The sequence below is a fragment of the Lactuca sativa genome, chromosome 2 (assembly GCF_002870075.4).
Source record: "Lactuca sativa cultivar Salinas chromosome 2, Lsat_Salinas_v11, whole genome shotgun sequence".
Lineage (NCBI taxonomy): Eukaryota > Viridiplantae > Streptophyta > Magnoliopsida > Asterales > Asteraceae > Lactuca > Lactuca sativa.
The window spans coordinates 144,606,554-144,678,642 of NC_056624.2; the positions used below are offsets into that span (position 1 = coordinate 144,606,554).

At 37.2% G+C, this 72,089-nt stretch overlaps 2 protein-coding genes across 3 annotated transcripts; both read left to right on the forward strand.

Annotated features, from left to right (window-relative positions):
• The first annotated feature begins 23,146 nt into the window (after window positions 1–23,146).
• LOC111916439 (wall-associated receptor kinase-like 5) lies at window positions 23,147–37,275 on the forward strand. The gene is made up of 2 exons (XM_042899199.2): window positions 23,147–24,515; window positions 35,927–37,275. Exons 1-2 carry the CDS (start codon window positions 23,210–23,212, stop codon window positions 37,189–37,191), a joined length of 2,571 nt encoding a protein of 856 aa, XP_042755133.2. The 5' UTR covers window positions 23,147–23,209; the 3' UTR covers window positions 37,192–37,275.
• Window positions 37,276–57,987: 20,712 nt separating this feature from the next.
• LOC111916521 (wall-associated receptor kinase-like 9) lies at window positions 57,988–60,592 on the forward strand. 2 transcript variants are annotated; one of them, XM_042899201.2, is made up of 3 exons: window positions 57,988–58,353; window positions 58,734–59,678; window positions 59,776–60,592. In XM_042899201.2, the coding sequence occupies exons 1-2, from the start codon at window positions 58,299–58,301 to the stop codon at window positions 59,648–59,650; spliced, it is 972 nt and encodes a 323-aa protein (XP_042755135.1). In that variant the 5' UTR covers window positions 57,988–58,298; the 3' UTR covers window positions 59,651–59,678; window positions 59,776–60,592. The 2 variants fall into 2 exon arrangements, with proteins under 2 accessions (XP_042755135.1, XP_042755134.1); XM_042899200.2 differs by having other exon boundaries at window positions 58,734–60,592.
• The last annotated feature ends 11,497 nt before the right edge of the window (window positions 60,593–72,089 follow it).

Sequence of the window (72,089 nt, forward strand, 5' to 3'; positions counted from 1 at the left end):
ATATAGTTCATCCATTCCACCAACATCTCAAATAAACAACAATATATAAACACGTAGCACGTATTTCATAGCAAATACTTCATACTTATGTGTTAGAAGAAAGTAACTATACACTCACACAAAACATATACTTATTGAATTCAAACAATACATGTATTAAAATCGTGTTATGAAAGGGACTATACACTCACTAGATCAGAAGATGATCGGACATCACTACGACTTGTAGAAGTAGTATTCTTCGGTACATCTGGAAGATCTTCACAAAAACTGGGCTCCTCGCGGGCAGAGCTTCGGCTCGGAAATTTTACTTCTCAGGATCTTCAGGGCTTTGGGACTTGCTTCAGGGCTCGGGATTAATACCGGGGCTTCTGGATATTTCTTGCACGAAAAACGAGGTAAAACGGGAGAGAGGAGAGGGATTGAGCAAGGAACTTGGCTGCCCTCGCACCCTTTATATAGGGGCTGATTCTTCGAATTACACTGGACATAAATCCAGGTACGTTGGGCATAACCCAGATAAGCTCGGTGACTCCCCCCCCCCCTTTGGATAATATCCGAATTTATATTTAAATTAAATACTTTAATTATTTAATAGATTTCAAAATTTCATATCTCTCTCATACGAGCTCCGTTTTTGACGTTCTTTATATCCCCACGTAGGTGAGACTACGATCTACAACTTTCGTTTAGACTCCGTCGGCTAATTTTGAATTTATCTTTATTATATTATTTTAGTAGGCCGGGACAGGAAAACTCCATTATAAATTCATAACTTCTTCATCCGACGTCCGTTTTCGTCTGTCTTTAAACCATTGCACTACTATCAACAAGATCTTCGATTCTCGTTTAGAATGTTTTGGCTAAAAACCATTTGATCTCAAATCGAGTATTCGGGTTGCATACCGCTATGTCGAAACTTAGAAAAATCATAACTTCCTCATACGAAGTCATATTCGGAGGTTCTTTTTATGCACGCTAATGGTTTAACGAACTATACGACTTTCGTTTAGATCGCTAAGGCTAAATATCACTCTAGCGTAAATTCATTTTTTATGTCATTCAGTGTCGTGTCCATTTTGTCCCGGAAACCCTCCAGGGTCTTACTCCAGGTGCCCTGAAAACCCTCCAGTGTCTTTGCCCACTGCCATGGGAACCCCCACATGGTCTTCATTATCTACCAATCAAACCATACATACAAACATGTGAGCTAAACATGCAAACATATAAGCATGCCCTTGAAATCATCCAGGGTCTTACATCGGGTTCCATGGGAACCCCCACATGGTCTTAGCCCAATGCCATGGGAACCCCCACATGGTCTTAACTAAGGATTCCATGTAAACCCTCCAAGGTCTTAAACCCTAGCGCCTCGAGAACCCCATGAGGTCTTTACCTAGGATGTCATGGAAGCCCTCCAAGGTCCTATACCTAAGTGCCTCGGGAACCCCCCGAGGTCTTCAATGCAAGTATCACAAAGACAACTAGCATATCACATACCACATAATCAACTGGCATACCACATAGCACAAAATTAACTAGCATATCACATAATACATAACGGTTCGGCCTTCGTGCCTTAGACCCATTGGTATAGTGAGTAGACTCACCTTACACTGTTGAAGTCCCACGGATAAAGCTCCCATTGCTGGTTAACAGATTTCCAACCTGTCAACATCAAAATGACACCCAATTAATAATTTGGTTCCAATGCATAACGACAACTACATACTTGGGGTAAGGAGACTATTTTACCCCTAACCTAGTTTGGTCCAAAACCCAGGCCCAAACTCAAACTCTAAAGGCCCAAAAGCTAATGATCAACAAGGCCCATCATATGGCCCAATTTGGACCTCTACTTGGGCTTATCTTAAGGCCTAACCATTTATTCTAGTCCAGACACTTGGCATTCTGATGGCCCAATATCTCATAATCATCAAGGCCCAATTATGGCCTGATTTTTCAAATTGGGCTGAATCCTTTCCAATGGGCCTTATCCTAAGGCCCAAGGCAAGTCAGTTCAAGAAGTGGCCCAATAAGAACCCAAACCTAATTAGGGTTTTTCACATAAACTGACGATTATGGTTAAGTGTTCCTACTTAACCCATTAAGGAGCTAATCCATTAAGTCTAATATTGCCTTAAGTTAATTGCAAAGAATCATTAATTAATATTTTAAGTCTAGTAAATAAATCTAGTGCGGGTCCTAATCAATTCGAAATCTTATATTTCCAAAATTAGGGTTTTTCAAACCCTAATTGGGGTTTCCAACCCAATAGCATTCCAATTAGTCCATTTGTGAAGTTTTGGGTCAAATTAGGGTTTCACTAGGTCAATTAAGGTTAGCTAGGTCGGGTACCACCCACTACCACCTCGGGTAGCGGTGGTTAACGACGGCTCATGGTGGTGGTTATGATTTTGGCTAATAAATGTCCAAGCATCCCAAAAGCAATCCAATCAAACACATATGCACCCTGCCACCCAACACGGCAGCTTGTAGCGGCAGCTCATGGTGATGGCGATTTCTTGATTATTTCAGCTAAAATCTCATTATACAACATAACATCACACACACACACACACACACACAGACATAATATACACACGTACACACATGCAACAAATCATGTGCACATCCATCCAACTTGACGGTTGGTGGTGACAGAAGGCGTAGAGATGGCGACAACCACCATGGTTGGCTGCCATGGTGATTGTTCTTGGTTTTCCGGCCACCGAGCACCACCCCCCTCAACGTGCATCAACACCAAAAATACCCACACATACTTGCAACCCAAGTCAACATGTGCGCAACAGCTTTCCTCAAAGTGATTGTTCACTAGAGCAGCGGAGAAGAACCGTGTGGGCGGCAGCAGACGTGGATCTGGTGCAACACCGACGATCCGAGAAGAAGTGCCACCGTGAAATACCAAAACAACAACATAAAAAGATGAATACGGCAGTCCTTGCGGTTCATAGCAGCAGCGGCGACACAAGACCACGACAATAGTGGCGCTAACGGCTCCGAAAGCGACAGCGGCGGCTCAGAGTAAAGAGTGAAGGAAGGAAGTTGGCGGCTAGAGAAGCTTATTAGGTTTAGGGTTTGCTCAATGAAACATTTTCCACTGGGAATGGAAGGCACGATATTATGTCCCGTGAATCCATTCAAACTATTAACGAATTTGACAACTCTGGTCCCTCCCCTTCAAAATCTTCTCAATTCAAATCCAAAATTTACCATTTACCCCGTGCCTTCTGAAATCCCTTTCAAGTCAAGTCCAATACTTACCAAACAGCCCCTGTCTTCTAAAAATCTTTACAAAATAAATCTCGAATTTATACTTTAACCCCCGAATAATGCAAATTATAACATATGGCTCTCGAAAACCAACATCCTGCTCAATATTATGGATTTTAGGGCCATTTTAAAATAATATAAAAATATAAATTTACACCTTAGGGCTCCAGGTTTATTATTTAATCACTCTATTTCAAACGGGATGTTACAAATTAACCAAACAAAGTTAAAATATAATTAAATAATGCATAAATATTTGTAAAAATATAGCACTATCACCTTCCATGTAATTGAAGAGAAGGCGTAGAATAAAGAGCTATATGGGATTACATACACTACTACAAAATTACCCTTTAACGACATGCAACGCATGTTGTAAAACGCTCAGACGACTCGTAAATGTGTGTCAAGAAAGGCTCTATCATAACGAAAGGCGGCACACTTTTGGGCATCGTAAAATTACTACGCGCATTTACGACATGCATTTCTGACGTTCCTTTATGACACAAATTGTGTGTCAAGGAAGACGACACGCCCTTGCATGTCGTTACCTTACGACGTGTGTTTAAGACTCGCAATGTGTATTATTAAATACACTGTCATAAATGAAGATGACACTCATTTGTGCGTCATAAACATCAGCAATGAACATAATAGAAACAAATAGTTTAATAAAGCAATTCTTCTTCATCTTGTTTACACACCTTTTTTCAAATATAGAAAAGCATTCACATCTTTTATCCTACACAATTCAATAGAAACAAATAATTTAATAAAGCAATTATTCTTCCTCTTGTTTCAAAGTTTTGCTTTTATCGGCAGTCTTGATGTGATGTCCGCTAAAAATCGTAAGTTTTTAACTAGTATTCATGGAATAAAAAATTATTGCAGTTTTAAGAAAAAGGGAAAAATTTGGAGTCCATTAGAAGGAGCCAAGCTGGTTATATGAGCCAAGAGAGCACTGGCTCGTAATCCTTCCATTGTTCGTAGAGAGAAGTATGTACGGGTTTATGAAGCCAGCCTAACACACTGCCCTCTGCTGTTACTTGGTTCTCTGGTCAATCAGGGAAGTTGACTTTGCCTGAATCGTTTCAACAGGAACACCAAGCTCAGCAAGTGACTTTTCCAATACCTTAATCGAACCTATGGAATGTAAATTCGAGCAGTCTCCACCGATGTTAGGGGAGCCTATGGTCGTCGACGTAGAGAAGTCAGTCGGAGGAGAAGTAACCTAACGTCGTCGGAGGAGAGGTTGTCGGCAAGGTGAGATGAGGTTAAGCGAGGTCGTACATCCTATCTCTTGTAAAGAGTGTACTGACTAAGTGAGTGATTTTAGTTTTGTTCAAAAAAGCCCTAGAATATTAGTAGTGCCTGCGATTTCTTTAACAAGAGACGCATGTTTCATTAAAATTATAAAGCGACAGTTTTAGAGGACGCACGTTTAATTTTTTTCTCGAGACACTAATTTAAGGGCACGCAATAGTGCTTGACCTAAATCCTTGAAATATTTGGAGTGATAAGACTATTTTAAGGTCACTCGCTTTTGGGTAACATAAATCAGTGCGTGTCGTGGTTTGCGTGTCATTAAAGGCATATATTCTAGTAGTGTTAGTTCTATAATGGATGGTAGCATATTTGTTTATTAGTCTCCAAGTGTGAAATCGTTAAGTTATGGAGACCAATTCAACCTTCGACCATAAAAATCTCTCTCTCTCTCTCCCACGGACCTACCCGATCACTCTAATTGTGTGAACAACATAAATATTGTGTTCTTATATTTTTCTACCATTATTACTTTATGAGCAAAAGATTGTTGAATCGTTTGTTGAAGTGATTAATCCCTAACCGTTGTATATTCTAATGTGGGTCTAAAAGTAACAAATTCTTATGATCAAGATAAAAGAATTTTGAGTATAAGTCGCTTACGGTCACACATTTATATTCTAATGTATGTTTAAAAGTAATGAACTTTCATAATAATGATAAAAACATGTGCCCCTCAATGAAATTTCAGTACTCTAATTTTTTAGAAAAATTTCTTTTTATGTACTGTATATTTACATAATATTAAAATGTTTTGCGAGATAATAACACAATATGTAGTTAATTTAGATGGTTAAGGCGTTAGGGGTGTTTTTAGATCTTGCAAGTTCAAATCTTCTTTCAAACATTTATTTTCACAGATCATTTTATATAGCTTTATACTAATTATAAATATTATATTATGATGTGAAATTAAGCACAAGTACTAATTTGTCTAAGTGTTAAAGAGCTGAACTTTTAACTTTACGGTCCCTATTTTGAATATTGGCCCTTATACGGTTATACTGTAACGCCCGTAGATCCGGGGCTAGTCAATTTAGAGACAATAAACGTCAAAAATGATTTTTTGATAGAATAGTGTTTAGAATGAATAATCATAACCAAGTTGTATTATGTGTCACAAGGTTTCCGTGCATATAAAGAACGCCGAAATCCAAGTTATAACGAAGAAGTTATGACTTGTCGAACTTTCGCGACAGAACCGACACGACACAGCGCGACGTAAATAGTGAATTTATGTTAGAGCGATATTTAGCCTTATCGAACTAAATGAAAGTTGAAGAATACGTTAAACTGAGAGTGTGCATGAAAAGAACGCCCAAATCTGACTTCGTATGAGGAAGATATGATTTTTCGAAGTTTCGGCTTAGCAGTGTACAACCCGAAGTTCGAATTTGAGATCGAGCGATATTTAGCTGAAATATTCTAAATGAGAATTGAAGATATCATTGATAGTAGCCCAACGGTGAAAAGACAGACGAAACGGAGTTCAGATGAAGGAGTTACGAATTTTGAATGAAGTTTTCCTGTCCCGGCCTACTAAAAATAATATATTAAAAATAAATTCAATATTTGTCCACGAAGTCTAAATGAAAGTTGTATATATTGTTTTTACCTACGCGTCGATATAAAGAACGTAAAAACGGAGCTCGTTTGTAAAAGTTATGAATTTCTAAAGTTCGAGGCGTGAACCCCAAGGTTGTGTCAGAGCTCACGAGGTGAGCATTAGTGGCTCACGAGGTGAACAGATGATGGACGTCTTCCATGGCAAGTGGCCATGATGAACGCAATGATATATCGAGCTTACGAGGTGAGCATATGTATCTCATGAGGTGAGCCTAGCTCACGAGGTGAACATATGCGGCTCACGAGGTGAACCCAGAAAATTCACCCTATAAATAGAATTCAAGGGGCAGCCGAGTTTGGTTGCTCATCTCTTACTCTCCCATTATCGATACTCTCTCTAAGCCCTATTTTAACCCCCCGAAGCTCCGGTATCATCTCGAGACCCAAAGCGAGTCCCGAAGCCCGAAGATCCCGAGAAGTGAAATTCCCAAGCCAAAGTTCTGCCTGCGAGAAGCCAGTTTTTGTGAAGATCTTCCAGATCTACCGAAGAATACTACTTTTACAAGCCGTAGTGCTATCCGAGAATCGTCTAATCAAGTGAGTTTATAGTCCCTTTCATAAACACGATTTTAATACAAGTATTGTTTGAACGTATTGAGTATATGTTTTGGGTAAGTGTGTAGTCACTTTCTTCTAACACATAAATATGAGGTATTTGCTATGAAACACGTACTATGTGTTAATAAATTGTTTTTTTATCTTAGATGAGTGTTGAATACAAAGTATTAGCTATAAAATATGTGGTATGTGTTAATAGGTTGTTTGTTTATTTGAGATGGGTGTTGAATGCAATGTTTGGTACAAGTTTTAAATAAGCTAAACTTTATATGTATTTTATATCTACGAATATGTTGGGAAAAACATTGGTAGATAAATGATGAGGTACGAAAGATGATTAAGAATAATATTGGCAAATGCACCACATAGAGAATGTCAAAATACTAGCTGATGCGCTTAAGAATAATATCGGCAGATGCGCCTAATAGTGTATGTCGCAATCCAGGCAGTGGCGTCTGATAAAGTATGTCGTAATCTAGGCAGTGGCACCTAATACTGTATGTAGTAATTCAGGCTATGACGCCTAATAGTGAATGTCGTAATCCTGGCAGAGGCGCTTAAAGGATAATGTTGGCGGATGCGCCTTATGTAGCGATGGATTTTGTGCCAATTCCTTAGGTCAATCCTTAGGAATGAATGAAAGAATGATAGTTGATTCTTATGGTAAACCTTAAGAAATAAAGAAGATAATGGGGATGGGTAATTGGGTTGATTGTTTGATGATTTAATATAATAAATATATTATTGTGGCTTGAAAACCCTATATGCTCACCAGGCTCCCAAGCCTGACCCACTCACTTTTCTTTGCATTACAGGTAATGATACAAGAGTATAAGTTGTTGGACTTGACGAGAGATTTTGGATTATAGATCAGTAGTTATAAATAACTGTTGTAAGGTCTATTTTATACAGTTTATGTTTTTGCTCTGTATCGGAACATGACATCTCGAGATTTTGTTATTTAATGAAAATACATTTCTTTAAAGAAATGCTTTGATAAATTCTTATCATATTTTGTTTTGGGAAAAATTTCGCAACTGTTTTCTTTAAAAGATTACTCTGATTTTAAAACAAAGCATAAACCAATCGATCTTTTTTGGTCATGAAATTTGGGATGTCACAGTTGGTATCAAAGCATTAGTTTAAGCGAACTAGGAATTTGTAGGATTTCTAGATTTAAACTTAGAATGCTAAGTAAAGATTGTGAGGAGTGTGTCTAGAATATGTTAGGTAATACAACTAAACTGACACAAGCACTAGTTTATTTTAGGAATGATGCCTAAAATGTTGTTATGTGCTAAATGTTTTGTGTGATAGCTATATCGATGCTATTATTTGTTCGGATCCATGGTCTGTTGCGGACCAGATCTGGAAACCTTATGTGTTTAGGATTCTAAGCGTACGACTACGGTGTTGGAACTAGCATGTAAATGTTTTGAAGTGATAAAGATGATTTAATTATCTATCATGATTGAGGATTTGAATTTACCATATTCGGTGTGTAGATCAAAAATGGTAAGAACCAGAGGTGGAGATGGAAATGTGAACGAAGACAGGAATCAACCACTTGTGATTGAGCGAGTACCTGATGTAGCGGCAGCACCTGAGCCAATAACAATGGCTGGTGTACAATTAATGATTTAGACGATGTTGGATCGTCAAATGGATGAAACTAGACGTCTGCTTCGACAGAATTGTGGGGAACTTTCAATGCCGATTGAACAAACCGAGTTGAATGAAGGGCATTTGGAAGGAGGTAACTTCAGTGGGATTGTTGGTCAAGACAAGCCACCGTTGGTCAGACAAAACAAACAAGAGGGAGGAATTGATGGACCTTGATCTTAGAAATGGAGCTAGCCTTCATGATGTGTGGTTGTAGAGGCAAGTTGCAGACCACGTTCATAGTATGTCAGTTCAGAGGTGGCACTGTTCGTTGGTGCAACACTCTGGGGAAGACCCTAAGCCGTAATGAGCCACTGCAACTGACTTGGGCAAAGGTTTTGGTGCAATTTAAGTACTACTCGGCCCAAAATCTGCTTGAGCTAGAGAACCAATTTTTGACATTGAAGAAGGGAAGTGTTTCCATCGATGAATACACCAATAACTTCACAGATAAAATGGAGTTTGATTTGCATATTGTCCCAGATGAGCTGACGAAAATCGACAAGTATGCAAAGGGACTTCCATGGGTGTATGCGGTGCCAATGCGTCAGACACTTACTCTGGAGGCAGCTATCTGAGCTGCCAAGTCTGTTGAAGATATGATTAAGGGAAGAGCCGCCTGCAAGGTTGAAGTTGGCGAGAAGAGGAAGTTGGAAGGAACTTCAGGATCCAATGAGAAAAGAAAATTCTCGAATTCCAGAGGAGGAGGAAGAGATGAAGCAAGATGGTGCGATAAGTGCAAGAAGAAGCACTAGGGAAAATGTGGCGCGGAGGTGACATGTTTCAACTGTGGAAAGCATGGGCACTACACCGATGAATGTATATTTAACAAAAAGGTATGTTACAAATGTAACGAAGAAGGGCACTTCAAGCAAGACTGCCCAAAGAAAAATCAAGCAGCAAGGCTAGAGGCACCGCCAAAGCCAAAGGCATGCCACATGATCCTCGATGAAGAAGAAAACAACGCGAGGAATAAAGGATGAAGACTTCGTATAAATATATAAAGTCTGTATTAGGAAGTGTAGCCTGTTAGAGGCATAGTATAGGGTGAACTTGAACTTTTGTGTAATCGTTTCGAGAATTAATATAAACCCTAGTTTTGTTATCTGATGTGTTGAATGATTTTATGATTGTTGTATGGTGACTTGGTCGACTGCAGGACAATACTTGGGATGAGTATGAGTAGGTGTGAAAAGTAGTAGATGCATATACTACCGGAAACACAGGACTCGTACTTTGATCATGGAAAGTCACAAGGTTGCCAAGAAACTAGTAATTGATTCTGTTTATTCAAGTATGTCATTACCATTGTTTCGGTAATGACTAGTAAGATGGTTTTTCTTTTGAACCTGGTGGTCATATTAAATTTGAGTCCGATTGCGGTGAGTATGTTACGTGGTTCAGAGAACCAAGTTCGATGTAACGTCGGACGTAAGTCTGAAGGTTGAAATTAATGTGACCAATTGTATCGCGCTAGAAGTTCTACATGCTAAAAATGTGATTTTATCGCATTAGAATATGCAGGAAGTTATATTCCATTTTGGAGTTAAAATCTAAGAGACCTAAGTCTAAGCGTTGCATCATTCGATGAGAGGTCGTTAGAGCACGACCCATCGGTCTGTTACAATAGATAAAGGAAAGTATTTATCCTAATAAGAAGAAGGAGTCCACAATAAGGACTTGTTTTGTAACTCAAAGGTTATGATTGAAAGTACAACATAGTACGAAAAGCGGATGCGAGATTGGGCATCGTCTAGAGTCAATGAAACCCTAGAGTTAGATACTCTTTTGTGGAAACATAGGAGCTACGATTATTACCTAGGATGAAAAAATAATGTATGGAATCATTATACAAGCCTTATTTCGTTGATGATTCCGGGACGTAATCATCCTAAGGGGGAGATAATTGTAACGCCCGAAGATCCAGGCTAGTCAATTTAGAGACGATAAGCGTCAAAAATGACTTTTTGATAGAAGAGTGTTTAGAATGAATAATCATAACCAAGTTGTAGTATATTTCACAAGGTTTACGTGCATATAAAGAACGCCGAAATCCGAGATATAACAAAGAAGTTATGACTTGTCGAAGTTTCGCGACAGAACCGACACGACACAGCGCGACGTAAATAGTGAATTTATATTAGAGTGATATTTGGCCTTAGCGATCTAAATGAAAGTCGTAGAATATGTTAAACCGAGAGTGTGCATAAAAAGAACGCCCAAATCTGACTTCGTATAAGGAAATTATGATTTTTTGAAGTTTCGGCCTAGCAGTGTACAACCCGAAGTTCGAATTTGAGATCAAACGATATTTAGCCAAAACATTCTAAACGAGAATTGAAAATCTCGTCGATAGTAGCCCAACAGTGAAAAGACAGACGAAAACGGAGTTCAAATGAAGGAGTTACGAATTTTGAACGAAGTTTTTCTGTCCTGGCCTACTAAAAATAATATATTAAAAATAAATTCAAAATTTGCCAATGGAGTCTAAATGAAAGTTGTAGATCTTGTTTTTACCTACGCGTCGATATAGAGAACATTGAAAACGAAGCTCGTATGCAAAAGGTATGAATTTCTGAAGTTTGGGGCATGAACCCCAAGGTTGTGTCAGAGCTCACGAGGTGAGCTATTAGTGGCTCACAAGGTAAACAAGTGATGGACGTCTTCCAGGGCAAGTGGCCATGATGAACGCAATGACGTATCCAGCTCACGAGGTGAGCATATGTAGCTCACGAGGTGAACATATGTGGCTCACGAGGTGAACACAGAAAATTCGCCCTATAAATAGAATTCAAGGGGCAGCCGAGTTTGGTTGCTCATCTCTTACTCTCCCACTCCCGATACTCTCTCTAAGCCCTATTGTAACCCCCCGAAGCCTCGGTATCATCCTGAGACCCGAAGCGAGTCCCGAAGCCCGAAGATCCCGAGAAGTGAAATTCCCGAGCCAAAGCTCTGCCTGCGAGAAGCCGGTTTTTGTGAAGATCTTCCAGATCTATCGAAGAATACTACTTTTACAAGACGTAGTGTTGTCCGAGAATCGTCTAATCATGTGAGTGTATAGTCCCTTTCATAAACATGATTTTAATACAAGTATTATTTGAACGTATTGAGTATATGTTTTGGGTAAGTGTGTAGTCACTTTTTTCTAACACATAAATATGAGGTATTTGCTATGAAACACATACTATGTGTTAATAAATTGTTTGTTTATCTGAGATGAGTGTTGAATGCGAAGTATTGACTATAAAATACGTGATATATGTTAATAAGTTGTTTATTTATTTGAGATGGGTGTTGAATGCAATGTTTGGTACAAGTTTTAAATAAGCTAAACTGTATATGTATTTTATATCTACGAATATGTTGGGGAAAACATGGGTAGATAAATGATGAGGTACGAAAGATGATTAAGAATAATATTAGTAGATGCACCAGATAGAGAATGTCATAATACTAGCAGATGCACTTAAGAATAATGTTGGCAGATGCGCCTAATAGTGTATGTCGCAATCTAGGCAGTGGCGCCTGATAAAGTATGTCGTAATCCAGGCAGTGGCGCCTAATACTGTATGTAGTAATTCAAGCTGTGACGCCTAATAGTGAATGTCTTAAACATGGCAGAGGCGCTTAGAGGATAATATTGGCAGATGCGCCTTATGTAGTGATGGATTTTTTGACAATTCCTTAGGTCAATCCTTAGGAATGAATAAAAGAATGATAGTTGATTCTTAGGGTATACCTTAAGAAATAAAGAAGATAATGGGGATGGGTAATTAGGTTAATTGTTTGATGATTGAATATAATAAATATATTATTGTGGGTTGAAAACCCTATATGCTCACCAGGCTCCCAAGCCTGACCCACTCTGTTTTCTTTGCATTACAGGTAATAACACAAGAGTATATGGTGGTGGACTTGACGAGAGATTTTGGATTATAGATCAGTAATTATAAATAACTGTTGTAAGGTCTATTTATACTATTTATGCTTTTGGTCTGTATCGGAACATTACCACCCGAGATTTTGTTATTTAATGAAAATGCATTTCTTTAAAGAAATGTTTTGATAAATTCTTATCATATTTTGTTTTGGGAACAAATTTCGCAACTGTTTTCTTTAAAAGATTACTCTGATTTAAAAAAAAAAAAAAAAAAAAAAAAAAAAAAAAAAAAAACATAAACCAATTGGTCTTTTCTGGCCGTGAAATTGGGGATGTCATATATACTTTATTTTGTTTACCAATTTTCAACTTGTTTCTTAAAATTGTAAAATTGTCCAAGATCGGCCATAACTCGCGGTGTTCGTTTGGATGGATCGGTTTGATCCGGTCCAATAAAGTGACTCCAAATTGATTTCGGTTTTTAAAACATGGATCCAAATAATCCAAACTAAATTCAAATCCGATCTGATCTGATCCGGTTGGATCGGTTTTTATAATCCGGTATTCAAAAACCGAAACACTTTAAAATGACATATAATTATAATATTACCCAACTTTACACCAGAAGCGAAAACAAATTATTTAGTTGTGATTTGAAATTTATAAACAACTAATAAGAAGGTTATTATAGTTAAATATTTTATAGATAGAAAACTTTTGAGAGAAAATCCATTTATATGTTTTTTTATCGGGTGAAACGTTTTGAACATATTTGAAAAACTAAATTATAAAATTAATAAATAACTATAGATATATATTATAAATAAATAAATAATAAATGTTTATTCGATTTTTTTAGTCTATTCGGTTCTTGTTTTATAAACCAAAACCAATCCGAAATCCAAAATAATAATTCGGTTTTGTTGAAAACCAATCCAAAAATCAAAATATCCGAACCAATTAGTTCAATTCAAATTGTCCAATTGGATAATTCGGTTTTATCCAAATACTAAACAGTCGTACCCATAAAATGAAACATATCTCTTATACATCTATTATCTAAGCAACACAAACTTCTCATTCTCAACAAGTTAAACTTTCGAATGAGTTTGTGTTTAAGCCTGGAACCGAGTTTGGAAAACGCTGAAACCAAACCCATTGGTCTCGGATACCCCTTTACCTTGACTCTGGCTTCGCCGCTATAGTATAATGTGTGTCTAAAAAAATTCTCATGATAAAGATAAATAGTGTGGAAATAAAATGTTTTTGTCATGGTTATCAAAAATTGACTGAATACAATTATTACTGACAATATACAACGTTTTTTTACTATGGTCATGGTTTTTCATGAGATTAATTTAGTCATAGTTTACGATATGTGGCCATAAGTTATCAAAAGTGCCACCCCAATATAGGTCATGTCTCGAAAGAAAATAATTCATCGTCGCTGAAGGCCTATGTCAACACTTTTTATTCGAGTCCTACTAGGTTGTTTATACTAGTGATACCCAACAAATAATTGTTAAAAATTATAGGAACCAGAATTGCTCTGGCCCACACATTAGGAATTGTCGAATCAAAACTGATCACAGTCATATTGGCTCCGGTTCAAAATTGTCGCTTCCTTACCGCCTTTGTGTTCGAAGGGTACCCAGCAGGTATTGACCCTTAACAATGAATGAACAATCAGTTTCATCTCCCAAATTTATAAAAGAATAGAATTATGTGCAACTTTTGGTAAAGTTCTCCTGTTGTGTATAACAAAACATAAATACTTTCAAGTATATACTAATTCTTCAATTATATCAAAAGGACACCGAGCGTGTTCGACAAAATTAGCTGGTAGCGGGTAACTTGTAGCGGGTAGCTTGTTGCTTGTAGCGTTTTGTTAAACGCTACATGATGTAACACTTAGATTTGGAGCGTTTTGTTTAAAGTAAATGATAGAAGTTTTTAGTGCTGAACGAAGCTTTCTGTTCAAAATGGAGGGTTTTCTCAAATGCTAGAAGTTAAAAGCTCTCAAACGTTTCAAACGCCCCGTGCCGAACACGTCCATCATCAGAAAAGCTTATGTAACTTCAGGTAAACTTCTTGAATATTTTATATGATTAAAGTAATTAATTAATTAAATAAAACATTTGAAAGCAGGCACTTGTTATTTACATGACTAAATTCCTTAATTAATTGGTCGGCAATTTCCCTTCGACACTCCCAAATTGAATAGTATGTAATTGACAATTTTAAGTAATAGTACCTAATTTCATTATATTATTTCGCATCAAACAATATATTCTTACTAAAGAAATCCCACTTGACCTACGAATTTATCAAGTAATCAGTCGGTAGCTTTTCGGAACAAGTTGGTGGTTAATTTAAAGATGTCTTGAAGGACATGCATGACACAGCCAGTTTCTCTATTAATTTAAAATCAAAAGAAATTCATTGAGTTATTTGATTATAAGGAAAAGGCCAAAAGAGTATTATAATTTTGCGTATTTGATTTGTGCGCAATTTTAAAACTTACTCATGGGTGTTGTTAATGGCACCCGAAATTTGAGTCAAAACCATTACTACCTTAAAGTCAAAACCATGGAAATATGAATTTTCTACTGTTTTCTTTTTTACCCTTACCTGTCTTCTTTTTTAAATAAATTTATTTGCAATATTAAATGAGGGTTGGCAACGTGAGTTTCTCTATACCTTAAAGATGGGTTAATGTTACTGAAGCCCAAAGAACTGTTGAGTTTTGGTTTAAAAGGTGATTCATGTATTTTTTTTAGTAGTCTAAGTCATCAAACTTATATGTGAACTGTTAATTATACCAACAATGTATTTTTTTATCCGGTTTTACCGGTTACCAACCATGAATTGAAGCTATCTTTAATTGTAAATCTCTAACAAGAAATCTCTAAGCATATGAGCCATGGTTGATGGAACTTTCCTTAATTTATTCTCATTTCTAATGTTTTATGATACTGATCTTGATGGTGTTTGAATTTCACCAACGTTGGACTTCTCATCACCTTTTTCTTATCGCCTCCTAAACTAACAACGGGTTGAATGGCGGAGACCAAACTCGAATGCACCGGGGGTGTGGCCTTGCTATGACATTGAAAATCATTTACCATATCATATCATCTACCTTCAACCACTGATTTCACCAGCCATCCATATACCATATCATATACCTTTTCTGCATCTGCAAACCATCGTGATCATCCCCCTACCGTGAACCTGATTTCCTTAGCCGATCACCATCTCAAACTCCACTATTATAAGCAAAAACAACATTTCTTGCTTACACCATCAAGCTTTATACCACAAGAAAATACCTATAACATTACCACCAATAACCATAGTCGAACTCACCACTTGTATAAACAAAATCAGCAACCACCTTCAAACAATGAGCAAAATTTCGAACAAAGAGAAGTGAAGGAGGAGGAGGGTGTGTCGGTTGTTTGCTGCTAACAAAACGCAAGGGATTCTCCAGCCACGATCCTCCACCTCTGTGTGATGATCCTTCTTAGCCCTCCAGCCACAAACGATTTACCTCACGTTCTTGATTCACGATTTTGATCAATGTTTCTCTTTTGGAGTTAAATTCTAATAGACCTAAGTCTAAGCGTTGCATCATTCAATGAGAAGTCGTTAGAGCACGCCCCATCGGTCTGTTACAATAGATAAAGGAAAGTATTTATCCTAGTAAGAAGAAGGAGTCCACAATAAGGACTTGTTTTGTAACTCAAAGGTTATTATTGAAAGTACAACATAGTACGAAAAGCGGATGCAAGATTGGGCATCGTCTAGAGTCAATGAAACCCTAGAGTTAGATACTCTTTTGTGGAGACATAGGAGCTATGATTATTATCTAGGATGAAAAAATAATGTATGGAATCATTATGCAAGCCTTACTTCGTTGATGATTCCGGGACGTAATCATCCTAAGGGGGAGATAATTGTAACGCCCGTAGATCCAGGCTAGTCAATTTAGAGACGATAAGAGTCAAAAATGACATTTTGATAGAAGAGTGTTTAGAATGAATAATCATAACCAAGTTGTAGTATATTTCACAAGGTTTCCGGGCATATAAAGAACGCCGAAATCCGAGATATAACGAAGAAGTTATGACTTGTTGAAGTTTCACGACAGAACCGACACGTCACAACGCGACGTAAATAGTGAATTTACGTTAGAGTGATATTTGGCCTTAGCGATCTAAATGAAAGTCATAGAATATGTTAAACCAAGAGCATGCATAAAAAGAACGCCCAAATCTGACTTCGTATAACGAAGTTATGATTTTTCGAAGTTTCGGCTTAGCAGTGTACAACCCGAAGTTCGAATTTGAGATCAAGCGATATTTAGCCAAAACATTCTAAATGAGAATTGAAAATCTCTTCGATAGTAGCCCAACAGTGAAAAGACAGACGAAAACGGAGCTCGGATGAAGGAGTTACGAATTTTGAACGAAGTTTTCCTGTCCCGGCCTACTAAAAATAATATATTAAAAATAAAGTCAAAATTTGCCAATGGAGTCTAAATGAAAGTTGTAGATCTTGTTTTTACCTACGTGTCGATATAAAGAACATCGAAAACGAAGCTCGTATGCGAAAGGTATGAATTTCTGAAATTCGGGGCGTGAACCCCAAGGCTGTGTCAGAGCTCACGAGGTGAACAAGTGATGGACGTCTTCCAGGGCAAGTGGCCATGATGAACGCAATGACGTATCCAGCTCACGAGGTGAGCATATGTAGCTCACGAGGTGAACATATGTGGCTCACGAGGTGAACACAGAAAATTCGCCCTATAAATAGAATTCAAGGGGCAGCCGAGTTTGGTTGCTCATCTCTTACTCTCCCACTCCCGATACTCTCTCTAAGCCCTATTGTAACCCCCCGAAGCCTCGGTATCATCCCGAGACCCGAAGCGAGTCCCGAAGCCCGAAGATCCCGAGAAGTGAAATTCCCGAGCCAAAGCTCTGCCTGCGAGAAGCCGGTTTTTGTGAAGATCTTCCAGATCTACCGAAGAATACTACTTTTACAAGACGTAGTGTTGTCCGAGAATCGTCTAATCATGTGAGTGTATAGTCCCTTTTATAAACATGATTTTAATACAAGTATTGTTTGAACGTATTGAGTATATGTTTTGGGTAAGTGTGTAGTCACTTTTTTCTAACACATAAATATGAGGTATTTGCTATGAAACACATACTATGTGTTAATAAATTGTTTGTTTATCTGAGATGAGTGTTGAATGCGAAGTATTGACTATAAAATACGTGATATATGTTAATAAGTTGTTTATTTATTTGAGATGGGTGTTGAATGCAATGTTTGGTACAAGTTTTAAATAAGCTAAACTGTATATGTATTTTATATCTACGAATATGTTGGGGAAAACATGGGTAGATAAATGATGAGGTACGAAAGATGATTAAGAATAATATTAGTAGATGCACCAGATAGAGAATGTCATAATACTAGCAGATGCACTTAAGAATAATGTTGGCAGATGCGCCTAATAGTGTATGTCGCAATCTAGGCAGTGGCGCCTGATAAAGTATGTCGTAATCCAGGCAGTGGCGCCTAATACTGTTTGTAGTAATTCAAGCTGTGACGCCTAATAGTGAATGTCTTAAACATGGCAGAGGCGCTTAGAGGATAATATTGGCAGATGCGCCTTATGTAGTGATGGATTTTTTGACAATTCCTTAGGTCAATCCTTAGGAATGAATAAAAGAATGATAGTTGATTCTTAGGGTATACCTTAAGAAATAAAGAAGATAATGGGGATGGGTAATTAGGTTAATTGTTTGATGATTGAATATAATAAATATATTATTGTGGGTTGAAAACCCTATATGCTCACCAGGCTCCCAAGCCTGACCCACTCAGTTTTCTTTGCATTACAGGTAATGACACAAGAGTATATGGTGGTGGACTTGACGAGAGATTTTGGATTATAGATGACTAATTATAAATAACTGTTGTAAGGTCTATTTATACATATTTATGCTTTTGGTCTGTATCTGAAAATTACCACCCGAAATATTGTTATTTAATGAAAATACATTTCTTTAAAGAAATGTTTTGATAAATTCTTATCATATTTTGTTTTCGGAACAAATTTCGCAACTATTTTGTTTAAAAGATTACTCTGATTTTAAAAAAAGCATAAACCAATCGGTCTTTCCTTTCCTGGCCGTGAAATTGGGGATGTCATACATACTTTATTTTGTTTACCAATTTTCAACTTGTTTCTTAAAATTGTAAAATTATCCAAGATCGGCCATAACTAGCGGTGTTCGTTTGGATGGATCGGTTTGATCCGATCCAATAAAGTGACTCCAAATTGATTTCGGTTTTTAAAACATGGATCCAAATAATCCTAACTAAATTAAAATCCGATCTGATCTGATCCGGTTGGATCGGTTTTTATAATCCGGTATTCAAAAACCGAAACATTTCAAAATGACATATAATTATAATATTACCCAACTTTACACCAGAAGCAAAAACAAATTATTTAGTTGTGATTTGAAATTTATAAACAACTAATAAGAAGGTTATTATAGTTAAATATTTTATAGATAGAAAACTTTTGAGAGAAAATGCATTTATATGTTTTTTTATCGGGTGAAACGTTTTGAACATATTTGAAACAATAAATTATAAAATTAATAAATAACTATAGATATATATTATAAATAAATAAATAATAAATGTTTAGTTGGTTTTTTTAGTCTATTCGCTTCTTGTTTTATAAACCAAAATCAATCCGAAATCCAAAATAATAATTCGGTTTTGTTGAAAACCAATCCAAAAATCAAAATATCCGAACCAAATAGTCCAATTTAAATTGCCCAATTAGATAATTCGGTTTTATCCAAATAGTGAACAGTCATACCCATAAAATGAAACATATCTCCTATACATCTATTATATAAGCAACACAAACTACTCATTTCTCAACAAGTTAAACTTTCGAATGAGTTTGTGTTTAAGCCTGGAACCGAGTTTGGAAAACGCTGAAACCAAACCCATTGGTTTCGGATACCCCTTTACCTTGACTCTGGCTTCGCCGCTATAGTATAATGTGTGTCTAAAAAAATTCTCATGATAAAGATAAACACTATGGAAATAAAATGTTTTTGTTATGGTTATCAAAAATTGATTGAATACAATTACTGACAATATACAACGTTTTTTTACTATGGTCATGGTTTTTCATGAGATTAATTTAGTCATAGTTTACGATATGTGGCCATAAGTTATCAAAAGTGCCACCCCAATATAAGTCATGTCTCGAAAGAAAATAATTCATCGTCGCTGAAGGCCTATGGCGACACTTTTTATTCGAGTCCTACTAGGTTGTTTATACTAGTGATACCCAACAAATAATTGTTAAAAATTATAGGAACTAGAATTGCTCTTGCCCACACATTAGGAATTGCCGAATCAAAACTGATCACAGTCATATTGGTTCCGGTTCAAAATTGTCGCTTCCTTACCGCCTTTGTGTTCGAAGGGTACCCAGCAGGTATTGACCCCTAACAATGAATGAACAATCAGTGTCATCTCCCAAATTTATAAAAGAATAGAATTATGTGCAACTTTTGGTAAAGTTCTCCTGTTGTGTATAACAAAACATAAGTACTTCCAAGTATATATTAACTCTTCAATTATATCAAAAGGACACCGGGCGTGTTCGACAAAATTAGCTGGTAGCGGGTAACTTGTAGCGGGTAGCTTGTTGGTTGTAGCGTTTTGTTAAACGCTACATGATGTAACACTTGGATTTGGAGCGTTTTGTTAAAACTAAACGATAGAAGTTTTTAGTGCCGAACGAAACTTTCTGTTCAAAATGGAGAGTTTTCTCAAACGTTAGAAGTTAGAAGCTCTCAAACACTTCAAACGCTCCGTGCCGAACACGCCCATCATCAGAAAAGCTTATGTAACTTCAGGTAAACTTCTTGAATATTTTATATTATTAAATTAATTAATTAATAAAATAAAACATTTGAAAGCAGGCACTTGTTATTTACATGACTAAATTCCTTAATTAATTGGTCGGAAATTTCCCTTCGACACTCCAAAATTGAATAGTATGTAATTGACAATTTTAAGTAATAGTACTAAATTTCATTATATTATTTCGCATCAAACAATATCCTACCTAATAAATAAAAATACTTTTGCCATTTGTCATCTTCTCCTTCATTTTGACAAATGTCATTTTCTAAGATTTTTAAAATTGTTATTTTCCACTTGTCATTTTTTGGAGAATTCTTGATTTTCTTAAAATAATTTTTTCGAAAAATTCTAATGGGTTATATATGTAAGGTTATCATTCTATTAATTTGATAATAAATTCTCATAAATGCTTTAAATGATTTGATTTCATTCATAAATACTTCAAAAGATTACATTTTATTAAGGAAAAACGTTATTTTATAAAATATTTATTGTTTATATATATTAATATTAAATTTTTATTTTTAATAAACCCATATAATACACGGGTCTCACATCTAGTATTCTTAGTAAAAAAATCCAACTTGAGACGAATTTATCAAGTAATCAGTCGGTAGCTTTTCGGAACAAGTTGGTGGTTAATTTAAATATGTCTTGAAGGACATGCATGACACAGCGAGTTTCTGTATTAATTTAAAATCAAAAGAAATTCATTGTGTTATTTGATTATAAGGAAAAGGCCAAAAGAGTATTATAATTTTGCGTATTTGATTTGTGCGCAATTTTAAAACTTACTCATGGGTGTTGTTAATGGCACCCGAAATTTGGGTCAAAACCATTACAACCTTAAAGTCAAAACCATAGAAATATAAATTTTCTACTGTTTTCTTTTTTACCCTTACCTGTCTTCTTTTTTAAATAAATTTTTTTACAATATTAAATGATGGTTGGCAATGTGATATATGTAATTTACGGAGTTATCATTCAGGTCGTATACCAATATAGAGTTTAAATTAATCGAATAATCAACTTCGGTACCCACTAAGAACTCGTTGGCGCTGGATACGACGAAAGGGGAGCATATGTTGGTTGTAGCGTGGTACAAGTACCAAGGATGGCAATCACATAAAGAAGAGTTGAAACAGAAGGAACAAAAGGAACAGAAGGAATTAGTGCTTGGGCACTGCATTTTTGCAATATTTGGCTTTGGGTTTCAATGTTTATGTATGGGCAGAATTGGGGTTTAGGTTTTTGTATTTTGCTGGAGATCTTAGAGAATTTAGGGTTTGCTTGTGTAGGTGAAGAAGAAAAGAATTTTTAGAAGTGTGTGTGTGAGAGAGAGAGAGGCCCTTTAATTATATATATATATATATATATATATATATATATATATATATATATATATATATATAAATAGAGAAAACCTCATAAATGGTCCCTATGTATTGAAATGACGAAAATGCCCCTCACTTAACGGTAGAAAGCTGACGGAGTTAGGCAGAAGGACCATTTGTTAAAAGTTTTGAAACCACAGGGACCATCTGTGAGGTTTTTTTAAACTTAGGGACTAAACTTGATATTTTCGAAAACCACAGGGACCATTTTTGAAGTTTTGTCTAAAAAAACATCAAAATGGTTTTGAAAAGGAGACACGGTGTGATTCAGTAAATACAATCATCACATTTTTAATATTATATTAATTAAAGTTACTATCAATGGTTTTGTACAGATGCTTTTGACTTTTTCATCGGATGTCTTTAAAATCCTTTTTTTTTAAACGAAAAACTATTCTACTTCTAATCTAATCCTAAACACCACCTTTGTCTCATAGTGAGACTTGAACCCATGACCTCTCATTTGAGAGAGTCACTCCTTAAAATCCCCTTATGCATCTGAAAAAAAATGTCAACGACTTGTTTTTGGAAATAACAAAGTGGCAATATTTTAAGTTGTATATAGAGATGGCAAAAAAACCCGTACCCAACGGGTACCCGAAACCCTAACCCGAGTTGACCGGGTAAATCCCCGAGTTGACCGGGGATGGGGACGGGGATGGGTATTACCCGAATATAAAAAGCGGGGATGGGGATGGGGATGGTTTTACCTGTCGGGTACCCATACCTGTACCCGAAACCGGCCCGAATGGGTACCCGATATATATATATATATATATATATATATATATATATATATATATATATATATATATATATATATATATATATATATATATAGTATTATTTATGTTTTTATTTTTAATAATGCATGAGCAAATGTTCACTAGACAGAATAAGGTTTTCTAACAATCAAACGTATAGTTTTGGGAAGACTTTTTATGTCTTTTTTTGCACAGAATGATTTAATTTGTAACCTTGAATGTTATTGTTCGTGTTTGAAGACATTCAGTGATTACAGTGTTTTTTATTAGTTTTGTTAGTTTTTGTATTGTTGGTTAATATATAATTATGAGTTATTTTTCATAAAAGTTCAAAATTTTGTAACGGGGAAAAATCCCCGATTACCCATTGGGGATCCCCGATACCCATTGGGGATATGGATAAGGATTGATTTTTAATCCCCGATGGGGATGGGGTCGGGTATGGGGACGGGGATGGGGATGGAGAACACGAAACTCGGTATACGCGTACCCATTGCCATCCTACTTGTATAGGGTTGACTATGCCTCAAATTTCCCCCATTAAATAGCCCAATGAAGTACGACAATATAGATAAAATCAATTCCCATATATAGTTTTGCTTGTTATATTTTCCGCTTTCAATCATTGTTACAAAATGCAAGCCTTTCAGTTTTTTCACTTGCTCATATTGATTTCGTTAACAACAAGATTAATAGAAGCTGATTATTACGGAACACCACCATGCAGTCCGATGTGGTGTGGACTTGTCCTGATTAGCTACCCTTTCGGAATTGGAAGAAATTGTTCTGCCAACGAATGGTTCAATATCATTTGTAAATCTTGGCGACCGTATCTATCTGCACTTGACAACGTAGAGGTGCTGGACATAGGCTCAAACACAGTCATTGTCCAGATGTCCGTAAATAAAGGCGATTGCAAAAATCCAATCAAAGATAGCAATCTTCTCCCACACACCAGCAATGGCCAAAGTCCCTTCCGGATTTCCAGATCGCTTAACAGATTCGTCTTTAAGGGATGTGGCAACGGGGCTATCATGGAGAATGGAACTATTGTCGCAGGTTGTTCAACGACTTGTGGCAAGGACACTGTTAGTGACGTCAGTGACCTTTATAACTGCTTTGGCGATGGTTGTTGCCAAACTACAATTCCTCATGATATGAAGTCGGTTACCTTCAATCTAACAGGATCGGAAAAGCACAATGGAGATAGAGCTTGTGGGTCCGCCTTCTTGGTGGATAGTATACAATATTCACAAGACTATAACAGCCAAACTATTGGTAAGGACCTTGCTTTTGTTCCAGTGTCACTTGTGTGGAACGAAACTAGCTTAGCAAGCTCATGCAACGAGACGTGTGGGAAGATCCCTATTCTCTACCCTTTCGGGATTAAAAGAGATTGTTCCAAGAGCGATGGGTTCAATATTGATTGTAACTCCTCTACACCTTATTTATCTGCTTTCAACAACGTGGAGGTGTTGGGTTTTAACTCGGAGAAAAAAACAGTAACTGTTAATTTTCCCATGGTTTCTGATTGTGGGAATCCGTTCCAGAATAACAATCTTGAACTAAGCACAAGTCTTTTTCATTTCTCCAGTGCAGAAAACATGTTTGTGGTTCAGGGATGTGGCAGTGCTGCCATTATGGAGAATGGTACTATTGCGGGTGGTTGTTCAACGACTTGTGGCAATAACACTGTTAGTGACACCAACAATTGCTTTGGCATCGGTTGTTGCCAAACTACGATTTCCAATAATCTCAAGTCATTTAAGTTGAATCTAACAGGGTTGGAAAGGCAGGATGGAAATGGAACGTGTGGGTCTGCCTTTTTGGTCGATAGGAAATCATTCATTGAAAAAAGATTTTCTGGCCAGTTTATTCCGATAGCTCTTACGTGGGAGACCTCAGCTAGTTACTCAGAAAGCTGCAAATCGTGTGAACTCCATGGAGGGGTTTGTTACATAAGTCCTAATGGGGTCTCGGGCATGGCTTGTAATCCTAAAGAAAGCAGCAACGAATCACATACTGGTCTCATTCTAAGTAAGGTATTCAGTAAATTAACCTCCCATCCATCTATACATATCCTGTTTTTTACTATTCTTTTTATTTTGCTTCCACTTCCACTTTACCATTATTTTCTATATTTTACAAATTCATTTTAACAAGGTGATTTTATACTTTTATTAATTACAACATTTTGAAAAGAGAACCATGGCCTTAAATAATACTTATGTTCTGCAGATTAGAAATTAATAAAATTTTGGCCAACCTGTTGTTATGATTGTGTGAAATCTTTCCAAAACCTAATACTGTTTTAGTATGCAATAAAACATTTCTTTCTATGTAAGTCCAAGGATTTATCTACAATTCCATTATTATTAATTGGTCTAATTAAGGTAACGACCCGCTCTAACTATCATTATATACTTATAAACTTGCATTTTTTTTTAACCACATTAATTTGAAACTCTCATGACTTTTCAATTTCTTTCTAATAATTATTATAAGTTGGTTAATAAGGTTAAATAAATATCAAACCTAAAGTATAATCATATATAAACTAAATTTCAATATTAAAAAAATATATTTTCTTATACTTATAAAGTTTATTTTTAACTTTTAACATATTATGCTTAATTTATCAGGCCTAATATGTTATATGTAAACCATTATCATTTTAAAGGTATAACTTTTGATCAATTGTATAAAATATTTAAATTGTTAATTTAAATATAATCTTAAATGATCAACTTAAATATAAAATTTAGTTCAACTTAAACAACCCAAAAAATATTTTGTAAATAGTTAAAAGTGATAAATTGTAGTGTCTTTCTAATAATGATTATAAATTGGTCAATAAGGTTAAATAAGTATCAAACCTAAAGTGTCATAAAAAAATAAACTAAATTTCAATATTTAAATAATATTTTTACTTTACTTATAAAGTTATGTCTTTAAAGTTTAACATCTTATACTTAATTTATTAGATTTAATATGTTGTTGTATGTAAATCATTATTAATTTAAAGCTACAACTTTTGAACTGTATGGACAAAATACTTAAATTGTTAATTTAAATATAACATTAAATGATCAACTTCGATATAAATTTCAGTTCCACTTAAAAAACCCCAAATAATATTTTGTGAATAGTGAAAGGTGATAAATTGAAGTGCTAAATACAAAAACTAAATTGTAATATCAATTCACTAAAATATTTCCTAAAGGTATTTCTATAATCGTTAAAAGTTTTGAAATAAGTAGCTTAAAATAACTTACAATAACAATAGTTAAAAATAATTATATATAAATGATTATATTGTTACATTTAAAATCAAAAAAAAATTGTTTGATGTTTTAAATAATTACATTGATAGAAATTAAAACGTTAAACAAATAAATTTTAAAAATGATTTAACAATAACAACAACTATAAATAATATTAAACCATATATTATATTTAATTTTATTCATGAGTAACCCGCACGTAGAGGTCATTCAAAAGATTGAGATTATGCAGTTTTAATAGATGTATATATTATCATATAATTCAAAATTATCAATATACTATATCAACTTAGTATACGAATTATTATATCAAATTTAACAACGACATTATTGTTATATTTAAAAAAATATATATTTGTAAAGATTTCAACTATATAGATGTTTCTGCGCAACGCGTGGGCATTCGCCTAGTTCATGTATATATTTATGTATGTTTATGTTTATATGTCTAGAGATTATTATAAGTTATATTTTATTTCTAACCTGTCTAGATATCAGACGTTGTTAGGGATGACAAAAATCCTCATACCCAATGGGGTACCCGAAACCCGCACCCTTTTTGACTGGGGAATCCCCAGGTTAACCGGGGATGGGGAATACCTGAATAAAAAAAGTGGGGATGGGGATGGGGATACCCTTAATCCCCGACCCTGGACCCGCCCCCGACATATATTAATATATAAAAATAATACAGAACATATATTTATAGTATAGTTTATAATACATAAATTTTGATCTAAGTAACCTAACTCATTAGTAATTACTTGGTTGAAATTATACTTTTTGCTTTTTCTTCTATCTAATTTAAACTCATGTATATATTTTTTTTCTCTTTGGTTGATCTATTTTACCTTATATATCAATGTAACGTCCCAAAATTCAAGACTAAAAATTTCTTTTAATAAATATTACTTAAAGTAAATCATCGATTCAAAACACAATCAAAGTAATAGTTTCCAAAACACATGATCGTTATCAGAGTGAAACATTCCCAGGCTGACAAATCTATGGTGTGTGCCATGTGATCACCCCGAGCTCCATCATCCGCTACCGGAATTACCTGAAACCAAAACTGAAAACCGTAAGCACGAAGCTTAGTGAGTTCCCCACCCTACCACATACCATGCATAACCACATACTGCACATATTGGGCCACGCCCGCTATCCTGGGCCTCGCCCCCTACCTCGGGCCTCGCCCACTACAACGGCCCAGCCTGGCTTCGAGCCCCGCTCGAATACAGATCTGTTTCACTTAGGGCCTCACCCACTAACATATAATATAGCACATAAACATATCACATCACATCACATGATCTAAACACATACTAACGGATCTTGTCCTAAGGCCTCGCCTATCTCTGGGCCCCGCCCTTGTCCTACTACTAATGAGTCATGGAACCCCGTCCATACTCCTGCTGATAGTGAGGTACGGGCCCAGCCCACCCTCACTCCTTCCATAACTTGGGCCTCGCCCCTGTTCTGCTGCTACTAAGATGTGGAACACCATCCACACTCTGCTATTGGTGAGATACAGGACCTCACCCACACTCACCTCCATACCAGGCACATACAAGTATCACACAGACAACAACTATCACATAAACCATTCCTTGGGCACCCGCCCTCTAACATTGGACCTCGTCCCGAATATCATGCTAGCATACTATGCCTAGGGCTAACCCCCGGGTCTTCTACTCATAACTACATGGGCCGACATTGTGGCCGTAGACCCATTCATACAAAGGAAAACTCACCTACAGTGGCTGAACTGGCTGATGAACCCACTAGCTGCTGCCCGGTAACTCTCTGAACTCCTGCTCCACTCGCTCCCCGAGCTACCAATATCAATACAACACTGAGTCAAACTGACCCCTGACAGACAACCAAGTCAACTCTGGTCAAAGTCAAAGTCCTGGTCAAAGTCAAAGTCCTGGTCAAAGTCAACCTCCCAGGTCAACCCTACTTGCCTCACCCTATTGACTCGCCGAGTTCATATGTTCAGAGTCCTTATATTCGCGACTCGACTCGCCGAGTCAGTCCATGACTCGCCGAGTCTATCGATTACCGAGTCCTGACCTGTCCAACTCACCGAGTCTCCATTCGACTCACTGATTCGAGTATCAACTCGAAGGGTTTGAGGTTTCGCGACCAGACTCACCGAGTCCAAAAACAGACTCGCCAAGTCCAGGACAACCTTCAATAGACTCGTCGAGTTGTTCTTCCAACTCGCCGAGTTCCTGCCCAACTTCATCCGACTCGACGAGCTGTTCATCCCACTCGTCGAGTTCCTCCAAATCTTCATGCTACTCGCCGAGTCCACTCAAAGGACTCGCCGAGTCCATTCAGGTCTCCATACATGCAGAGGACTTTTGAGTCATGCATGGACTCCAAACTGTAGATCTACCCTTCCCAAGCCCATTCCTCACGTAAAGTTGCAAACTTTACGTATAGAGAAGGAGATCTAGGCAAAATACACCACAAACTAGGGTTGAAGGCAAGGAGGATCCATAATCAACTCAAGGGCTACTACTTTATGCTTCTCAAGACCATAATATGCTTAAATCTGAAGTAGCAACTTCAGATCTAGCTTCTAACTCAAAATAATAACATTATGGCTAAAAAGCCCCAACAACCACACATAGATCTAGGTGCAAAAAGGGTCCAGGAACTATTTTATTACCTCCAGATGCTCAGAATGAACTCACAATCCCAGATCTATAGTCCCTTCTTGCTCCTCCAAGTTCCTTCTTCCTTCTCCAAGCTTTAATGCACCTTCCAAGGCAACAAATGGCTCAAATAGAGAATATGGCGGCTAGGGTTTAATGTTCGGGGTGGAAGAGGCAGCAAAGGACCCCTTGGGGAGAGAATGAGGCGCTTAAATAGGCTACAAGTCCCGAATTTAGGGTTTTCCTCGCACAGACCAGAGTCGCCGAGTCCACTTGGCCGACTCGCCGAGTTGGTCACTTACACCTCGACCCGAATCCCGCTCAGATTCGCCGAGTCCCTCCTTGGACTCGCTGAGTCGACCCCTAAACTTAGAGTTTTCTTTCCTTTCTTGGTCTTCAAAACTTTGGGTGTTACAACTCTCCCCCACTTAAACTAAACTTCGTCCTCGAAGTTTTCCATGGCCCACCGCCTGCGATCTGCCTCCAATACCCAACCAATTATCCCAACACTAGCTGCCTTCCTTCGCTGGCCTACTGCCCGATCATTCTGACTAGCATCACTCCTTGCGGATAATCATCTCGGGTCAACCTTGACCCTGAACATTCTGGAAACACAACTTACTCAACCGATAATCCGTTTGGTACTCACCGAGTACTGCACTGAACCTATAGGGGTTCACCCCTTCTTCTTCTTGCACAATTCCTTGCCTTCCCAAAGCAAAACTCCATAACCAACTATTCCTTCTGTCACTGTGAAGGCCCTATCCTTCACCAACTCCATCACCCCCGCTTCTACCAGTACGGGTCATCGCCGTCAGTTACCACTGATACTCCCCTCTGCCAAAACTTGGTGCCGAGCACCCCTCGATTCAACTAACTGAATTCTACCATACTCTGCTTACCCGCAGTACCCCTGACTGAAAGTTCTGCAATCCCTTGCTTGCCTTCCGGATGAACTGAGACCACCCTGGTCTCTACCACCCTATCAATGTCTGGGTTACCGGCTCCCACCGGTAGCTAGTCCCAACACCACCACTAGTCGCTCCCAGCGACTTCCGAAGAAACTTCGACCCCAATAACTGCTCAATCTATTATGCTATTCATACACTACAAACCTGGGATCCCCGATCCCCTAACTTGGCACTAAGGTCCCTACCAGGTCCCACCTGTGCTGCTAAACTCACGGGCCTCGCCCACGGGTCCCACCCGCCTCTAACCTCCTAGTCGCACTAGTCTAACCACTCTCGCTCAGGCCTTGCCCACGGGTCTCACCCAACCATACTACCGAGCAACCCTACTCTCAGGTCTCATCTACACTGCTAATCTCCTACGGGCCTCGCCCACGGGTCTCACCCAACTATATCCTGGAGCGGCCTCTCCCAAGGTCTCACCTCTCTAGGGCTATATAGGCAAACTCCCTATCATTCACATCCACTACCCATTCCTGATCCCTATCTGATCACTAGGAGATAAGGGCCTCACCCCAACTCCGCTAACGAAGCTACTAAGGAATGCTACGGCTTACCCATAGTCTTACATCACCATCCATTGTTGTCTGCTAGTGAATGCTACGGCTGCCCCGTAGTCTTACAACACTTCCACCACTAACTGCTAGTGAATGTTGCGGCTGCCCCGTAGTCTTACATCACCTCCTACCACTGACTGCTAATACAAAGGCACCCATGTGCCATCAGCTCTCAAGATCCTCACTCCGACTCCCTTGAGTCCTTCGGGCGATCCACAACCTGAATTCTCAATCACGCATTAACCATTACCAACACACGCACTAACTGATGGGGAGTTTCTCAAACTCCCAACCCTGAATCCTCAAACCATCAAACGTTGAACTACTTCTTTTCCTTCTCGGAGGTCACGTACTCATTCTGGGTCTGCGCGCTCCTCTCTGGGCACACCCGGAGGATTCTCCCCTACTTCGATCCTGCTTACCCCTTGCTGCTCAATACTCAAAAGAGATCCCGCTCTTTGCTACCATTCCATAACCCATCTACTGAGGAACCCAAGCCCGCCATAGCTAGGGATTTAACCAATCCATCTCAATCACTATACCACTCCGAACTAGCGAGACGTACCAAATCTCTCCCAAGCATGCTACAGTTACTGCATCCTTCGAAGCCTTCTTCAATAGAGAGCATCCCCTAACTACCATACAAATATCCAGGGTATGCAGATGGCATATAACTCGATCACAATCGACCACTCAAAATAAAATACTTTTACCGAATGATGCAGAACCATAACAATAAAATCATGCACAAATAAAAGAACTGAAAAATGGGAAATTGCATACCTGCAACGTCCGACGTTGCTTGCGTCTCCAAGGTCGTCATCTGAAAAGCCCTACTCCCTGCTACAGGTGCCTCTACCCGGCCCTGACGGCCATCCGTGATCCTCAAGGTTGCAGGGGCGGGTGCCATCACCCGTCTTGCCGAGAACAGACTGGGACACTGGGCCTGGGCCTTCTTGTGGCCCCGCTGGTTGTAGTGAAAACATATCAAGTCTGATCCCTGCGCGGTGGTAACAGTACAATCCCTGCTGAAATGACCAGTCCGACCACACTTGAAACAGCCAGACTCACCACCGCTACCACTCCTGCACGCGCCCCCGTGCGCCCTGCCACACTTCCCGCACCGACTGCAGTCCTGATAATGCCTCGATATCGAATCCGATCCCTTGGGCCTTTTGCCCGAACCTGCAGCTACCTAAACCTCATCCGGCTTCCTCTTCCGGATCTGCTCCAAATCAATTTCCCTCTCTCTAGCCCGAGAAATCATATCTTCCAGCGTCTTACAGCTGGATCTGCTCACGAACTCCCTGATGTCATCCCTCAACATCTCATGGTATCGAGCCTTCTTCATCTCCTCATCCGCGACATATTGCGGTACAAGAAGAGCCCTCTCCCTGAACTTGGCGGTGATCTCTGCCACAGTCTCAGTGGTCTGCGTCAAATCCTGAAACTCCCGTGCCAACTACTGCACCTCAATAATCGGCGAAAACTCCGCCCTGAACCTGGCCGAGAAATCGCTCTAAGTCATCGCGTCCAACGCGGCATCATCCCCCAAGGCATGACCAATCTCCTCCCACCAATCCCTCGCTCTGTCCTTCAGAAGACAGGAGGCGAGTCTAACCTTGTCCCCCTCGGGACACTTGCTCGAACAAAAAGCGTTGGCAACATCAGCCAACCATCTGCTACTAGCAATGGGGTCCCTAGCCCCATGATAATCTGGCGCCCCGCAGGCCCTGAACTCTCGAAATGTCAAGGTACACGCTCCCAGCAAAGCCATCATCTCGGTACGGAAGGCTCCCAGCTTTTCATCCAAAATCTCCAGTATACCCTCCTTGACCGTGCCAAAGATCACAGGAGTCTGATCTAGCATACTGCACGCAACCTCGACGGATATCAACTCCCTCATTCGCTCCTCGAGCTGCTCGGCCCCTAAACCCGAGCATGATCCCTCTCCGGCGCCTGATCCGCCCGCTGGTCTCTCTCGCAACGTCACCATGCTGAAAATATACCACAACCACTATCAGAATACTCATCACTGATGCGAGACTAAACACACTCCCTACCAGGTTCCCGGTCTTGTCTCGGCCTTTCCTGAATCGAGTACGGATCCTCTGCTTTCAGTAGTACGGGCCCATACTACCTTCCACATCTATCCATACTTTCCTCAGGAATTGCTTGACTCCACCAGGTCCCTTATCCACTAATACTGCTCCCAGCACTATCTCATCCTAGGCTTACCCTAGGGAAACCTCTGATTCAACTCAGACCAGTCCTCAGCTGCTGAAGGCCTCCTTGCGACGCCAATTAGCCATCACCTGGATACCATCACATGTGACGAGGCTCAGATAATCCTTCGAGTAAAAGACTCGTTCCTACAACGGTTGGACTCAGACAAGAGCTGCGCAATAGGACCAAATCTGATCACATGTGGCGTGTCGTATCCACCTAATGGCTAACTCCCATCGCTCAGAATCCCACAATGCACAAAGCAAGCAGCATTCGGACAAGGGAAAATCTAACCATAACATACTCAAGCAATCATATTCACATAGCAAGAATCTGAACTAGCATGCCACACAAACTCATAAACTCAGGCATAACCTAAACAGGCTATCCTACTACTGTCTAATCAACACTATCATGCAGCTCAAAAGCACAAATAACAGGCACATAAGGCATCATCCCTAGATCCTTAGTCCTATTCTAGCATGTTGTTCTATCGACTGATAATTATAACATAAACTTGTATGGGTATTTTGGGGTACTTACTTGAGCTCGGCTAATTGCATGCACCACACCCCTTTTTCTCTTTTCAAAATTTTTCTCTTTCTGAATTCTTTTTGCTTTTCTAAAACTGTTTTTCGTTCTCAAAAATTCTTTTTACAAAACTGTCTTTTCATTTTTTGAAAACTTTTTATCCGACCCCTCAGTTTGAGTTCAAGCACACCCAAGAGTATGCCCGAATCCCTCAAACCACGGCTCTGATACCAACTTATAACGTCCCAAAATTCAAGACTAAAAATTTCTTGTAATAAATATTACTTAAAGTAAATCATCGATTCAAAACACAATCAAAGTAATAGTTTCCAAAACACATGATCGTTATCAGAGTGAAACATTCCCAGGCTGACAAATCTATGGTGTGTGCCATGCGATCACCCCGAGCTCCATCATCCGCTACCGGAAGTACCTGAAACATATCACATCACATCACATCACATGATCTAAACACATACTAACAGATCTTGTCCTAAGGCCCCGCCTATCTCTGGGCCTCGCCCTTGTCCTGCTACTAATGAGTCATGGAACCCCCGTCCATACTCTTGCTGATAGTGAGGTACGGGCCCAGCCCACCCTCACTCCTTCCATAACTTGGGCCACGCCCCTACTCTGCTGCTACTAAGATGTGGAACACCATCCACACTCTGCTATTGGTGAGATACGGGACCTCGCCCACACTCACCTCCCTACCAGGCATATACAAGTATCACATAGACAACAACTATCACATAAACCATTCCTTGGGCACCCGCCCTCTATCATTGAACCTCGTCCTGAATATCATGCTAGCATACTGTGCCTAGGGCTAACCCCCGGGTCTTCTACTCATAACTACATGGGCCGGCATTATGGCCGTAGACCCATCCATACAAAGGGAAACTCACCTGCACTGGCTGAACTGGCTGATGAACCCACTAGCTGCTGCCCGGCAACTCTCTGAACTCCTGCTCCACTCGCTCCCCGAGCTACTAATATCAATACAACACTGAGTCAAACTGACCCCTGACAGACAACCAAGTCAACTCTGGTCAAAGTCAAAGTCCTGGTCAAAGTCAACCTCCCAGGTCAACCCTACTCGCCGAGTCACCCTATTGACTCGTCGAGTTCATATGTTCAGAGTCCTTCTATTCGCGACTCGACTCGCCGAGTCAGTCCATGACTCGCCGAGTCTACTGATTACCGAGTCCTGACATGTCCAACTCACCGAGTCTCCATTCGACTCACTGATTCGAGTCTCAACTCGAAGGGTTTGAGGTTTCGCGACCTGACTCGCCGAGTCCAGGACAACCTTCAACAGACTCGCCGAGTTGTTCTTCCAACTCGCCGAGTTCCTGCCCAACTTCATCCGACTCGACGAGCTGTTCATCCCACTCGTCGAGTTCCTCCAAATCTTCATGCTACTCGCCGAGTCCACTCAAAGGACTCGCCGAGTCCATTCAGGTCTCAATACATGTAGAGGACTTTTGAGTCATGCATGGACTCCAAACTGTAGATCTACCCTTCCCAAGCCCATTCCTCACGTAAAGTTGCAAACTTTACGTATAGAGAAGGAGATCTAGGCAATATACACCACAAACTAGGGTTTAAGGCAAGGAGGCTCCATAATCAACTCAAGGGCTACTACTTTATGCTTCTCAAGACCATAATATGCTTAGATCTGAAGTAGCAACTTTAGATCTAGCTTCTAACTCAAAATAATAACATTATGGCTAAAAAGCCCCAACAACCACACATAGATCTAGGAGCAAAAAGGGTCCAGGAACTATTTTATTACCTCCAGATACTCAGAATGAACTCACAATCCCATATTATAGTCCCTTCTTGCTCCTCCAAGTTCCTTCTTCCTTCTCCAAGCTTTAATGCACCTTCCAAGGCAACAAATGGCTCAAATAGAGAATATGGCGGCTAGGGTTTAATGTTCTGGGTGGAAGAGGTAGCAAAGGAACCCTAGGGGAGAGAATGAGGCGCTTAAATAGGCTCCAAGTCCCGAATTTAGGATTTTCCTCGCACAGAACAGATTCGCCGAGTCCACTTGGCCGACTCGCCGAGTTGGTCACTTACACCTCGACCCGGATCCCGCTTGGACTCGCCGAGTCGACCCCTAAACTTGGTGTTTTCTTTCCTTTCTTGGTCTTCAAAACTTTGGGTGTTACAATCAATCTGATAATTTTTTCTACTTGATTTTTCATGTATGTATTTAAATTTGGTAGAAAATTTATTTATATTTTTTTTGCAATTTATGGGTACTTATATATTTTATAAAATTTTTAAACTTATGCTGGTAAATTTGAAATATAAAGTTTTTTTTATGTAAAAGTTTGCATGTTAAAAGAGAAAAAAAAATCTCCATTTCCCCGTTGGGGATCCCCAGTCCCCGTTGGGGGTGGGGATGAGGGTTTATTTATATTCCCCGATGGGGATGGGGATGAGGATAGGGATTGGAATGAAGATTCGGGGATGGGGATAGGGATTGGGGTCCCCTGTGTTCCCCGCCCCCGTTGCCATCTCTAGACGTTGTTTTTTATTAAAAAATACATACGCGTGGAACATTTTAAATAGCACCTAAAGTGTACTAATTGTTTCGACACTATTATATTAATGAAATAAAATTTGTTATTGTTCTAGTTATTTATATTTAGAAATTGAAAAAAATGACTGAAAACCTTGTAGCTCACTGGACGAGCCCCATTGGCACATATAATTTATTTAATTTTATATGGTTTTCTGGTTCCTCTTTATTACTTTTTTTTTATCGGCTGTGTAAGCATTTTGAGACCATTGCGTATAACATAGTCTTCTACAATGGGTCATAATGGTTAGTTAAGTGACCGAGTCTGTCACTCCATCCAAGCATTGGATGGTTTGCACCACTGGAATTATCAATCACCTATACAGTAATTTTGTAATTTTAAGAAACAATTTGATTGTATATTTTGAAATAAAACCGTTAAATGTTTATGAAATCAGGATAGCGGTTCTAATGTTAAAGCGAATAACAATGGTTGCATGTCCATAAGAAACTGTTTTATTTAGTATATACTACATAAACTATTTAGTTTAAAGGTGATATATACATTCAGTTGCCTATCTTAATTTTATGGAAATTCAATATTGACAAACACTCTGTTTATGTAAAATTTAGTGCTACAAGTTTCCTATGTGAAGTTTTTCTATTATATTTTCCTTCTTCAGGTGTGAGCATAAGCATAGGGTTGCTATTCCTAACAGTGACGAGTTATGCGTTGTACAATATTATCAAGAAAGCGAAAATGAAAAGAAGGAAACAGAGGTTTTTTAAGCGCAATGGAGGTCTACTTCTTAAACAACAACAAGCAACCGATATTGGTTTAGTTGATAAAACTATCCTTTTTACATCCGATGAATTGGACAAGGCCACAGACAATTTTAATGAGAATAGAATTCTTGGTCAAGGAGGTCAAGGTACAGTGTACAAAGGCATGTTACCTGATGGACGAATTGTAGCAATCAAGAAATCAAAGGTAGTTGATGAATGCCAACTAGAACAATTCATCAACGAGGTAGTCATTCTTTCGCAAGTCAACCATAGAAATGTGGTTAAACTATTGGGATGTTGCCTGGAAACTGAGGTGCCATTACTTGTCTCTGAATTCATATCAAATGGTACATTGTATGACCTTATTCAAAATGAAGCCGGTGAGTTCGCATGCCCTCTAAACCTGAGATTACAAATCGCTATAGAGGTTGCAGAAGCGGTTTCCTACTTACATTCAGCAACCACCATTCCCATATACCATAGGGACATCAAGACTGCCAACATACTTTTGGATGAAAAGTATAAAGCCAAAGTTTCAGATTTTGGAACATCAAGAGTTGTACCAATAGATAAAACTCATTGTACTACAACAGTCATGGGGACATTCGGCTACTTGGATCCAGAGTATTATAGCTCGAGTCAGTTGACTGAAAAGAGTGATGTCTACAGTTTTGGAGTTGTTTTGCTAGAACTCTTGACCGGAGAAAAAGCTGTTTTCTTAACCAAAGATGTTAAAACAAGTTTAGTTGAACACTTTAAGGTAGCCATGAAAGAAGGACGTGGGTTGTCTATTTTTGATAAAATGGTTCTAAAGGAGGGGCCGACGAGTGAGTTGTTGGCCATAGCTAAGTTGTCATTGAAATGCTTGAATTTGAATGGGAAAAATAGGCCAAAAATGAAAGAAGTTGCTATCGAGTTGGAAGGCATTAGATTGTCATATATGCCGTCTACAATTCAAACTGCTTTTGGACATGTAAAGTCTAACGGGTCAACATCAAGATCATTAACATCCAATACTGAGTTAGAAGGCAATAGAATGTCACATGTGCCTTCTACAATTGGAACTAGTTCTGGACATGTGAAATCCCATGAGGAAGTATCACAAACACATGGTGGGTCGACATCTACATCATTAACATTTGAAGACGACCTTTGTCGATGAATCATGGTAAATCATAAGTTTTCCTAATTAAGTCTTAGTTTATTTCGGTATCAGAGTGTGTTAATAAATATGTGTATATAAAGATCAAAGATTATTGTATAGGGTATACCATGTTAAACTTTTTTCTATTAGAATTGTTAGTGTGAAATTTGATTAGTTAATGTTAATAAAAACGATTAACATGTTGCATTGTTAATGTGTTTTTAGTAAATCTCTTAAGTGTATTCGTAAATATTTTGATATTTTTGTAAATTTGCTTGAATTTGTAGAGTAAACGCCTTCAATGTAGCACCATTTTGATTTGTACCCGAATAAACTTTATTTCATAATTTAAGAGAAACAAATATTTCAGTTTAAAAATAGTTTATCGAGCGTTTATGATTATTTATCAATTATTTATGACTTTTTTTCATTTAAATATAGAATATATGAACCAAAACTTAAACTGTTAATGTTGCGTACTAATGTGTATATGTGTTTGTGAAAGGATAATTAGAAAGAAACTAGAATTTATTTCTATGTTGAGAATCGTACCAGGCAAAAACAAAATGAAAAAACCGACAAAAATGGGTTAAAAGAAACTCTTCTTGGCGATGAAAAACTAGGTATTTTTGTGGATCATGTTAAGTATGGCCCACAAAGAGTAATTTGAGTGTCTAGGAAAGTAAGGTAATGTTTAATAACGTGAGTTTTCAAAGTACGATGTTTTAATAACCAAAAATGAAAGTACAATGTTATAAAAAGGAAAAAAAATGAAACTACATTGTTATAATTGGATGTATTTGTCAAGTATCCTAATAAAGGACGAAAGTACTAAATTTATAATTGAGTAAAATTTTTAAAATACAATAACTTAGCATGAAAAGGTTTGAAAGTACATTGTTGGAATAAAAATAAATCAAATACCATAAGGAAAGCTTGTTGATTTAGCCCTGCCAACCAACCCCACCAAACAAATGAATCCTCATCAACGATGTAGCCACTTATCCATGTTATAGCCATCTGAACATTTACAACACCTGATGAACGTTAAAAGTTTCTCGAAAACAAAAAATCACAAACTATTTATGAAAAAAGAATAACAATATGATTGATGAAAGTTTACCTTGATCCTCATCAATGTTTATAAAAATCACAAACTATTTCATGGATAAAGTGGAGCCTTGGGGTTTGCATACAATATAGGAGATGAAACACTTAAGAACTTTAGTTGTCATTCCAAAAATAAATTGGTCACCAACAGCTCCAAAAATAATTTATTGAAGGGAAAATTACAGAGAACCATTATCTCGTCTAATGTATCTCATTCAACAAATGCAACATGTCTAATATCATCATCACACCACTTAAATAATGAAAATAATCATTTGTAATTGTTGGGATGATAAAAGGCTTTATCACTAGGGAAACGTTTTAATTCATTAAGAAGAGGTCTTACATCAGAGCTTTGTGGCAAGTGATATGAGGAGCCCTCCCGATTAAGCAGTATAAATGTTTATCTTCCTCCTGCTACATAAGGTGTCACATCACATAGGTTATATCTCATCAGTTTCAAGCACCACATGGAATAAGCTGTGAAAACAGAATTCAATAAGGTCATAGGAAAACAGGAAATCTCATCAGTTTCCCAGTAGTGACTTCAACAGTAAATAAATAAAATTTCATGGCATCCCCTCCTTAGTGTTAGTGTATATATGTTTATTATATTTCTTATATTTATTTAGAGAATGTTTATGTATTTAGTCTTGTATCGGCACATCCTTTTAAGGAAGCCCACTTTGTTGTATCATGTATTTATATTACGTTTGTATGAGAAGTTCAGTTATGGCAAAATTGTGAGACCACATGGTATCAGAACATATCACTTCCATATCTTGAAAAACCCCAGCCGACGGCTTCTTTGTCACCACCGGCTCTCTCCTAGTATGTTCTTCTCCTCACTCTTCATTTTACTATTCATTCTTCTTGTGTTGATTTCTCTACATGGCTGCCGCAAACGCCATAATGAAACCTTATGAAATCTCAACCATTAAAACTTGTGTGCCAATCACTCTTGACCTTGATCAACTTAACTACGATGCTTGGCGTGAGTTGTTTTCCACTCACTGCATTAGTTATGGTCTTCAAGATCATCTTGATGCTACCAAGGACAAACCCGACATTGCTAAATGGAACTGGATCAATGCGATTGGGAAGAGCTAGCTCTAAGCCACATTAATGGAATCTCTTCTTCAAATGCTTTTGAAGAAAAACCCGACTTTCGGTCAAGTTTGTAAGAATCTCAAGATTCTATTCTGAGAAAACAATGATGCTAAATCTATTCAACTCGAGAATGAAATTCGCAATATCACTATCGACAATTCATCGATTTTGGAGTTGAATCGTCCATAAAATACAGTAAAATTTTTGTTTTTCAAAATACCCTAAAGCGATAAAACCAGTTGTTTTCAAAATCAACAATGTAAAAAGTATTCTCAAGCATCACAGTGAATTAAATAAAAAGTGTGGAACAATCTTCATGGAATGTTGGGTGATCAAGTTGGGCCTTTCTTTTAGAACCAGAAGTACCTGAAACATTTAAACGACAAAACTGTAAGCACAAAGCTTAATGAGTTCCCCAAAGTACCACATATCATAAATAACGTAAAAGGTCTATCTCAACCCCCAAGTGAATGCTATCGGACAATCATAGTCTCACCATCACTTTCTGTCCTGGGCCAAATCATGGTCTTTACTTGTACAAGTGTAACTGGTCGGATCTTGGTCTTCCATACAATTGTCAGGGGCCAAATCCTGGTCTTACATACAACTACCAGGGGCCAAACCCTAGTCATTTCATACAAATTCTAGGTACTAAACCCTTGTCTTCCATGCAAGAGTCACAATGACAAACTGACACCCTACATAGTATATTGAGAACACTCGCCTCACAATCGTAGTCGATAGTTAACAAGCTCACACAGCTGAAAAGCGGGTGCTACACACCTCTTATTGAAAGATATAAGGTAAATCCTTAGTCTACCTTTGAAAACAATGAATTTGATCAAAAGTCCAACCCGGTTAAAAGTTAATGCTCAAAATCAACATCAGTTGACATCTACGTCGTAGCCACCTTTTGGCCACATCGTGGCACCTTCTCGACAAAATGGTCATGGCCAGTGCAATTCTTCCACGTCGTGGCAATGACACAGTGAACATCTTAGGGGATTAAGTCATTAGTCCATGAAGCCCTAAGATCATAATTTGCATGAGGCTTCTCGGGACCCTAATGGTCCATAACAATCCTTGCTTTTATGACATGCACGTCTAATGCATATAATTTTATTAAATAGGTCAAAAATAGCGTAAATGGGGTTAAGACACATGCATGACACAAACGTTACATAAATTTTCAGACTAGAACATCTAAACCTCTTAGGAATACAAAGATCAACAAAGTGGCAAACTTTGTTGGATCCAACCACTTAAAGCACCAAGAAAATGAAGAAAAAACAGAAAAGCTTTTATCTAACGGGAGTTATCCAACAAGATTCGAAAAAGAGGTGTTCCAAAGGTCTAGAAGATGATCTCAAAGGTGGTGGGGAGTTGCTTGCTTGATTCTTCCACTACAACCTTCTTCTTCTTCTTTATAAATACCACAAAACAGCAAAATACGCTAATAAATAAAGGATATGGGATTAGGGTATACTTCAAGGATTTTGGAGGTGATGGAGGATGAGGGTAGTGGAAACCCTAACCATTACTTCACTTAAGTAGGGCCTTAAGGCCAAGTATTTAAGGTTTGCCCAAAATCAGGCCCCATGTCTTGGCATATACATTGCCATGTCGTGGCAGCTAAAAGAGATGCGTGTTTCATGCAAGTTTGCCTCGGCATGGTGACTCCTCCACCATGTCATGGCCATCCAAAATCTCTCAATTTACTTAAGGATCCATACCAGAAAATCCGGATGTTATAACTCTCCCCCACTTGAATCAAACTTCTTCCTTGAAGTCTGCTACTATGAACAATTCAGGGTAATGCTCCATCTGCTACTACAAAATAAAATTTATTGATAATTGCAACTTTTTATAAAAAAAAGTTACAAATATTATTAAAAATTGCAACTTTTATTACAAGAGTTACATTGTTAATTTAATTCCCTCCAACTATAATTATTTTTTCTTAATTTCTCTCCCACTAAATTACGAAAAATTTATTTCCATTTTTATATTATTAACTTTTCAAAAAAATTATTAAAAAGAATTATAATTTACCCTTCCATTAATAATATATAAAATTTCATTTGCCTCCATGTCATATTTTCTAAGTTTGACCTATGATCATGACCTAGTCAGTTCAATTCTCTGACTGCTCGGTAATTGAGTAATTGCAAATTGACACCGGCTTCTTCTCAATCCTAAATCATAAGACCTTGTTCATCGCTATTGAAGGTAGCCCATTAAAGGGTGTCATCGTCGCGTAGGGAGCCTTCATCCCCTTACTAGAGTCGCTAGTCATCTCATTCCTAGAGTGTAGGGTGTCGTTCATCTTCATATATATCGATTTTACGTATTCAGGCAAGGAGCAGGACAGGTAACAGTAACTTCACTTGCTATTCAAATTCATATCAACCCTTTTGTAAATGTTTGGCACTATAAGTAACTATCATGGATCACAAATAAGATGATTTCTATATTATGCATAAAGATATCCTTGTGTACTGGGCATAATTGCCAAAAATATAGCACGAATGGTACCCATCATAGATTTTTTAGCGCAAGTGCACAAATATGATGATTTCCGCACTGGGCACAATACCCACCCTCGTGTATTGGGCATAATTTTCAGAAATTGCAACAAGACAATGCCATGTTGTTTTTCTGCTTGTGATGGCCACATCGTATTGGTTTTAACATGTATTTACGCCACTCTGCTGTAGGTTATAAGCTAAATATGCCCAAAATTGCCATTCACTGATATGTTGCACACCTTCACTTTTGCCAACCGATCATGTTTATGTGGATGGATCTAGATTGCAATATACTATGGCATTTTCTTCTTTTTGGATTCTGTCTTGGCCCTTAGAGTTTTATGTTTTGAGTTAGGACCCTTCCTTATGTGCTAAAGATTCTACCTGCGCTAAAATTTTGTGCAAACTGGCATGTTTAACTAGTTAATTGCAAGTTATATATGGTTTTGGATTCTTATTCATCTGTAAAGTTGGTTGTGATTAGGTAATTATTCTAAGGTCTACAAGATCGATTCCTTTTCTTGTCCTTTTTTTTTTTGTTAACCGGTGTCTTTTGATCAATGTAAACTATGGATAAGCTTCAGAACCGGAATCACCGGAATGGCTTGCCCGGATTTACTATGACGGTTCGGTTGCGGTGTAAAAAATTGGTCCCGGTTCTCACACTGTTTCGGTCCATCGAAACCCAGTAAAAAAATGGAACCTGATTGGAATTTTCAGAGTAAAAAATACATGCAAATCTTGTTTGAAATTTTAGTTATGATCCTTTTGCTCAAAACTATAACATGTGTTTTGAAAGTAAACATCAAAATGATCTTAAAACTCTGAAATATTGTTCAATTTTTAATGAGTTTTTGAAGGTGTATGTAAAAAACACACACTACCTTTCTCCCTCTAAATTTTCATCAATATAACAAATGGAAATTAATATTGAGAATTCCCTAAGTCCATGAATTACAAGAATGTTTTTCTTTGTGAAATAAAGTTATAGTTCTCAACTAAGGTCTAATGTGTCGTTTCGTTTTTGTTTAATGGGCATTAAAATTAACTAAAATTTAGTTTTTCACTACAAGAATACCGACCTTTAGCGGTCACACTATTACCGGCAACATCGACTTTTAGCGGCGACATTTGCTAGAGTCGCCGCTGAAATTCTCTGTCGCCGCTAAAGGGTTAGCGTCCGGATCCACAATTTTCCCCTCGGTTAGACCTCAACCGTTCGATCAAATATCTAATCCAACGGATGGGATACCTTATCCGCACAAACCTAATACCAGCGACATATTTGTCGCCGCTAAAAGTGTATAATTGTCGCCAGTAATAGTGACCAAAAAATGACGCGGTATCCTTCCCTACAGATTGTCACCGCTATTGCTATTTGTCGCCGGTAAAGCCCGAGTTTTCGCCGCTAAAAGAGTTGTCGCTAAAGGGTCTCCCAGATAAAAAAAAACGGACGCAGATTCCTCATTTCTTCATTATGTTTGTTGTGTTTGCTGCGTTAGCTGCTATTCGCATCTTCCAATTTCCACCGATTTTGTGTTCAATTAGCTGATTCTAACAACATATCTTCCCAACATTGTGTGAGATTAGGGGTCAAGGGTGGTTAGGGCTTCTTGGGACCGATTTCTAGCTCCATCTATTGAAGAAAGGTAAGTTGAATTTCTTGTATCTCTTTGTATTTGTATGTTAATTTCGATTTCTAGTTGCATTTGATGATTAAATTGCAAGAAATTGTTCAGTTTCAGTGTTTTTGGTGTTGTTGTTTTTGGGTTTACAGGTGAGGATATTTTCCGGTGAAGAACAATTTTTCCCGCTACATATCCGTTGATTTTTGCCACTACAGGTTCTATCATTTCAATTTTTTGTGAATTTTGTATTTGTATGTGAAAATTATGTGAAAATTGTCATATGTGAAAATTTTGTGTATTTGATATTTGTATGAATATATGTGAATTTGGTGTATATATATATATATATATATATATATATATATATATATATATATATATATATATATATATATATATATATATATATATATATATATGCCAATGTATGTCTGTTTGATGTATATGTGGTATATGAGTATTTGGTAGAAGTATATGAATGATGTTATTATTTATATATGTGTTTGTTATAAGTAGGATGTTATTGTGTGTGTATGTGAATGTATGTATGTTTGTTGTAAATGTGGTATATGAATGTGAAATTTGTGTATTTGGTATAAATAGGATGTTATTATCTATATATGTGAAATTATGTGTATTTGATTTAAGTAGGATGTTATTTTGTGTGTATGTGAATGTATTTGTATTTGGTGTATATGTGGTATAAGTATGTGAAAGTATGTGAATTTCATGTGTTTATGAATTATGTAAAAGTATATGGTTTTAGTATAAGTTGGATGCTACAATTGAAAAAAAAATTATTGTTATAATTGGAAAAAAAAAACACAAAAAAAATGTTATAAAATTGTTTAAAAACTTATATACAAATACTAGAAAGTTTCTAGTTTGTTCCCAAACAATTTTTGGTATAAAATTCTTTGTTTAATATTTTATTCATTAAAAACTAATTGTTAAACATATTAAAAGAAACAAAAAAAAAAAATTTATGCTCTTATGTATTATGTAAAAGTATGTGGTTTTGGTATAAGTAGGATGCTATAATTGAAAAAAATAATAATAATAAATTATTGTTATAATTTGAAAAAAAAAACCCAAAAAAAATGTTATAAAATTGTTTAAAAACGTATATACAAATACTAGAAACTTTCTTATAATGTTAACCAATAAGGTATATAGTTAACTTATAATCTTCAAATTAACTTATAATGTTATATTTCTATAGTTTCATATTTATATTTTCATGACTTTTTTAGTTTTTAAATTTTTTATTTGCAACATATTTATATAATGGTATAAATAAAAAATATGTATATTTTTTTAATCTCGACGGTAAAAAAGAACAACACGACAACATAATATGTATATAAAAGTATATGAATTTCATGCTCTTATGTATTATGTAAAAGTATGTGGTTTTGGTATAAGTAGGATGCTATAACTGAAAAAAAAATATTGTTATAATTGAAAAAAAAAACACAAAAAAAATGTTATAAAATTGTTTAATGTTATAAATAATATATATATATATATATATATATATATATATATATATATATATATATATATATATATATTGAAGGTAAAAAAGAACAACACAACAACATAATATAATTATTGTTATAAAATTTTTTATTCTTTTAATTGTAAAAAAAATGTGGATCGAAAAAAAACAATGCTAATTCTATATACTAAAATCTAAACCCAAATTTATGTTTCAGCAACATCATGTCTATTGATAAAAGTTGGACTACTAATCCATATTGAAACCATCCCGAGTTCCAAGCAGGACTTAAAGCTTTTATCGAGAAGTCCAAGTCACACCTTGATAGCAATGGTAAACTCAGATGTGCGTGTGAAAAATGTGAATCTTTTATTCCTCCAGTTGAACGCCATATATTTATAAATGGTTTCAGTAAGTCGTACAAAATTTGGATCTATCATGGTGAATCTTTTATTCCTCCAGTCGTCTTGCCAAGTAATGAAATTGCCGATTTAATCGACGATGTGATGTGGGAGTCAATAGAAAATGATACCAACCTTGATGAAGGAACCTCGAATACAAGGGGTAGCGGTGTGGATGATGATTTTGCACAGTTGTTGGAAGAAGTGGAAACTAAATGGTATCCTGGTTGCATATTTTCTTCCCTTGAGTTTCTAGCTGTCACACCCCCAAACCAAGGATGGCGGAAACGTCCGGGGGTGGAGGACTTCATGTATAGTATCATAACAATAATTGTAATAATGATTAAAGTAAACAAAACCAACATATATATATATATATATATATATATATATATATATATATAATTGAAAGAGTTACATGATTGTATGAATTACATGTTTCCAAATCAATTACAATATGTTGACAAAAACGTGAAATGTTTGACGCCTTAACGTCCCATCCTTAAAAGCACTTTGTTACCTACTTAGTGATTTCCTGAGAATACAAGTTTTTTGAAAAAGTGTCAACACAAAGGTTCGTGAGTTCATAAGTTTTTGTATGCAATTATGAAAACCTTTTTCTTGTAAAAGTAGTGTCCGTTCCAGAAAATCCAATATTTTCCTTAATGTATAAATGTAGTCTTAAAACCCAAAGACCGGAATGTACATATAATTTGTCATATTTATAGTAAAACAATGCAAGTTTAAATAGACATAAACTCATTTGATTTCATTGAAATCCCCATAAATTCTATGTTTGTTAATACTTAATGTGAGTTATTATAACCATGCTATGACCTAGTTGGCTTGAAACGACGTTCTTCAGGCGTCGGAAATGTTATGACATTTGTCACCTCAGACCTGCCGGTCTAGCTGTTGCATGCAGCTTAGGTGTGGGTTTGTCAGACCCAATATAGATCTATATACAACTATCACGCTCTCCCTCCAGGTGACTCTGGTTACAATACAGGACTTATTGGTAATGTGAAGCAAATGTCTCACAAAAGTCATTAACGAATTTACGTGTAATGTAATGAAAATCCCTTTTGTATAAATGTACCCTTTTGTATGAGTGTGTTATGTAATGTATCATAAACTATACCTATTATAGTTTATCAAAACAAGGGTGGTAGTGGTAATGTACATAAACTATACTTAACATAGTTTATTCAAATGTTTGTATGTAATGGATGTACTTTGATTATAACAATTTGTTATCTTCTATGTTCTATATATCAAAATCCATTTGTTAACTGATGGATGTCTATATACTAAGACAAAATGTCATTTATTGCAGTAACACATATTCACATAAAGATATACACCTTGCCCGATATGTTATAAGGTGAAATGAAATTGATATCATTTTTCTATTGTTAACATTTTCTATTACCGCTCTGAGAAAATTTGTAGAAAAATCTTCAAAGGTCCAAATCAAAATCCGTAAACTCTGAAAGTTTGGAAATTTAGTCTATTTTGTTTGTAAATTTTCTTATGATTTTTAGTGATCTCCAACATGTGTGAAAAAGTCCATAATCACAGACTGGTCCGGATTGGTTCTTGAAATGATAGACAGTTTTGTAAAAATCACCATAAATCGTAGAAATATCGTGTGGAGATGTGCAAGTATTCATTTTAAAGATAAGAATTCTAACTACTTGCAAATAAAATAGTTTTGAAAACTAAAATTTTTATGTTGATTAAAACAGTCCGTGAATGGAGCCCAACTTTTCTGATGAATGTTGTTAGAAGAATTTAGTTGTATTCTTGGTGTTTTAACTTGTATCCCCCCCTTAAAACTTAAGAAAGCACGAAAATATAGGGGTATGAACTCACCTTGAGTGATTTCAGGGGATGGATGTTGAAGGAGAGAAGTGTTCAACTCAAGAACACTTGAAGGATTACTTGAAGATTCGAGAATCTAACATAATAATGATGGAGTTTGTGTACGGAATCAATGATTTGAGTAGAATGAAGTGTAATTATCACAAGGATGATGAATTATACTTACCAAGAGTGTAAGAAAGCTTGATGATCAGCCTTGGAATCCCGAAATTGAAGGAGAAAGTTTGACAGAAAAGTTGAGTTTGATCTTTGGTGAAATGAGAGCAAGTGAGTGAGAATGAGGAGAGAGGATGAGTTGTTCCAGCTCTTAGGACGTGGAAGGCTGAAAATTGAGTAGGAAGGTACAAGGAAGTGACAAGGTATGGTGGGGAGGTGTGTGGGTTAGTCATGGAGTGGGTTTAGTGGTTACCTGTGTCATAAACTAAAGAAAAGTCAACACTCCACCTCTTGCACTTCCCCCACTCTTCTTGGATAAGGTATATCCCCAAAACGTGATTAATTAATAGACATGGGGTCTTATATGTTAAAATAAAGTTTTGGGCAGAAATCCTGTGTTAAAATGATGAAAAACGGACTTAAAATGAAGTCGTAGTCGAAAACCGGGAAAAATTGGGTTTTCCTGCGAGGCCCTTCGGATTCGGCCCTGGAGGCTTTGGACTTCGGGTCCCAAGGCTTCGGGCTTCAGACTTCGGATTTGGGTCTGAGGCTTCGGACTTCAGATTTGGGTCTGAGGCTTCGGACTTCGAATTTGGGGTCTGATGCTTCGGACTTCGAATTTGGGTATGAGGCTTCAGACTTTGGATTTGGGGTCTGAGGCTTCAGACTTTGAATTTGGGTCTGAGATGGATATTGGTACACCATGCAGTCGCACAATCTCTTTGATGTACATCCTGGTTAACTTCTCCATCTTGTCGGTTTCCTTTATCGATAAGAAGTGCGCAGACTTGGTCAATCTGTCTAGGGTTACCCATATGGTATCAAGCCCTCCCGATGTCTTAGGAAGCTTGGTTATGAAGTCCATGGTTATCCGTTCCCACTTCCACTCAGGTATTTCCAGTTGTTGTAGTAGTCCTGATGGCTTCTGGTATTCTACTTTGACCTTGGCGCAAGTCAGACACTTGCTCACATAAGTAGCAATTTCAGCTTTCATGTTTGGCCACCAGTATAACTTTTTGAGGTCTAGATACATCTTATCTGACCCTGGATGGATGGAGTATCGAGTCTTGTGTGCTTCATTCATGACAATGTCTCGGAACCCACCGAACTTCAGTGTCCAGATTCGGTTCATGAGATAATGAGCTTCATCATCCTTGACTTCCAAGTTCTTATACATTCCCCTTAATGCCTCACCTGCCACATTTTCTGGTTTCAAGGCTTCTAGTTGAGCTTCATTGATTTGTGTGGTTAGGTGTGAATGGATTGTCATTGTTAAGGACTTTACTCGGTGAACCGAATATTCCTTTCTGCTTAGAGCATCGGCCACCACATTGGCCTTGCCTGGATGATAGCAAATTTTGATTGAGGATATGCTGAAGACTTTTGTGATCGGTGAAGATGGTGCATTTTGTGCCGTAGAGGTAATGTCTCCAGATCTTTAAGGCGAACACTACTGCTCCCAACTCAAGGTCGTGGGTAGTATAATTAACTTCGTGTGTCTTAAGTTGCCTCGACGCGTAAGCGATGACCTTCCCTCTCTGGATGAGCACACATCTGAGGCCTTGATTTGAAGCATCGCAATATACCACGAAGTCATTAGTTCCTTCTGGAAGAGACAAGACCGGCACGCTGCACAGGGCTTGTTTTAACGTTTGGAATGCGGCTTCTTGTTTATATCCCCACTTAAACATCACACCCTTTTGAGCCAAGGTGGTGAGTGGTTTAGCGATCTTGGAGAAGTTCTGAATGAATCTTCGGTAGTAGTCGGCGAGTCCTAAAAATTGTCGAATTTCTGTCGGCATTGTAGGTGCTGACCAGTTTTCGATTGCTTTGATTTTGGAGGGATCGACATGTATCCCTTTCTTGCTGACCACATGGCCAAGGAAATTCACTTCTCTGATCTAGAATCCGCACATAGAGAATTTGGCATAGAGCTTCTCAGCCCTTAGTGTTTCCAAGACCAGTTGTAGGTTTTGGCGATGCTCTTCAATGCTTCGGGAGTAGACCAAAATATCGTCGATGAATACGATCACGAATTTGTCCAAGTAGGGTCGGCACACTCGATTCATCAGGTCCCTGAATACTGCTGGTGCGTTTTTTAATCCGAAAGGCATTACTACAAACTCGTAGTGCCCATAGCAAGTTCTGAATGCAGTCTTGGGAATATCTTCTTCTTGAACTCGTAGCTGATGATAACCCGACCTCGGGTCGATTTTTGAAAAGTAGCTTGCTCCTTGGAGTTGGTCAAAGAGTTCGTCCATTTGGGGTAGGGGATATCGGTTCTTGATAGTGAGTTTGTTTAGCTACCGATAGTCTATGCACATGCGAAAAGATCTGTCCTTCTTCTTTACAAACAAGACCGATGCTCCCCAATGTGAGAAGCTTGGTCTGATGAATCCTTCGCTCGACAGTTCATTCAACTGGCTGGACAGTTCTTGCATTTCTGCTGGTGCTAGGCGGTATGGAGCTTTGGTGACGGGGGTAGCTCCGAGAATTAAGTCGATTCGGAACTCAACTTGTCGCGCGAGTGGTACACCTGGAAGTTGTTCAGGGAATACATCGGGGTAATTGCACACCTCGAGAATGTCTTTGATGTCCTTCCCCTCTTGTTTCGTATCTACTACGTAGGCTAGGAAAGCACGGTATTCCTTTCGAATATACTTTTGGGCTTTGACACAAGAGATGATTTGTAAATTTGCACTGGGTTTGTCACCATAGATGAGAAGGGTTTCGCCATTTGGCAGATTAAGGCAAACGGCCATTTCGTAACATAGAATGTCGGCACGATGAGAACTTAACCAATCCATACCGATGACTATGTCAAAACTTTTTATTGTGACCCGACATCAGGTCTATTTTAAATAAATGGTTCTCCAGAGTGAGGGTACACCCTGAGTATATATCATTAGTGCGCTCTACTTTTCAATTTGCCATTTCTACTACATATGTATCTTCTAGTGGTTGTGGGTTTTGTTCAAGTAATTGTTTGTATTGGTGACTCGCAAAACTCCTTTCCACTCCACTATCGAAAAGTACGCACGCATAAGAGTTATTGAGGAGAAACGTACCGGTAACCACTGTAGGATCCTTGACTGCTTCCCCATGTCCTATCGCCAGGACTCTCCCAACACCACCAGCATTAGGAGCTTGTGCTTTGGGGCAGTTTCTCCTGAAGTGTCCTGCTTCACCATATCCATAGCAGGTTTGGCTTGCCCCTGTATTGGCAACTTGGTTTATTGGTCGTGCTGGCGCTTTACAGAAACGAGCGGTATGCCCCTTCCTGTCGCAATTTTTGCAGTGTAATTCCTGACAAGCACCAGTGTGGTGGAAGTTGCACTTGTTGCACTTAGGGAGATTTCCAGCATATTGTTTCGGTGATGCTGGAGTGGTAGCAGTAGTGGCAGCATGGACAGCAACAGTTTGCTGTTTCTTTGCGGGATCCTGCGCCGGTTGCTACTTTTTATTGTTCCAAAACTTTCTCTTGTTGCTCCACCCTTTAGCTTGGTCGGTGGTGGCGATCAGGGTACCACGGCTGGCCCTGTGATCGATAAGTTGTTGTGTCAATTCCCTGGCACTTTCAAAGGTAGCGGGTTTCGATGCCAGTACACTATCTTGAATCTGGGATGATAGTCCCCAGAGGTATCGTTCCACCTTCTTCTCTTCTGGAGTGACCATTGCTGGACAGAGGAGTGCTAGGTCGTTGAAGCGGGCAGTATAAGTTTAAAGATTCGTGCCCGACATTCTGAGGTTCTAGAGTTCTTCTTCGAGTTTTTGTATTTCACCCCTCGGGTAATACTCCTTTAGCATCAATGTTTTCAAGACTTCCCAGTTTATGGAGTTAGCCACTGCTGGAGTAAGTAACTTAACTCGGCCATTCCACCAAGTGAGAGCCCTACCAGTGAAAGTGAATGCCACATACTTGACCTTGCTCGTTTCGGGACAAGAACAGATTTCGAAGACTGCTTCGGTCCTTTCGAACCATTATATTAGCGTGATGACGCCCCCGCTCCCATTGAAGGTATCGGGTTTGCCATTGGTGAAGCCCTTGTAGGTGCATTCCTTTGCGCATCCTGAAATGTCACCCTGGTTAGAGGGTGTAGCACCAGATCAGGATCCACCATTGCCATTAGTGCCGATTTGCGACATAGCTGCCGCCACAGCTGCTACTACTGCAGCCTGGAACATTGCCGGATCAAATTGTGGAGGCGGCGGCGGAGGTGGTGATGTGCTGCTGGAAGGTCTTGGTCTTTTCCTTGGCGGCATAGTTTTGTTAGAAGTTTTAAAATGACAAGTTAGTAAGACTTTAATAGTAATAACGAGTCGAGTGTTACTTGTCTTATCTCATTTGTATTATATCCCGACTTTATTGTATTAGCAAGTAATTCATAGAAAAAGTTTATCCAATTAAACTTATGAATTAAATATTAGTGACTCAATCGGGGTCCAGTGTTCTGTTTCATGTCTGATCCATTCCTAAGAGTCACTCGATGTGCCCCAGTTATGTGCAATTAAAATTTTTTAATAAGCTGTTGATCCTAATGAGTCTGCCCTAAGTCCACAACCAAACAAGGAACAGGTCCTAAGGCGGACTCATCATTTCTAGGCCAGTCATTTCTTAACTACACATAACAGTGAGATACACCTTAAAATCATAGAGTTATCAGTTGCAAATAGCTTTCAAGGTCAAGTAGTGAGATCAAATGCCAAACATCCAATGAAATAAAATACATGCCAATTTCATTGATAAAATTTTTAGTACATATTGTTTTGGAGAAAATTTGACCTCACCAGGGTCTACATTACATCAAGGTAAAAGATAGTTTTGGCAGCACACAAGCCCTTTGACTAGTGTAATCACTTAACCGCGGGGTCAACCTATTCGCATGAAAGAGTAGCACCAACACATACTCGAAATCCTAGTTTTTATAACAAAACATGAGCAGTGTATATAAATGAGATAAAAAAAAATAGGACGGATAACTCATTCTAGGTCCTTTTCCTTGTTTGGATGTGGGCTTATAGTACCAGTTATTTGTCCGAGTGTCGTTTAAATTTTACTTATATATAAAATTGTATATGTATATAAATATAATAGTTATTTCATCAGTTTAACTACCTTTGTAACATGCTGAGCAAGGGATTACATGCAAACATAGTTAAATACCGATTCAGAAAGTACATATAAATTATAATAGGTATAATTTATACATAAAACAATAATTCATGATTCAAGTATACTAGAATACACTGTTTTACAAGAAACAAGGGTTTTGATTCAGAACAAATCAAGGGTTTACACTTATCAAATACATGTTCGGAATACTAATTCAAGAACATACTGTCAATCATTTATTTCAGAATGATTTGGTTTTCATAACTAATATACATGTAACGTTTATATGCTTTTTATGAGACATTCAATTCAGGTTGTTTAATTCATTTTAGACAACCAAGGTAAAGCCCTGACATTATAACCAGAATCTCCAGCCCGGGGATCGAAACAAGTTGTGTGTAGATCTATATCGAGATTGAAAACCCCGCACTCAGGTTGCTAGCTACAGTCAGGCATACACGTCGATGAGTGGAAATTGTTATCAACAGTTTAAACGCCAACAAAGCGTTTGTTTCGGGCCATCCGTCATGGTATGGTTATAATAACTCATTAAAAAGATATTAACAATACGTTAATGTATAAACAACTAAACGAAAGTACACCTTCAAAGTACCAGTTTACAGAATACAAACTACAATGGTTCGATACAGTTTTTAATAACAGCTGGTGGAACCATGCACACTCTCAGTTACAAGTTTTCATAAAGGAATACAAATACAAAACATTAACACAAAGAGAACGGTTTTATGGGAATAAAACTATTTTTCATATACAACACAAAATATAGGATTTTCTGGAACAATTTACTTATACAAGATACAGAGATACACTTTTAAACATAAACACTTATGCACTCACTCAACTTTATGTTGATACTCTCTTTTCAAATTACTTGTATTCTCAGGGAAATAATACACAGGTACTTCCCGAGCTTTTTGATAAGATGGGGCTACTTTGAGTCATATCTTCTTTTGTATAACTATATTTTGGTTCAATATACAATGATTGAACACATGTAAATACTTATACTTTTTAAATACAATGGTTGTTTGTATTTTCATTACTATGATGCATGTGTTGTGATACTACAATTCAAGTCCTCCACCCCCGGACGTTTCTGCCATCTGGTATGGGGGTGTGACATATTATATTATGATGTTGTGAAAATTAAGCACAAATACTTAGTTGTCTAAGTGGTAAAGAGCTGAACTTTTAACTTTGAGGTCCCAATTTTGAATCTTGGCCCTTATACGATTGTACTTTATTTTGGTTACAAGTTTTTCAACTTCTTTCTTAAAATTGTAAAATTGTCCAACATCGGCCATAACTAGCGGTGTTCGTTTGGATGGATCGGTTTGATCCGGTCCAATCATGTGAATCCAAATTTATTTCCGTTTTTAAAACTGTAACATCCCGAAATAGCGAGAGTAGAGTTGAAGGGCCAAAAGTGTTAATTGGGAAAGAGTGACTCGACGAGTCCATGGCTGGACTCGGCGAGTAGAGTCGCGGCTTGACCGCGTGTTAAGTAGCCGACTCGACGAGTCGATGAGATAGACTCGGCGAGTAGGCGCTGGGTGGAGAAAACCCTAATTCTCAGGGTTGAGCCATATATAAGGAACATTATATTTCTTCCCCAGCCTCTTTACTTCCCTCTTGAGTTCTAGAAACCCTAAATCGCAGAGGAGCTCCATTGTTGAGTGGATTGAAGCTTGGAGAAGTAATCATTGAAGGAATTTTGTGGGAATTGAAGGCTTGGGGCAAGGGGCTTTGCTTGGAATCAACTTCATTGCAGTTGGGGGCGTCCATTGGAGGTAATATCTCGTTCTTGGTCTGATTGTATGTTGTTTCTTCATTTTGGGGTTTGTGGGATCTTGCCTTTGGATGTAATTGGAAGTCTAGAGGGTAGATCTGAGGTTGCTACCTCAGATCTGGAGTAGAGGAGAATCAGAGAGCATGAAAGTCCCTGTGTTGGATTGTCTAGTGAAGCTTGCAAGTCCCAAACCCTAGTTATGAGTGATTATGGCCTAGATCTCTATGGATTCACGTAAAGTTTGCCACTTTACGTGATGGATGAGTTGTAGGAGGTTGGATCTATGTTTTGGATCAATTGCATGGTCTGGGATGCTTCTGTATGGATTCAGATCGGTGGTACTCGGCGAGTCACATGGGTAACTCGACGAGTTGCTTGAAGATGAGCTGGGACTCGACGAGTTGTTCATACAACTCGGCGATTCGGATGAAGATGGCTTGGAACTCGACGAGTTGTATGAACAACTCGGCGAGTCTGTTCTTAGACTCGGCGAGTCTTGTCGAAGAGTCCCGATATTCTCTGGTTGAGTCGAGAATCGGTGAGTCAAGGGATGACTCGGTGAGTTGAGGGCGAGTGGACTCAGAGTTGTTGAACTCGGCGAGTCTCGGGGTGACTCAGCGAGTTAGATCGCGGATTGAGTGAAGTTCTGAGTATGGGGACTCGGCGAGTCATCGGGTTGACTCGGCGAGTAGGGTCAGTCAGGGGTTGACTTTAACCTTGTCTTTGACCAAGGGTTGACCAGTGGTTCCAGGGGTATTTTGGTAATTGTTGATTATTGTTTGAGTTCAGTGCATTGGTGGTTGTCCAAAGGTGGAGACCGTATCAGTGATCGGAGCAGCTTGAGCTATCTGTTCAGTCGGCAGTTTCGAGGTGAGTTATCCTCACTATATCGCTAGGGTTTATGGCACTAAGGCCAACCCTTTTATCGGATGGAAATCCGGGTAGTTACCAGTTGTTATGATATGGGCCGGAAGGCGTTATATGTTGCAAGCTGGAAGGCATTATATGTTGTGGGCCGGAAGGCATTGCTATGTGGACCGGAAGGTCATGGCCTGGAAAGGCGTATGTGTGCATTTAGTATGTTGACTGATTCGTAGGGTGATATTATGCTAGTGACCGACTAGGCCGGTATCCTGATTAGAGTAATGCTATGTTATGTGATTTGTTAATCGATTGTTGACTGTGAACTGTTATATGATTATGTGTTATGCGTATGATTGCTAGATCTGGGGTGTGACCCGATATGCAGGGTCGTTCTATGATTTGTTATGTTATGTATGCATTATATGTTATGGGCCGGAAGGCAATATGTTATGGGCCGGAAGGCAATATGTTTGGACCGGAAGGTCGTGGCCTGGAAGGGCGTATATGTGGTTGGTATATTGGGGGTATCTCACTAAGCTTTCGGGCTTACAGTCGTGGTTTTATGTTTTCAGGTTCTCAGGAGTCTATGGCAAGGCAAAGGCGTGATCGTACCGTTCCTCGCGTTGGTGTTTTATGTTATGAACCTGGGAAAATACTCTGTTAAATAATGTATTGAAAACCTTTTTGTAACAATGTTATTAAAATGGGTGGTTTTTGAAAAGTTTTAATTGTTTTGAAATTTTGGTCGTTACAAAAACATGGATCCGAATAGTTCAAACTAAATTTAAATATGATCCAATTACAATTCGGTTGGATCGGTTTTTATAATTCGGTTTTCAAAAACTAAGACATTTTAAAACGACATATAATTATAATATTACCCAACGACTTTACACCAGAAGCAAAAACAAATTATTTAGTTGTGATTTGAAATTTATATACAACTACTAATAAGATATATTATAGTTAAATATTTGATAGATAGAAAACTTTTGAGAGAAATGCATATTTATATTTTTTTTATCGGGTGAAACGTTTTGAACCAATTTGAAATAAATACATTATAAAATTAATAATAACTATAGATATATAATATAAATAAATAAATAATAAATGTTTATTCGGTTTTTTTGGAATATTCGATTCTTATTTTATAAACCAAGCCAATCTGAAATCCAAAATAATAATTTGGTTTTATTGAAAACCAATCCAAAAATCAAAATATCTGAACCAAATAGTCCAATCCAAATTGTCAAATTAGATAATTCGTTTTATCCAAATAGTGAACAATCATAGCCATAACATGAAACATAAGTCCTATACATTTGTTATATAAGCAACACAAACTTCTCATTCTCAACAAGTTAAACTTTCGAATGGGTTGTGTTTAAACCCGAAACCGAGTTTGGAAAACAGAGAAACCAAACTCATCGGTTTGAGATACCCCTTTATTTTGACTCTAGTTTCGCTACTTAGTATAATATGTGTCTAAAAAGATTCTCATGATAAAGATAAACACTGTGGGAATAAATTGTTTTTTGGTCATGGTTATCAAAAATTGATTGAATACAATTACTGAAATCACTACAATATACAACGTTTTTTTTACTATGGTCATGGTTTTTCATGAGATTAATTTAGTCATAGTTTACGATATGTGGCCATAAGTTATCAAAAGTGCTACCCCAAAATAGGTCATGTTTTGAAAGAAAATAATTCATCGTCGCTGAAGGCCTATGATGACACTTTTTAATCGAGTCCAATTACGTTGTTTATACTAGTGATATCCAACGAATAATTGTTAAAACTTATAGAAACCAGAATTGCTCGTGCCCACACATTAGGAATTGCAGAATCGAAATAGATTCCAGTCATATTGGTTCGGGTTCAAAATCAAAATTGTAACTTCCTTACCTTCTTTGTGTTCGAAGGGTACCCGGCGGGTATTGATCCCTAACAATGAACGAACAATCAGTGTCATCTCCCGAATTTATAAAAGAATAGAATTATGTGCAACTTTTGGTCAAGTTCTCCTGTTGTGTATAATAAAACATAAATACTTTCAAGTATATATTAATTCTTCAATTATATGAAAAGGACATCATCAGAAAAGCTTATGTAACTTCAGGTAAACTTCTTGAATATTTTTATATGACTAAATTAATTAATTAATTAATTAATAAAATAAAACATTTGAAAGCAGGTACTTGTTATTTACATGACTAAATTCTAAAATTAATTGATCGGAAATTTCCCTTCGACACTCCCAAATGGAATATGTAATTGACAATTTTAATTATAGTGCTAAATTTAATTATATTATTTAGCATCACACAATATATTCTTACTAAAAAAAATCCCACTTGACCAACAAATTTATCAAGGAATTCGTCGTTGCTAAAATAACAGCTAGCTTTTCAAGAACAAGTTGGTGGTTAATTTAAAGATCTCTTGAACGACATGAAACAGGCAGTTTTTCTATTAATTTAAAATCAAAAGAAATTCATTGTGTCATTTTATTGTAAGGAAAAGGCCAATAGAGTATTATAATTCTGCGTATTTGATTTGTGCTTAATTTTAAAACTTACTCATTTAAAATAAATGTCAACGACTTGCTTTTGGAAATAACAAAGTGGCAATATTTTAAGTTGCATACGGTTGACTATGCCTCAAATCTCCCCCATTAAGTAGCCCAATGAAGTACGACAATATAGATAAAATCAATTCCCATAGTTTTGCTTGTTATATTTTCCGCTTTCAATCATTGTTACAAACTACGATTTCCCATAATCTCAAGTCATTTAAGTTGAATCGAACAGGCTTGGAATAGGATGGAAATGGAACGTGTGGGTCTGCCTTTTTAATTGGTCGATAGGAAATCATTCATTGAAAAAAGATTTTCTGGCCAGTTTATTCCGATAGCTCTTACGTGGGAGACCTCAGCTAGTTACTCAGAAAGCTGAAAATCGTGTGAACTCCATGGAGGGGTTTGTTACATAAGTCCTAATGGGTTCTCGGGCATGGCTTGTAATCCTAAAGAAAGCAGCAACGAATCACATACTGGTCTCATTCTAAGTAAGCTATTCAGTAAATTAACCTCCCATCCATCTATACATATCCTGTTTTTTACTATTCTTTTTATTTTGCTTCCACTTCCACTTTACCATTATTTTCTATATTTTACAAATTCATTTTAACAAGGTGATTTTATAATTTATCACATTCTATTAATCGTTTTATACTTTTATTAATTACAAAATTTTGAAAAGAGAACCAGGGCCTTAAACTTATGTTCTGCAGATTAGAAATTAATAAAATTTTGGCCAACCTGTTGTTATGATCATGTGAAATCTTTCCAAAACCTAATAGTGTTTTAGTATGCAATAAAACGTTTCTTTCTATCTAAGCCCTAGGATTTATCTACAATTCCATTATTATAAATTGGCCTAATTCAGGTGTGAGCATAAGCATAGGGTTGCTATTCCTAACAGTGACGAGTTATGCGTTGTACAATATTATCAAGAAAGCGAAAATGAAAAAAAGGAAACAGAGGTTTTTTAAGCGCAATGGAGGTCTACTTTTTAAACAACAACAAGCAACCGATATTGGTTTAGTTGATAAAACTATCCTTTTCACATCCGACGAATTGGACAAGGCCACAAACAATTTTAATGAGAATAGAATTCTTGGTCAAGGAGGTCAAGGTACAGTGTATAAAGGCATGTTACCTGATGGACGAATTGTAGCAATCAAGAAATCAAAGGTAGTTGATGAATGCCAACTAGAACAATTCATCAACGAGGTAGTCATTCTTTCGCAAGTCAACCATAGAAATGTGGTTAAACTATTGGGATGTTGCCTGGAAACTGAGGTGCCATTACTTGTCTCTGAGTTCATATCAAATGGTACATTGTATGACCTTATTCAAAATGAAGCCGATGAGTTCACATGCCCTCTAAACCTGAGATTACAAATCGCTATAGAGGTTGCAGAAGCGGTTTCCTACTTACATTCAACAACCACCATTCTCATATACCATAGGGACATCAAGACTGCCAACATACTTTTGGATGAAAAGTATAAAGCCAAAGTTTCAGATTTTGGAACATCAAGAGTTGTACCAATAGATAAAACTCATTGTACTACAGCAGTCATGGGGACATTCGGTTACTTGGATCCAGAGTATTATAGCTCGAGCCAATTGACTGAAAAGAGTGATGTCTACAGTTTTGGAGTTGTTTTGCTAGAACTCTTGACCGGAGAAAAAGCAGTTTTCTTAACCAAAGATGTTAAAACAAGTTTAGTTGAACACTTTAAGCCGCACTACTTTGGTTGTTCTATTTATGTCCACAAGGGGCAACCACAAATGTAGAGAGATTATATTCCCTAGCAATGACTTGGTAACACAAAAACATATCTATTAGTTATTTTACATTTTTTTTAGATATAAATTAACTTCATTTAAATAAATCATCTTTCAATACATATTGATTGAAGGCAAACGGGCAACAAGCTGCGCTGCTAGCCCTTTTTGGATAGCAAAACCAATTCTTTTGAAAACTACATTTGTGGATCTAGGAGATATGACATTAGAATGCATGACCTGTTGGACTCTATTGAGGAGCTCCACCGCATCTGGTGCGAGAAAACCAAATGTGTCGAATGCAAAAGGAACAAACACATGTTGATTTGCTATACATGCATTCTGGTGCTTTACCACCTTGCACGCAACGGCTTTCAAAGCGGCATGCCCAGCTGTGAAACCCCCGCTCCCCAAACCAACGAGAGGAGAGACCCCAGTAAGATCCACACACGCATGCTTCCCTCCTATCCATCCAAAGACCAAAATCTCAGCCGGTCTAAGTGTGGACCTTCCATCCTGCAGGTGCGTCAAAAAGTTCACAAGCGCTTCTTTCTTCACCGAAATACCAACACACTGACAAGCATCAAAGAGAACATCCCGAACCACATCATGTCTATACTTGAAACCAGGGAGCTCTCTACAATGAACCGCGTGTTCCCCAAAGGTATCCAAACATGTCTTGCGACAAACTGGACATATCTCGTCAATTAGGAATATGGGAATCATGAGGCGGTAACGAAGGATAGTTCGGTACTCCACAGGAGACATATGTTGGCCAAGACCATCAATAGGGATAGATAGCAGAAAATCCTGAGCATGAGGCGCCCGCAGACACTCAAAGACTGCTTTCTGTCTGACAGTCATGTCAAAGTCAACTTCCATATCTTGGACGATTTTGCTAAAAAGGGCACACGCCAAAGCTTTTTGGGATTTAGGGGGGGGGGGGGGGGGGGCGGTGTCCATATGTTTTATGTTTATTTGTAATTTCCAAATGTTGATTAATGGCTGATTTGGTGTAAATATAATTGAATTTTGCAGGCTTGTTAGTTTGATCTTAACTACTCCAATAGTTCATTTGCTATTCTGTGATAGCCATATTGAGATTGACTTCAGTCAAGTCATACGGTTAAAACTCATTAACGGGGTTGAAAAGGAGGTCTCGCAAACAAATAGTCATTGTAAATGTTATGTGATTTAGTATAATTGGCTTATTTGAAATCTCTACAAATTTGCTTTGTAAGAATACTTTGTGTTTTTTTTAAATGGCATTTGAGGCTCCTTGTATATTTTATCATAACATTTATATATAAAATTATATATGTTAAAAAGTTTTACAAGTTAAATATATTATTTAATTAAAGAATTAAACATAAGATTAATTATTAATTCAAGTCTTTGAAACATATAATAGTAATTGATAATCAAGTGTATTGAGATTGTATTCATAGATGCAGAAAGATTAAAATATTGATATTTCAATTTCTATCTCTTTGTAAATATCTATAATGATAAGCATAATTTGTTGATTTTGTAATTGAAAATGATTGAATCAACTAAACCATATTCAGTTTATAATATGACAAATAGAATCAATTAAAACACAATCATGGTATGTTACAATAAATACACTTTTGAAACATGTGTCCATGTATATATGAGATAACAATGAAACTAGTTGTTACTATATCTATCCACACAAGCTAATCGATAGCAATTAGACAGTTAAGTTGATCAAAGTCTACTCAACCTATTTTTAGCAATTATGTTGCTTGACCTTCGAAGGGGAAAGGCGGGACTCGTTAATATTGTAAGGATGAAAGAATTAGGGTTTGGTGGTACGTCGCTTATTCATCTTATTTCAGATAATAATCCCCATAAATACACTTACTATTGGGTAAGGCTTCTAAAGTTTTCTTCCATGTTTAACCACTAAGGTAAGCCAACCATATTAAAAAAACTTATTTAATTAAATATTAAATAAAAAGTTTATTTATTTATTTTGATATACTAAATAATAAATTAACTGTTCTATTTAATTGTGATGGCCGTTTAGTCCTGTATGTAGTTAACAATATAATATAATAATTTAGTAACAATAGTGATTATAATATATATATATATATATATATATATATATATATATATATATATATATATATATATATATATAACATCAAAAGCCCAATAACAAATTATATAGTACTTACTTTATTTATTATTCAAATTATTTTACTATTACATCATTTCTTAGGGAGGAGGGCGTCGTTCCCTCCCAACCCACCGAACCCAATGAACCCATCAGTTTTTCTCTTTAATTTTTCTTTATCTTTACCAACCCACAACATACGGAAATCCTATCTTTCTCAACCCACTCAACCCATTCAATTAAAAAATACTAAACAACTAAGGTACAAATCTTAAAACACACAGTACAAGAGAAAATGAGACAGAGAAAGTAGAGAGAGGATGAAGTGGGTTCGTGAAACCAATTAAACAACCAGCTAAAGAGTGAGTGGTACCGGCGATAACTCTATTGCTAATTAAGATTTTACCTTGATTATTTTGTATTTTTTTAATTGAGTGGGTCAAGTGGGTTGAGAAAAATAGGATATTCTGTGTGTTGTGGGTTGGAAAAGATGGAAAAAAATCAAAGAGAAAAACTGATGTGGCAGTGGGTTCATTGGGTTCGGTGGGTTGGGAGGGATCGACTCTCTGCTCCCTTAATTTAGTAATGTGAGCTATTATTATGCTTTGCACTGATTTTCACATTCATTAGCATTCTTATAACACAAGTGTGTAGTTGGGCAACAGGCAAGCGCAGCTCCATCAGTTCCAATAGTGAGAAAACACTTTTGTTTTTTGTGGTGACACTTTAATCCCACTTGTGTAACCTATGTAGAAAAAATGATGTCATTACAAACATAATATCGTATTATGATTAAATAAAAGTCAACAATCAAATATTCCTTTTGTTGAATTTGTAAACTACGAAATTGAATTTTGTTTCCTAATTTAGTGATAATAATGTTTAAATGTTGTTATGATGATCATCATCTGATACCACTGTTGACGTTGTAACGAATCAATAAACAATTAACAGATACTAAAGCACAACAGAAAAACAACATTTCAATATTTTTTTGTAAACCCTAAGAACATATCCAATTAGACTAATAGAATCAACAAAATCACAATCATGAGCGTTCTAATAAATATACTTTTGAAACATATGTTCCTTTATAAATGAGATAACAATGAAATTAACCAATTACATGAATTAATTTTGGCTAGGATTTTTATTAATTTTTCTGTTTTTTGTTCATAATATGGAGAATTAGGCTCCTCCTGTGTGATTTCATATGGGAATCAAATGAGATTACATATATATGTTTTTAAATTGAATCTCATGAGGATGTGGTTTAGTGTGGATAGACAATGTTGGAGTGCTAGTTTGTGGCAAAAGGAAATATACGACCCAAATTTTTTCTCGTGTTCTCGATTACAAAATTGTTTTCATTTTAATCTTCTCATATATATATGAGAAAACTAAATATATGGCTGTCATGTACGTAATATATATTAGATATAGAACCTCTAATACTACCTCATTTTGCTTCTAAACTACGTAGTTTTGATATAAATCCTAAACTTAAAAAAAATATAGTTTCCTACTTTTTGTTTAAACCAAATCATTTCCTAATTTCCCATTTAGAAAAGCTAATTTCTTACCGTTACTCTCAAATTGCATTAATTGTAATACACTCACCGTTTAAAAATAATTTACATTTTAATTTTACGTATACTTCTTGAATCTCAACAATTATATTCACATCTCAACAAAAAAAAAGATCATGGAGATCAACAACTAAACTCCACAATTTATCAACATTGAAATGAATTGTAGTGTTCACACATTTAAATCTTTTCAATAATGATATAATTTCCCTAAAACTTTAGCATGTATCGTATTTGTTTTAATACTTTGTATTTTTCTTGATATTATTAAGTTTTAGTATATCGGGTGGAGCAATGATGCGTGAGGGAGTGATGTCACCGAAACCGCACTCCCTTCTTTGCCACGTAAGCGCCACGTCATTTTTACCACAAAAGTGCGGTTTCTTGCCACACCTAAGGAGTAGTGCCACACTTTATTTAAAAAAAAAACTTTAATTTCTCCCCACCCAATCAGAAAACAGTCAAATTATCCACACCCAATCACAAGCCGCGGCCATTTTTGCCGCACTGCGGTTCGAACCACACCAAACTGCACCCAGGGGGCGGTGTTCACTGCTTATGTGGCGAAACCGCACTCCCTGGAACCGCACCACACCCTCAAGCCTTATAAAATGTTTACAAATGTGACATAATTTAAGACAATTGTCTTAAAACTCAAGGAAACAAAATCTGGACCTGTGAGGATTAGACTATTGGTGATCCATGTGAATCACTTACAACCAATCAAAATAGAGTATTTATTATTCAATTCTACACACGGATAAAACCCTAAAATTTTCATTTCATGCAGCCGCTATCTCAATCCAGCTGCACCCATCGGCGATTCCATTTTCCCCAACCCCCTCCTCCCATTGCCAGCCATCATCTACGCCACAAATGAAGAGATTGTCACCCTATGCCACCACAGAAGCCACCGGTCAAAACCCTTGCTCATAGCTACTACTCAATGAGGAGTATACTATTACTCAATGAGGAGTATACTATTCGGTGTGTCCTTCAATCATTCCCGCTTCACCATCGGTTGACCTGGAGTCAACATCTCCTTCATTTTTTCCTGTATGTTAACATGTTGTGTGTTTCGATTTCGTAGGCTTCCAACAGGTGTGATTTATGGGTTTTTTTTTGGGAAAATGCCTTAAAAGACCAATTAAGTTTCAAAAACATTCATATTACCCCAATTACGTTTTTGTTGTTCACAAAAAACCAACGAAATAATGTTTTTTATTATAAATCCAAATAAAGTTACGAATAAAAATAACATTTTTTAATGGTGACCGGCATTTGTGGGTTACGTTTCTTTGTTTACCGGTGATAATCTGACATGGATTATTAAAACACATTACATCAAACATAAGTGCCACAAGGATATCGATTCACCATCAAGGTTCTCAGTGAAGGGTGAAATCGATATCTAGGGTTCTTACATAACGGAACGGTGAACTCGTGACAGTGAAATTGATTTTTATAGAAGGTGAAGGTAAGTTAGTCGATTGTGCAGCAAGGGTTCTCAGCAGCAAGCGTGTCTCGTGACTCACTCAACATTGATGTCTACCATCAAGGTGTTTTTTCTCCTAATCCATTGGTTTACTTTCATCCTGATAAAGTACCTGTTATGGGGCTAGATGTACGTAACATGGATTTCAAGAAGTTCAAGACCTATCTCCAAAAATTGATCAACAATAGATGTCGGGATATGTATTACTGTCTTAAAAATCGGTCCCTCGTAGATGGGTTAAGGGAGCTCAGGGATGAAGATGATTATGTTAGGTTCCTTGATGCTGGGTTTGATGATGATGATAATCAAATAAGTATCTACATTGATGACCATCATGAACCCTTACTAGATTGGATTGAAGAAGAAAAAGCTGAAGAATGGGATAGTGGTACTGAAACATATGAAGATGATGTGGACTCGGTATTATCGGATGATCTATCGGTGGACCATGAAGCTGATGATGAGGACATTCAATGGCCTGAAGTTGTTGATCCTTTTTTGTCACAGAAGAACCTTATTCCACAAAGAGGCATAGAGGAAGAAGCTGGTGGTATGGTAAAAAAACATCCTATTCACGATCCAAACCAAAAATGGGACACTATGATGCCTGAGTTAGGTATGAAATTCTCTGATCGAGATGAACTGAAACATATGTTAACAAATTATGCTGTGTCTAAGGGTTATTCATTGTGGTATGAAAAAAATGAGGCAAAAGCATTGTTAGTAAGGTGCAGTAAAAATGAAAAAGGGAAGCCATCTTGCCCTTTTAGACTATGGGCTAGTCCCATGAACAAGGAAAATTCATTCCAGATCAAGTCACTAATTGATAAACATAATTGTGCTAGACAACAAAAATTGGGTTGTCTTGTTACGTATAAGTGGATTGGAAAAATGTTAATACCTGACATTTTGGAAAGGCCTAAGTTTAGCTATAGGAAAATGGCAGAAGTGGTTAGGAAAGACTATGGTCTCAAGGTAAGTCTTGGGCAGTGTAGAAATGCCAAGTACTTTGCACTAGATGAGATTTCAGGCAATTTGGTAAGCCATTATGAGAAACTGTGGAATTATGGTGCTGAGTTATTGAGGGTTAATCCTAGTTCAACAGTCTTGATCGAGACAAATCATACGCCTGATGCTACATACTACTTCAAAAGGATGTATATTTGCCTGAAGTCTATCAAGGATGGCTGGATTGAAGGATGTAGAAGGGTTATCGGTGTTGATGGCTGTTTTTTGAAGGGTATTTGCAGAGGTGAGTTGTTAACAGCCGTTGGTAGGGACGCAAACAACCAAATGTATCCTCTAGCATGGGCTGTTGTGCCAGTTGAAAACAAGGAAACTTGGATGTGGTTCATTGATCTTCTACTTGAGGACATTGAGATGGGAGATGGTAGGGGTCTTACAATTATTTCAGACCAACACAAGGTGTGTTATAGTTTACATTTTACTTACTTTATTATGTGTTATTATGTACTTTAAAACTGAAATTTGTTATCACCTTGTAGGGTTTAATGGAGGCTGTTAAGGAAAGGGCACCATCATGTGAGCATAGGAATTGTGCCCGACACATCTATGCCAACTTTAAGAAGAAGGGGTTCACGGGTGTTGAGTTTAGGAGGTTATTTTGGAGTGCTGCAAAGGCTACAACCGATTCCAATTTCCGATCATACATGAGGGAAATTCGTACAATGTCCACAGAAGCTTATGAGCACCTGATAGAAAGAGACCCAAATACATGGTGCAGAGCATTCTTTGAACCTCAGACTTGTTGTGATGCGGTGGAAAACGGTATATCTGAATCTTTCAATGCAGCAATTGTAGAGGCCCGGAAGAAACCAATAATAACAATGCTGGAAGAAATCAGATTGTACGTGATGGAGAGGATGTACAATCAAAAGATTAAGGGGCATAAGTGGGACATGGAAATCTGCCCCTCTATTAGAAAGAGGATTGAGAAGATGAAAGAAGACCAAAGGTATATTATTTAATTGTAAGTGATTTAATATGAAATAACTTACCTTCTTAATATGATTTCAGGTATTGGGATGTTATTCCAAGTGGCGAGGAAGAATATGAAGTGAAATTAGCCCATGAAGTTTATGCTGTTCACCTTGAAAGCAAAACTTGTGGTTGCAGAGCCTGGCAACTCAGTGGTATCCCTTGTGTGCATGCCATTGCTGCTATATTATACCTGAATGGAAATGCAGAGGACTATGTAGCCGTATGGTTTAAAACAAGCATGTTTGGAAGTTGCTATAGGTATCCAGTCAAACCAATAAATGGAGCTAACATGTGGCCTGATGTTCTATTTGATCCCATATTACCACCTCGGTGTAGGAGAATGCCAGGAAGGCCCAAAGTAAACAGAATGAAATGTCCTACAGAAAATGAAGGAAAGCATAAAATTAACAAGACAGGGATGTCCATCTCAAGATGTAGTAATTGTCATCAAGAAGGACACAACAAGAGGCGATGTCCATTGCTCAAAGAAGGTTCGTTTTTATTTTGATTATTCATTCATCTACATTTGTATAATATTATTATTTTTGTTTTAACAATGCAGCAAATAAAGCAACTGTTAGTGAAGGGGATGTTGAAGAAGGGATTAGTCAAGATGGGATTAGTGAAGATGGGGTCAATGAAGATAGGATCAATGAAGATGGGGTTAGTGAAGTTGGAATTGGTGAAGAAGAGGCTGTTGAAGAAGGCGATATTGAAGACCACCAGGAGGATGAAATTGAACAACAAGAGAATGAAGTTGAAGAAGGCGATATTGAAGACCACCAGGAGGATGAAATTGAACAACAAGAGAATGAAATTGAAGAAGGCGATATTGAAGACCACCAGGAGGATGAAGTTGAAGAAGGCGATATTGAAGACCACCAGGAGGATGAGATTGACCATCAAGAAAATCATCACCATCAGCATCAACCTGTTTTTTATCAGCATTTTGTTGCGAACAAAAGGCGATTACCTTCTGAGAGGATCACGAAACTGAAGTTAAGGAAGAAGGTGGTAACAAAAGATGGAAGTGGGGAAAGTACTGAAAATCCAGTTACTATAAACTAGGATAAGTGTGTTCTATTAGGATTATGTAAGATACTTTGAAATGGCACATCTTTTGGTGCTTAGTGCACATCTTTTGGTGCTTAGGCTTGTCTTTTTGATGCTTAGGCTTGTCTTTTGGTGTTGTGCATATTTACCAACATTTAGTGCCATGTGCACATGCTTGATTATGTGGTTTAATTATGCTTTCATATGTAGTTTATTACCTTTTATGCATATTATAACAATGTACCATTTTGCCCCTATTTGTTAAAACTATGTTAAAATTGGTAAAAACTGTTTTGTGGGACTATTTTGTCAAACACAGGTTTTATGGACTATTTTGCCCTTGCTATTTTCAATCAATAAAAAGTATGTTGCTATTATGTGTGTTTTCAATAAAACTGCCCTTGTGTTTAAAAACCATTTACAACACAAATTACATGCATAATGTCAAACACATGTTTTATGGACTATTTTGTCCCTGTTATTATCATTTGATAAAGTGCAATCCTTTTATGGACTATTTTGCCCTTCCTATTATCATTTGATAAAGTGTAATCTTATTATGGACTATTTTGCCCTTGCTATTTTCAATCAATAAAAAGTATGTTACTTTTATGGACTATTAGCCTTCATAAACACCTTCTATGTGTATCAGTCTTCACAAATACCTTCTTTTCATTCCCACTTCGTAACCATTTTACATGAGTACAATGCAACTACTTTGAATATACATATCCTGATAATTTCAAAGTACATTTTCCTTACATAATAAACTTAACACTAAATCATGTACTTCACTACAAACAAAACAACAAACATCAACACTAAACATTTCATTTTATCCAATTCCTTTCTAAAACTCTTACATTCCTTATCAGTCTTCATCTTATACTCACTGAAATCATGTTCCAATATTGCAATCTTCACTTCAGTATTGAAATCATGTTCTTCATCTTTCTTATTCTCGTTCTTGGTTATAATTTCTTCATCATCATCAACCCATTCCCAGAAATCACATTTATCCTTTGGATCCTTCATCTTCATTTATAACATAAACAAACAATATTGTAGCATGAAAAACAAAAAGGGACCCAAACAAGAACAAGCTTTTAGATATATACTTACCAAAGAGTTAGGACAAACCCTAAATTTTTTACCAGGATTTGCCTTTGTTGTTGATATCCAGATGCGAGAAGGAAACCCACAATCACAAGGATGTGCCTTATCAATTGTGCTTTTTGACTTGGAAATTTTTGATCTTGACCATGAGTTGGAGGATCGAGACGAAGAAGCCATGTTGAAGAAGTCGATTGAAGAAGTCGATTGATTAAGGAGTCGTATCCCCCGAAGCCATGTTGAAGAAGTCGATTGATTAAGGAGTCGTATCCCCCATTATGCCCAATATCTATCTAACACAAATGCCACGTAGATATGCCAACACATATGCCAACTCAACAGAAATATGCCAACTCATTTACCCCCATCGTTTACCTGCAACATGCCGGTCACCATTAAAAAATGTTATTTTTATTCGTAACTTTATTTGGATTTATAATAAAAAACATTATTTCGTTGGTTTTTTGTGAACAACAAAAACGTAATTGGGGTAATATGAACGTTTTTGAAACTTAATTGGTCTTTTAAGGCATTTTCCCTTTTTTTTTCTATATAATTCTTTATAACATGTTTAATTTACTACCAGTTGCAAAAATCTGCAACAAACCTTCCAAAGAATGTCGAATGATCTACCATTGGTGTTCATTCTTGGTGCTTTAAATTTTTAACAGGTCATCCTTCTTTTTGTTTTGTTTTATGTTTGTAATAGGTTTGAAAATATTAAACAAACTACCAATTTGATGCTCATCTTGATAAACAAACTAGCAATTTGAAGCTCATCTTGGTCTTTTTATTGTTTATGTGTGTGTTTTTCAATCAAGTTGGATTATTACTCATTTAGTGATTTTTTTCTTTTGTTGTATATTTGAATGATAACAGATCTGGAAGGGCTGATATCATTTTTGAAAGGAACGAATTTTTATGTTATTTATGTATAATTATTGGTGTTTATATAATTTTTGTATTGTAATAACTATTTGCTTCAGGATTAACTTCAAATTATGGTTTGTTGTTTTAGAGCTGAAGATGGGATGTCATTAAATGCCATGGGAATACTTAATGATGTTTTTTTACCAGTGCTCATGTTATTTTCAGGGCAGCTGATAAACAAACGAGCCATAAGGGTATGTTTACATTAATATATGTATTTGTTCATATATGTAGGAAGCATTTAAAAGAAATGAACTTAATCTTCATCTTTAATAACCATATGGTTATATGTTTCAAATCTGATTTTTTAATGTTCTGTTTGCAAGGATGAAAATTTGAAGATGGAAAGCGTGTGGAGGATATTTTGAAGATTTGAAATGGACATTACAGAAAGAGGACTTGAAATAAACATTAGTTAATTAGGTTGAATGTGATTCAATAGTGGATATTTTAAATAGCTTAAATGATATTTATTATTATCTTTTGAAGCTTATACCGTAGATTTGTTTGTATTATTTACTTTATCAATGTATATATTTTCAATATATTTATGTAATTATTGCATATATTTATTTGATTCAAGCAGGCATTGTTGATGAAATTTTCGTAGAACTTTAGATTTAATTTTTTTAAATCTTTTTTTTATATGCTATCTTTTTAAAAGTCTAATATAAGTTACAGGAGGTAAGACGTAAATATTGGTATATTAAGATGATTGAGATTGGCATAAATTTCTATGTACTTTTCAAAATTGATTTTTTTTCTTTAGACAAAACTGCAAAAATGGTCCCTGTGGTATGCATTCTTTTGGGTTTTAGTCCAACCCATGACTTTTTTTATTGGTGGTCCTTTTAACAATGTTTGTACATAGATTTGGTCCCTTGTAAAATTGAATTGACTATAATGCCCTTCTGTTATAATTTATTAATTTTTCTCTTTAATTTAAATGAAAAAGAAAATAAATAATTAATTTGGGTCTCTCTCTCTCTCTCTCTCTCTCTCTCTCTCTCTCACACACACACACACACAACGGAAATCAACAACCTATGCCTTTGTTTCATTCCTTCCCTGCTAGACAAATTATCCCTTTTTTTTGTGGTTTTCTTCCTTCGCCGGATCTGTTAGCCACGATCGCAGCCACATTTTTCGTGCTCCTTTTCCTGTCAAACAATCCAACCAAACACTTGTATTTGCTTCATTTGTTGTTGCTTGATTTCCCTCGGATTCGCTGCTACCGGCGACGAGGAGTAGACCAAAAAGGAACATGCTAGAAATCTATTGTCCCATCCAGTGTTCCGTCGACTGAAAAACCCAACCCAAATACACCAAGAAGATCGCCAATCCGCCTGGACTTCTCCCTTCGTGTGTGCTACCGCATCAGAAAGGAAGAGACGACGACGACAGTCGTCGGATGCTGCCTATGTTTCCCCTGATTCTGTTCAATCGCTTCCACCGAATCACTCCTCCCTTCGCCTTCTTCCTATTCTGATCTCATCACTCCACTTCTGATCGCATCAACCCTAGACCTCCGAATGTCTCACTTCGTCGCTATTGCTGCTCGCAACACCCATTGGACCCTTCCTTTTCTTCGGTAGTTGACCACCGGAGCACGCCATTCGGGTGCGATGGGTCTACAATCGTCGAACGAGAAAGAGAAGTGTAGTGCTGGTAAGTTATTAACTGGATTCGTTTGCTGGTAGCTATTATACACAAAATAGTGAATGAATTTTCCTTTTGATTTTGGGTTGCAGATGATCTACTGGAAGAAAGAAAAATAGAGAAGAAGGGGTGGGTGGGGAAGAAGACGATGGAGGAGAGAGAGAGAGAGAGAGAGAGAGAGAGAGAGAGAGAGAGAGAAAGAGAGATATTTTGTATCTATTTATTAATTATAAAATGGTTAAAAAAGAAAGGAAAATGAAAAATAAATATGTTAAGGGTATTTTAGTCTTTTCAATTTGGAGAGGGACCAAATCCGCAACGAAACTAGCTTAAAAGGACCACCAATCCAAAAAAGTCGGGGTTTGGACTAAAACCCCAAAAAAATACATACCTGAAGGAACATTTTTGCAATTTTGTATTTTCTTTATCTTGGTAAAGTCTTTATGTTGTAAGAGATAAAAC

Coding starts and splice junctions, on each gene's coding strand:
- LOC111916521 (XM_042899200.2), top strand. CDS start 58,299: ATGGCTTGTAATCCTAAAGAAAGCAGCAACGAATCACATACTGGTCTC. Junction 58,354..58,733: donor ACATACTGGTCTCATTCTAA/GTAAGCTATTCA, acceptor GGCCTAATTCAG/GTGTGAGCATAAGCATAGGG.
- LOC111916439 (XM_042899199.2), top strand. CDS start 23,210: ATGTGGTGTGGACTTGTCCTGATTAGCTACCCTTTCGGAATTGGAAGA. Junction 24,516..35,926: donor ACATACTGGTCTCATTCTAA/GTAAGGTATTCA, acceptor TTCCTTCTTCAG/GTGTGAGCATAAGCATAGGG.